This window comes from Oncorhynchus nerka, linkage group LG10 (genome assembly GCF_034236695.1).
Source record: "Oncorhynchus nerka isolate Pitt River linkage group LG10, Oner_Uvic_2.0, whole genome shotgun sequence".
Taxonomy (NCBI): Eukaryota; Metazoa; Chordata; class Actinopteri; order Salmoniformes; family Salmonidae; genus Oncorhynchus; species Oncorhynchus nerka.
In genome coordinates this window covers 49217121-49289209 of record NC_088405.1, presented here as the reverse complement: position 1 = coordinate 49289209, position 72089 = coordinate 49217121, and the positions used below count along the sequence as shown (strand labels likewise).

Genomic DNA, 72089 nt, shown 5'->3' with positions numbered 1-72089 from the left:
TTCATCAAAAACTGCATGATTAAAGTTTGTGACGAAGTTTGCCCAGAAAAAAGGCAACTCTTTTTAAATGTGAGTCTGAGCAGAAACACCATTGCCGAGAGAGTAGACCAGTTGTCCATCAATCTAAAAGAGCAGCTTGTGAAAAAGGGAAAAGATTTTATTGCATATTCCTTGGCTGTGGATGAGAGCACCGACATTTCTGACATTGCCCAGTTGTCAATTTTCATCCGCGGAGTGGACTCCAACCTAAGCGTGACAGAGGAGTTTTTGGCTTTACGTCCTATGCATGGCACAACTACGGGGCATGATTTGTATGAAGAGGTGTCAAGATGTGTAAATGAGATGGAGCTGCCTTGGGAAAAACTCGTGGGTTTGACAACCGACGGAGCACCTGCGATGTGTGGACACAGGAGCGGACTGGTGGCGAAGATACGGGAAAAGATGCAAGAGGAAAACGCGACAGGTGAGCTGACAGCTTATCATTGTATCATACACCAGGAAGCGTTGTGCGGTAAAGCCTTGAAAATGGAGCATGTAATGAGCATCATCACGCGCACAGTTAACTTTATCAGAGCCAAAGGTTTGAATCACCGCCAGTTCAAGGCATTTCTGACGGAGTTAGAAACGGAGCATGGTGATTTGCCTTATCACACAGAGGTGCGATGGCTAAGCCAGGGAAAGGTGCTTCAAAGATGTTTCGAGCTTCGTGAGGAGATTTGTCTGTTCTTGGACAGCAAAGGGAAAGACACAACACAACTCCGAGACGAAATGTTTCTGTGTGAAATGGCTTTTCTGTGTGACATTACGAGTCATCTGAATGCAATAAACTTGCAGCTGCAGGGTCGGGATCGTGTCATCTCTGATATGTACAGTACAGTGAAGGCATTTAAAACCAAACTGACTCTGTGGGAGACGCAGATGCGGAAAGAAAATTTGAGCCACTTTCCCAGCTGCCAGACCATGAAAGAGAAGCTCTCTACCAGTGCGTTCCCGAGCACACAGTTGGCTGATAAAATAGGTATGCTTGCCGCTGACTTTCGACGCTGATTTGCTGACTTTGAAGCACAAAAAAGCAGGTTGGAACTGCTCGGTAACCCATTTGCTGTTGACGTGGAAAGCTCACCACCAAACCTCCAAATGGAGTTGATTGACCTCCAATGCAATGATGCACTGAGGGCAAAATATGCGGCAGTGGGTGCTGCGGAGTTCGCCCGTTTCCTCCCCGGCACAATGCCCCAGCTGCGCATCCAGGCTGCTCAAACGTTGTCTATGTTTGGCAGCACATACCTGTGTGAACAACTGTTTTCTTTGATGAACCTGAACAAAACATCACACAGAAGTCGACTTACTGCTGAACACCTCCACTCAATTCTGAGGATTTCTTCAGCTCAGAGCCTTACCCCGAACATTGATGAACTTGTGGAAAAGATGGGACACCACCAAGTATCACCCTCAACCTCAAACAAGTGAACATTACTGTGCAATCACATATTTAGAGTTTTTACTCAGTTCAAGTTTAAAAGTTAAAATTTAATATTTGTTTTCACTGCATGTTACTTCTCCTTAAACAAAGTGTTGTTTTTGATTAATAGATTTTTGCACTTTATTTTTTTGTATTTCAATCCAATTATATTTTAAAAATATTTCAGTTGAGTGGATGATAGAAAATTGCTATTATTGTTTTTTCTTTGAAGTAAATTTAGCCCACTTTTGCTAAAATAGAAAATATAGTCTACTGATGGTGCCTTGAATACCGGTTTCTTTCATTTAATGTTCATGTTATGGGGATATTTATATAAAGGAAATTTGTCTTTTGTGTCTGTTGAAAATTAAAGATTACTGACAGAGCCATAAGAAAATATTGCTTTATTTATCTGATCATATTGTAATATATTTGTTAGGTTTTCAGTAGGTTCAATTAGGTTCACTAGACTATATGCGTCATTTAAAAAATTTTCAATGAACATTCGAACAGTCCGGCCCTCGTCTTGTAGCTGATTTTTTTATTTGGCCCTCCGTCCATTTGACTTTGACACCCCTGCTGTAACGTAACAAAATGTGGAAAAGGTCAAGGGGTCTGAATACTTTCCGAAGGCACTGTATATTACCAGCATGAACCTTTCTCATCACGGCCACCGTTTGTCCCTGACTTACACTGTCGCGAGTGGCATGTTAATGACAGATAGGTATCTTAATGTATTTTTTGTCTAAATTACTATACATTTGCCAGTGTGCAGACCCCCACAATCAACCTGATACCTCAAATAAACAGTTTAGGGCAACCCTAAATCAATTACGGGCACGGTTGACCACCCCCCCTCCTTCCCGGCACTCATTCTTCTGGTGTTTCTTAATTTTCTTCTTCAGACAGCTTTACAGTTCATCCTCACAATGGTACACAAGTAACTCAAGCCTGTGAAAGTGGATGGCCCTTCATAATGTCCCGATTTCAATATCTGGGGAATAATCAGATTTCCCAATCGAATTAATCGCTCACCTGAGCCACCACCACCATTCTGTCTTGTCCATTTTCCGACCCATGCACCAGCGGCATGAGAGAAGTTTGGATGTGATCTCTCCATGCTCACTCCACATGGACGGTCTCAGGACTCATGCTGCACTCCTGAGAGAAAATGAAGTTGATAGCTTCGACTGGATGCTGTACACGGGTTGCTGGCTTGGACTCAGGTCTCAGGTATAAGTGTTGAAGGACAGGGCCACAGTGAGCGCCATTGTTGCTATTATTTCAGCCGGTTAGTAGTTGTATGGCTTTCGATTCTGCCCGTTACCCCGCTAAGTGTAATACTTTTTCCTGTTGCAAATTTTGCCAATTTCTCATCATAAGGAATCAATGATATTTCAGCGCCGGTAAGAAGTTGTGTGAGATGTGGCCTCCTTACGTCTCCCTCCACATAGAAACCGTCCTCTCGCCGAACCACAATCGACCGCACAGAGGCCAGCTACATTTTTCCCATATTCAAGCCGAATTGGTAGAATGCTCGTGAACCTCTTTCAGCGCCTCTATGGCTTTGTTAAACTTTTCTTCCTCTAGTCCCCCTATAAAGGGAGAATCGGGGCCGCCGATCGCCATTTCAATAGTTATTATTCCAACACGTCTCCCGACGATGTCCAGAGTGTTTAGATTTCCTCACCCACGGCAACTGACTTTTTTTATTTTTAATATCACTTCCCGGAAAGTAATTACGGTATAGGTACCTAATAATTTGGTCATGGGACCTGATACCTTGTATTAGAACCATGGATCCATGAGATTTAACAATAACATGTTTTAACAGAATGTAATCTTTCTGCACTCCCCCTTGTCTCACTCAGTTACTTTCCATACGCCTAGTTCTTATCCACCCTCCATTGACCCCAACATATACATTCCTTATATATCTAAAGTAATCAATAAGTTCTAGTATGGTAACATGAATAAGTATATTTCAAGCTAGAACCCAACAATTTTTAGCAAATGCATATTTAGCACGTTCTAATTGGCCAGTGAGGGGACACGCCTCGACACACCCACCACTTGTTTGTAACATTTACATGACATTTTAGTCATTTAGCAGATGCTCTTATCCAGCCCTTTCGCAACATAATTCCGGTTGTGAAAATCGCAAAAATATTTCTGACACAACCCCCGAGCCTATAACTCTACCACGAGTGCTAAGATGTACCATTGCATTAGTTTTGTTAAAACAGAGCCCCCAGTCTTAGTGCTAAGCTAGTTAGCATTGGTTTGTGAAACTACCTCTAACTTCCTTTATACTGGATGCATATACAGTACGTAGTTAATCTTACTCTCAGGAAGTAGATAAAGGGCATCATTGCCAAAATCCTGAACTATACCTTTAATGAACAGATGATGCAAACATTTCTGCCTGATGAAAATATAACATCAAAATTGGGTGAATTTTTCCTTTAAGATGTTTGCGATCTCAAATGAGCGTTTCACTATAGGGCTGGGTGTGTGTCACTATGTTTTGATTATGTCATACTGTATATCACTACATGGGCTCTCTTTCTCTCTCTCTCCCTCTCTCTCTGTACTGTAGATGGAGTGGTGAATGACAGTAAGTAAGGCAGCTCCAAAATGCAGGTGTTTCAGCCTAGCTCAGTGCTTTCTGTGGTGGTGGGGCAAGCCAGCAGAAAATACGGAGCATTGCTCCGTGATTGGCTCAGTGTTCTGTCACTCATGGGGACACTACGTCACCGCCAAGTCTAATGGGAGAGCTAGAACATTCTAGTCCCTTGGGTGCTGCCATAGAGTTACATTAGGAGTGCCCATCCAAGAAGGATCAAGGTTATTGGCGATAGATAAAATGACATCAAATCACGTTATATGTACAGTAGCTTTGATTGGACTGATCAATTCAACATCATACATTCAAAATCTTAGCTAGCAGTCATCTTCATGAATCAAGTCGACAATCTACTGGCAAATCCTTTTTAACCCTTGTCATATGAAGAGAAATAATGAAGAGAAATTATAGATAAATGTATCGCTGCTCATCGGCCATTGAACATTACACAACAAGTTGGAAATCGCAAATTCAACAATGCGTGTTTTGGAAGGAATCACTGACAGTGGCTAAAGTTAACTGCAAGCATTGCAAAGCAATATTCAGTGGAGTGGCTGTGTGGTCCTAAATCTGGGATTAAGGGGCTCTTTCCAAGTTTAAAATTATAAACATTCAACATTGGCCATGCTGTCAATTAAGCATTTGTGCCGCACTAAAAACAACTGTTAACTCGGAACTGTGTAAAACTTGACTTCAGTGAGTTCAAGACAATGGGAAAATACATTTTGAATGGTCATTCAACTCAGAAGTGTAAATCCAGCCTCTTTCTAGCGCTACGACCTGAAGATCAATGACATCATCGTGATTTGACCTTGTTTTTTTCCTCCAGAGTTCCCAGTTGTTCCGAAGCACTGTATATCCAGAGAATGGCAGACTTTGATAACAAAATATTCCCACGAAAGACAGCCGCGCCACCTTCCTGTTCAAGTGAGCACAGCACAACAAGGTCCAAAAATGTATTGTATGCTATTACATCATAAAATGATGTAATATTTTTTTTATTTTTTTATTTCACCTTTATTTAACCAGGTAAGCAAGTTGAGAACAAGTTCTCATTTACAATTGCGACCTGGCCAAGATAAAGCAAAGCAGTTCGACACATACAACGACACAGAGTTACACATGGAGTAAAACAAACATACAGTCAATAATACAGTAAAAAAAAAAAAAAAAAAAAACAAGTCTATATACAATGTGAGCAAATTAGGTGAGAAGGGAGGTAAAGGCAAAAAAGGCCATGGTGGCAAAGTAAATACAATATAGCAAGTAAAACACTGGAATGGTAGTATTGCAATGGAAGAATGTGCAAAGTAGAAATAAAAATAATGGGGTGCAAAGGAGCAAAATAAATAAATTAATTAAATACAGTTGGGAAAGAGGTAGTTGTTTGGGCTAAATTATAGGTGGGCTATGTACAGGTGCAGTAATCTGTAAGATGCTCTGACAGTTGGTGCTTAAAGCTAGTGAGGGAGATAAGTGTTTCCAATTTAAGAGATTTTTGTAGTTCGTTCCAGTCATTGGCAGCAGAGAACTGGAAGGAGAGGCGGCCAAAGAAAGAATTGGTTTTGGGGGTGACTAGAGAGATATACCTGCTGGAGCGTGTGCTACAGGTGGGAGATGCTATGGTGACCAGCGAGCTGAGATAAGGGGGACTTTACCTAGCAGGGTCTTGTAGATGACATGGAGCCAGTGGGTTTGGCGACGAGTATGAAGCGAGGGCCAGCCAACGAGAGCGTACAGGTCGCAATGGTGGGTAGTATATGGGGCTTTGGTGACAAAACGGATAGCACTGTGATAGACTGCATCCAATTTGTTGAGTAGGGTATTGGAGGCTATTTTGTAAATGACATCGCCAAAGTCGAGGATTGGTAGGATGGTCAATTTTACAAGGGTATGTTTGGCAGCATGAGTGAAGGATGCTTTGTTGCGAAATAGGAAGCCAATTCTAGATTTAACTTTGGATTGGAGATGTTTGATATGGGTCTGGAAGGAGAGTTTACAGTCTAACCAGACACCTAAGTATTTGTAGTTGTCCACGTATTCTAAGTCAGAGCCGTCCAGAGTAGTGATGTTGGACAGGCGGGTAGGTGCAGGTAGCGATCGGTTGAAGAGCATGCATTTAGTTTTACTTGTATTTAAGAGCAATTGGAGGCCACGGAAGGAGAGTTGTATGGCATTGAAGCTTGCCTGGAGGGTTGTTAACACAGTGTCCAAAGAAGGGCCGGAAGTATACAGAATGGTGTCGTCTGCGTAGAGGTGGATCAGAGACTCACCAGCAGCAAGAGCGACCTCATTGATGTATACAGAGAAGAGAGTCGGTCAAGAATTGAACCCTGTGGCACCCCCATAGAGACTGCCAGAGGTCCGGACAGCAGACCCTCCGATTTGACACACTGAACTCTATCAGAGAAGTAGTTGGTGAACCAGGCGAGGCAATCATTTGAGAAACCAAGGCTGTCGAGTCTGCCGATGAGGATGTGGTGGTTGACAGAGTCGAAAGCCTTGGCCAGATCAATGAATACGGCTGCACAGTAATGTTTCTTATCGATGGCGGTTAAGATATCGTTTAGGACCTTGAGCGTGGCTGAGGTGCACCCATGACCAGCTCTGAAACCAGATTGCATAGCAGAAAGGTATGGTGAGATTCTAAATGGTCGGTAATCTGTTTGTTGACTTGGCTTTCGAAGACCTTAGAAAGGCATGGTAGGATAGATATAGGTCTGTAGCAGTTTGGGTCAAGAGTGTCCCCCTTTGAAGAGGGGGATGACCGCAGCTGCTTTCCAATCTTTGGGAATCTCAGATGACACGAAAGAGAGGTTGAACAGGCTAGTAATAGGGGTGGCAACAATTTCGGCAGATAATTTTAGAAAGAAAGGGTCCAGATTGTCTAGCCCGGCTGATTTGTAGGGGTCCAGATTTTCAGCTCTTTCAGAACTTCAGCTGAATGGATTTGGGAGAAGGAGAAATGGGGAAGGCTTGGGCGAGTTGCTGTTGGGGGTGCAGTGCTGTTGACCGGGGTAGGAGTTGCCAGGTGGAAAGCATGGCCAGCCGTAGAAAAATGCTTATTGAAATTCTCAATTATGGTGGATTTATCAGTGGTGACAGTGTTTCCTATCTTCAGTGCAGTGGGCAGCTGGGAGGAGGTGTTCTTATTCTCCATGGACTTTACAGTGTCCCAGAACTTTTTAGAGTTAGTGTTGCAGGAAGCAAATTTCTGCTTGAAAAAGCTAGCCTTGGCTTTTCTAACTGCCTGTGTATAACGGTTTCTAGCTTCCCTGAACAGCTGCATATCACGGGGGCTGTTCGATGCTAATGCAGAACGCCATAGGATGCAATATGCCAGGGAGATGTGTATACTGTAGCTAAGAAAGTAATACTAGTGTATGTTGTGTAGCAAGCTCTTAGTAGCCCATGTGCCTCACCCTAATAATTTGGTCTATTTACCCCTCTGACTTGGTGGTGTACAGTTAGCACATAACCTAGAGAAATGTAATCATCGAATATTGTAAGGGCTTTCATTGTATGCCTATATGCCCCTTTATTTATCCTACAGTTCTGACTTGGTATACAGGGAGAACTCTGTAAGAACGGCCGTGCTCTGAATTCTGTTGCTGTACTGTATATTTCAGAACTGTATATCTTCTTATCCGCTTGTCTTCCCCTTATGCCATTGTTTGTACATCTCAATTGTCATTAGAAACCACATTTGTTTAAGCAAGTCAGCCATATCAGCTATGTTTTTTTACAAGGCATTAGATGAGGCTGAATGAACTGTTTCGCTGCCAGACAAGGCTCCGCTGATAGCCAGGTGTAGCAGTGGTAAGATGTTGGGACTGCTGTTGGGACAGCATATATACCACTTGTATTTTTTATTTACTTGCTGAAATGGTCACTGAATAGAGAGTATATTTCCTGCTCTAGTATGCATGCCTAGTCACCAGTTGTTACTGATTCCAAAATTCTGTTGAGAAATGGTTGGTCTTAGTGCGAACTGTCGTCTGCACCCCTTAGTAACTGTAGATAAGACTCACGGCTGGACTGCGCATGCGTGCCAGTTCCCCGCTCTTGTGGCGAGAAGCTCACAAGTTGGTTGACTCTCGCTCACCAGTAAGAGCCGGAGCACCCTCTGGTGGCAATAAAGTTGCCCCTTTCATTGTATTGAAAAGGGGCAGAGTTGGAACACTGGAGTTTGGAGACAGTGCTTGACAGTGGCACGGAGGGTAGATTGGGCTCCCTCCGTCTTCTTTGAGAGAAAGTGCCTGAAAAATGGGTCGCTGCACAAAGGGAAAGGGTTCTAGGAGTACAGATGTTAGTAAGCACAAAGCATGGCAAACTAAATACGGAGAACCAAATTGGCAATAGCTAGACGATAGTTAGCTAGCATTTGCTGTGACGGCTGGCAGCATAGCTTAAGCTAGCATGAGCCGGTACCTGGTAAAAACCTCACCGGGCTCGTTAGAGAGCTGTCTGAGTATGTTTATTTCCCAAGGGGTACAGGAGCCCACTATAACTCTGGGAGAAAAGTGTTGCTAACCGGGTTATGTGGGTGCTAGTCAACACTTAGCCATGAGGCTATTGTGCTAGCTAGCTAGTGTTCACCCAATGGAATAATAACCAAGCGGTAGCTAGCATAGCGTTAGCCTGAGTAATGCTCCAAGAGTAGCTTTGAGAGTCTCTTTCGACCGTAGCATGGTGAGGTGTGAGTGGTCAGTTTAGCCAGCAAAACAAGAGAACGTTAAGGGTGCTAAACAAGAGAGCAGGCTGGCAATTCTACTATGGGTGGGAGAGCCAGTAGTAGTAGTGTTCACCTAATGGGTTAGTAGACTAGCTAGAAAGCACAGTGGAAGCCTGATGAAACTAGCGCTCTGTTAGTCTTGTGATGGACAAAGCGTGTCTCTCAACCGAAAGAACAGCTAAAAATTCTACCCTTGCAGGTAGGTAGTAGTAGCTAGTAGGTAGCAGTGAAGGAGGAAGCCTTGCGGCTGATGAATAGCAATAGTAAGCACAGTAGAAAACTTTATAGCCACAAGGCCAGAAAGCATTAGCTAGTTAGCAGCCACAGGTGTGCTGTAGCTAGCTGAAGGGGTTGTGCTAGGGTAGCGATAGGCTTCAGGTAAGCTTGCTCCCACGACCGAAAGAGCTGTGTGGCTGGGCCATTCAAGCGAGTTAGCACAAGTGAGTAAACTCAGGCTATACTAGACGAGGGGGAAAGCTAACAATGCTACCGTGTTGCAGGTAGGATTGCATGAATAGTTTGCCTTGCAGCAAGCTAGTGGAGTTAGCTTGAGCCTTGCGATGTGGGCTAACTGTGTTGCAGGTAGAAAAGCGTGGCTAGCTTGCGGCGTGGGCTACCCAAGTCCCAACAGCTGGCGTAGAAGCTAGCTGAGAAGTAGAAAAGTGCATCTCTACTCGAACAAGGTCAGTGCTCAAACCTCACAACAGGGTCCGAAATCCTATGTTCGGCAGCTCTTATCCTTGCAGTTAGCTTGTGAACAGTTAAGTAGGAAAACAGAAAAGCCAGTCGCTAAGAGGAGAGAAAGGGTGTGGTTTTATACAGGGTCCAACTGACGTGTGGGATTGGTTACTTTGGAGTTAGGGGTGTTTCGAACGAAATCCCACAGTGGAACACTGAGAGAATAATTGAAAGAAATCCACTTTTCTTTTGTAAACTAAAAATGATTCACATTTAAATGTAGCTTTCTCTCTCTCCCTTAATTACTCTTTTGCCCATTAAGGTATCTCTTTTAAATAGTCAATTCATACTGTATCGTATATCAAATAAGTAGTTTGACCAGCTACAATATCAGTATAAAGTACATATGCATTGAACTAGGGCTAGGCTATAATGTCTTACGACAGTTTTGTCATCAGGAATATTTAATGATTAACGAAAGACATTGCTGCATGTTACTAAAAAATAATACTTGATTAAACAAGCTGTGATGCAAGATCTTCATGTATTTCAATCCAGAGGACATTCGCCTCTTCTGTGTGAAGAAGCAGTACTTCGGACTCTGGTCTGAGTAGTTCCTAAAGGAGAGTATAGAGTGATATACACTGCTCAAAAAAATAAAGGGAACACCTAAACAACACAATGTAACTCCAAGTCAATCACACTTCTGTGAAATCAAACTGTCCACTTAGGAAGCAACACTGATTGACAATAAATTTCACATGCTGTTGTGCAAATGGAATAGAAAACAGGTGGAAATTATAGGCAATTAGCAAGACACCCCCAATAAAGGAGTGGTTCTGCAGGTGGTGACCACAGACCACTTCTCAGTTCCTATGCTTCCTGGCTGATGTTTTGGTCACTTTTGAATGCTGGCGGTGCTTTCACTCTAGTGGTAGCATGAGACGGAGTCTACAACCCACACAAGTGGCTCAGGTAGTGCAGCTCATCCAGGATGACACATCAATGCGAGCTGTGGCAAGAAGGTTTGCTGTGTCTGTCAGCGTAGTGTCCAGAGCATGGAGGCGCTACCAGGAGACAGGCCAGCACATCAGGAGACGTGGAGGAGGCCGTAGGAGGGCAACAACCCAGCAGCAGGACCGCTACCTCTGCCTTTGTGCAAGGAGGAGCAGGAGGAGCACTGCCAGAGCCCTGCAAATGACCTCCAGCAGGCCACAAATGTGCATATGTCTGCTCAAACGGTCAGAAAAAGACTCCATGAGGGTGGTATGAGGGCCGCACAGCCCTCCATGTGCTCGCCAGAGGTAGCCTGACTGCCATTAGGTACCGAGATGAGATCCTCAGACCCCTTGTGAGACCATATGCTGGTGCGGTTGGCCCTGTGTTCCTCCTAATGCAAGACAATGCTAGACCTCATGTGGCTGGAGTGTGTCAGCAGTTCCTGCAAGAGGGAGGCATTGATGCTATGGACTGGCCCGCCCGTTCCCCAGACCTGAATCCAATTGAGCACATCTGGGACATCATGTCTCGCTCCATCCACCAACGCCACGTTGCACCACAGACTGTCCAGGAGTTGGCGGATGCTTTAGTCCAGGTCTGGGAGGAGACCCCTCAGGAGACCATTCGCCACCTCATCAGGAGCATGCCCAGGCGTTGTAGGGAGGTCATACAGGCACGTGGAGGCGACACACACTACTGAGCCTCATTTTGACTTGTTTTAAAATGACATTACATCAAAGTTGGATCAGCCTGTAGTGTTGTTTTCCACTTTAATTTTGAGGGTGACTCCAAATCCAGACCTCCATGGGTTGATAAATTTGATTTCCATTGATAATTTCTGTGTGATTTTGTTGTCAGCACATTCAACTATGTAAAGAAAAAAGTATTTAGTAAGAATATTTCATTCATTCAGATCTAGGATGTGTTATTTTAGCGTTCCCTTTATTTTTTTGAGCAGTGTATTTTAGGCATGTTATGTGTGTTTATGTACATACGTATCTGTACTCTATATTGTGGGTTTTTTATGTATTGATTGTTGTGCTGCTGAGACTTGGTTTTACAGCTTCTCCAAATACGACATACAAACTACACAAAATACACATGCATTTCAACAAATTATTGTTGAAATGAAATTGGGGAAAATAGTTGATGTTGAAAGAAAGATATATGAATTATGATACACTGGAGGATACATTGCCCTTTAGACAACTTCAGTTTGAAGTCCTTCCATAACAGTGTCACGTTCTGACCTTAATTTCCTTTGTTTTGTATTTATTTAGTATGGTCAGGGCGTGAGTTGGGTGGGTTGTCTATGTTTGTTTTTCTAGGTTTTGGGAATTTCTATGTTTCGGCCTAGTATGGTTCTCAATCAGAGGCAGGTGTCATTAGTTGTCTCTGATTGAGAATCATACTTAGGTAGCCTGGGTTTCACTGTGTGTTTGTGGGTGATTGTTTCCGTGTCTGTGTTTGTTCGCCACACGGTACTGTTTCGGTTTTGTTCACGTTTATTTTTTTGTATTCATTGAGTGTTCAGTTCTTGTTTTTAAATAAACAACCATGGACACTTACCACGCCGCATCTTGGTCCGATCCTTGCTACACCTCCTCTTCAGACGAAGAGGAGGAAAACCTTTACAAACAGTGATAAAAGCAGAGATACAATCATGCATTCAGTTCTTTTTTAAATTGTTTCTGGTAACGATATGACTACCCCAACTACCCCAAAACACAGGCAAGATGCAAGTGTGTAATCTTCCCATCAGTTTTGAGTCAGCATTTTATTCCTTTCTGTGCATCTCTGTCTGCTTTACTCAAGATAGCCTCTCCTTTTTCCTCTCAATCCTTCTATGTGCCCTGTTAAATCTACTCTCTAATGCTTAACTGTCTGTTGATTGACTTTAAAGCAATATATCTGTTTGGAACCTCTGTACAACGTCAGTGTTGTGACAGGGGAAATGTTATAGGGGAAACCAAAGTAGGTCTCACATAGGTGGCTTTCTTTCATTTAGTTATTTTCCACTCCAATACTGGTGTCCAGAGCTGTCTTAAAAACGTCTTAGGGATAGCCCCCTTTTTTTCAATTTTTGCCTACATGACATTCCCAAATCTAACTTCCTGTAGCTCAGGTCCTGAAGCAAGAATATGCATATTTTTGGTACCATTTGAAAGGAAACACTTTGAGGTTTGTGGAAATGTGAATTGAATATAGGAGAATATAAGACAATAGATCTGGTAGAAGGAAATGCAAAGAAAAAAACAAACAATCTTTTTCTACCACCATCTTTGAAATGCAAGAGAAAGGTCATATTATAGCCATCACTCTGGTTGTAATTCCGATAGTGTCCACAAGATGGCAGCACTGTATGTGCAAAGTTTCAGATGGATAACTTGAAGAATGATTGACCTACAAGACTTTTAGTGTGAAGTCCCCAGGTACATTTGGGCAAATTGTGAAGGAGACATTCGCATTCATATTCCATTTTTCTGCAAAAATAGGGTCAAATCTGGATACTTGGACTTTGATTTAGCTTTCCAAGTATTAGTAGCCATATGTTTTATTACGTTTTCATAACTTCATAACTCTGAATATTCTTATAATTTTTGTCCAAAATGATTAGTACCTACATTTTACGACATTTACATGGTTTCCATATACTCCCGTAAAGCAAAGCTCATTAGTTAGCTTTGTTTGACCCCAATTGGTGCTTATTTGACAAAGATACAGTCGTTCAAGTGATGGCCACCTGCGTCATTGGCGTGCCATGAAGGCGTCGCTCTCTGACCAAATATGGTGCCCTATAGGATAGACTACACCCCTAATGAAATAGTGAGGTCTTGATACCTTCTAGGATCTCTGAGGAATAGATACGAACGCGATTTGACTCGTTCAAACAACGTTTAGGGTGAGATTTTCACAGATTCCTTTCTTTGCAAATTGAATGAGTGGAAATACAAAATCGATCGTGCGTGCTATATGGACCTTTTTAGGATATGAAAAATGATTTTATCTAACAAAATTACACTTCATGTTATCTCTGGGGCCCTTTGGATGACAGATCAGAGCAAGATTTCAGAATGTAAGTACACATTTCACCTTCAGAGGTGAATTTATCAAACCTATCGCATTAAAAAGTGTTTTGTGTTAGGAGCTCTCTTCAAACAATAGTATGTCATTTTTCGCAGTAATAGCTACTGTAAATTGTACAGTGCAATTATGTTAACAAGAATTTAAGCTTTCAGCCGGTATATGACACTTATATGTACCGACATTTGTTGTTTCTCTAAAATCTGCGATCTTGACATAACACGCTGCATGATTTAGAACTGTCCCATTTTGTTATTTTCCACTCCAATACTGGTGTCCAGAGCTATCTTAATGCTGGGCCATAAACTGTCATTTTTTGTGCAAATCAAAGTGGATACAATATGTCATGTATTTTTGAGAGTACATTGAACATTTTCTTGGGACTTGAAAATCAACACTGGCAAGACCAAATGGAAATGGGAATCTTGAGGATTCTGGACATTGATGCCCTTAAAAAGAGGCTTCCCACCTGGACACACTGTCACGTCTGCTCCCACTCCCCCTCTCTGGCGCTTGAGTTCGCCAGGCTGCTCATCATTACGTATACCTGTCACCATTGTTTCGCTCACCAACACTTCATTGAAATCACCAGGACTCCATCATGTAATTGATTGCCTTGCCTATATCTGTCATTTCCTCAGTTTCATTCTCGTGTCTGTATTGATGTTGTTTTGTTTCTCTTGTCCAAACGCTGTTCTTGTTAAGTTTCATGTCTATTTATTATTAAAACCACACCCTGTACTTGCTTCCCCTCTCCCAGCGTCTGTGGTTACAGAACTGTTACACACACACTGTATATTTACTCATCTTGCCTTAAGCAATCCACACTGTGTCATCATGAATGTTATCTACACAATCAATGTGCAGCGAGCTGTGTTATACCTTGAGCAAAATAGACCTCATATTTGTTGTTTATATGTCTACCTGTCCTGTGTGTGCCATATCAGAAAAACCTCAGATTCAGCTTTTTCATCCAATAGTAAAGTCAGGAAAATAACCATCAGAAGTTGGTGGTGCTCCTCTATGAATACTAAGCACACTTTGTCTACTGTGTCGGTTTTATTCCTCTCTTATCTTACCCTGTTGGATTTTCTTATTTGACCAGAGTGTAATTATACAGACATTGTCAGTGTTACTTTTTGCAAATCCAATCTGTTTTCCAAGTTGAGTCAGCACGTGGAAACAATATTGATTCAACCAGTTTTTGCCCAGTGGGTATGGATGCAATAAAGGGGATGGATCACACACCCCTCTGCCGTTAGCCAACAATGTTGGCCCAACCTCGTAAGAGCTTTTTTTTTCTTTTTTTTCAGTGAGTGAATCTAATGTGTGCGGTGGAAGCTGCTGAGGGGAGGACGGCTCATAAGAATATCTGGAATAGAGTATAATGGCTGGAATGGAATGAATTAACTCCATTCCAGCCATTATTATGAGCCATCCTCCCCTCAGCAGCCTCCACTGAATGTGTGAGGGACATAGAGTGGGGTTATGTGTCTCTGTGTTTTGTGTATTTTACTGTATAATGAAAATTTGAATATGAGTCGGAAAATCTGCTCCTGTAAGCTATAACTAAGAGATGGGGCAGGTCGACTCTTAAATCATCATCATTTATAAGGTCCGAATCATACTGAACAAACTCTGCTTCTCTCTCTCTCTCTCTCTCTCTCTCTCTCTCACGCTCACTCTCTCGCTCTCTGTTATCAAACAATCAATACAGACACTTTGCCTGGTTGCTGTTTAAAACAATCAAACTTGTTTAATACAGTTCTTTAAGTGGTAGATACATAGTCTAAAATCTATACACCCTAGGTAGAAACCAGTGGAGGCTGCTGAGGGCAGGACTGCTCATAACAATAGCTAGAATGGAGCAGGTGGAATGGCATCAAACACATGGAAACCATATGTTGTATTTGATACCATTCCACTTTTAATGCTCCAGCCATTACAACAAACCCGTCCTCCCCAACTAATGTGCCACCAACCACTGCACCAACTCAATTTGGATACATATTCATTCTAAGTATCTGCTTTCAAAATGAAATATTCCCTTTAGTTTCGATATGATTGTCTTGTTATTTGCTAACAATACAATTAACTGTTCAAAATGATAACTTCCTGAACCAAAATGATGTAGTGCCTAGTTAATGTGTATAGTTTGGTAACTGCTGAACCCTACATTTTTATATTTTTACCTCATAAATGTATCAATTTGACATAAATGTATGTTGGAAGGTAAAACAAAATCATATGGATGTGGCTGTAAATACTACATCACCATTCTCCATTAGTCAGTGTGCTTCAATAGGACACTCTATGTGCTGCCATTTGGAATTATATTGTAGTGTCCAATGCACTGCTGAAGTAACTGGGTTGTATTTTTAAGTGATAATACCTGAGAAGCCGGTATTCTGAGGAAATATTGGCATGGGTGTTGTTCGTGTGGGCCGGCAAACCGTGCAAATATATTCTGGCTTCGAGGGTAATATCACTTTTATACAACATAATCAATTAATTATTTACATATTTTCATTAAAAACTTTATTTTTATGAATTTATTCCATCCTTCCACAAGATATAGTCCCGACACAAATCTAGGGTTGCTACCCAAGCCGGCTGGTCATTCATTCTATCGGTTTGGTTGCCAGAGACGCAACCCAGTCATTCAGTCTTTTTGTTCTGTATCTATGGTTGCAACCCAGTCGTTCAGTCTTTTTGTTCTGTATTAGAGGTCGACCGATTATGATTTTTCAACGCCGATACCGATTATTGGAGGACCAAAAAAGACGATACCGATTAATCGGCCGATTTCTTAAAATATATTTGTAATAATGACAATTACAACAATACACTTATTTTAACTTAATATAATACATCAATAAAAAATCAATTTAGCCTCAAATAAATAATGAAACATGTTCAATTTGGTTTAAATAATGAAAAAACAAAGTGTTGGAGAAGTAAAAGTGCAATATGTGCCATGTAAAAAAGCTAACGTTTGAGTTCCTTGCTCAGAACATGAGAACATATGAAAGTTGGTGGTTCCTTTTAACAAGAGACTTCAATATTCCAAGGTAAGAGGTTTTAGGTTGTAGTTAATATAGTATTTATAGGACTATTTCTCTCTATACCATTTGTATTTCATATACCTTTGACTATTGGATGTTCTTATAGGCACTATAGTATTGCCAGTGTAACAGTATAGCTTCCATCCCTCTCCTCGCCCCTACCTGGGCTTGAACCAGGAACACATCGACAACAGCCACACTCGAAGCAGCGTTACCCATCGCTCCACAAAAGCCGCGGCCCTTGCAGAGCAAGGGGAATAACTACTCCAAGTCTTAGAGCTAGTGACGTTTGAAATACTATTAGCGCGCACCCCGCTAACTAGCTAGCCATTTCACATCGGTTACACCAGCCATTAGGCTAATAGGCTTGAAGTCATAAACAGCACTGTGCTTGCGAAGAGCTGCTGGCAAAACGCACTAAAGTGCTGTTTGAATGAATGCTTACGAGCCTGCTGCTGCCTACCATCCCTCAGTCAGACTGCTCTATCAAATCATAGACTTAATTATAACATAATAACACACAGAAATACAAGCCTTTGGTCATTAATATGGTCGAATCCGGAAACTATCATTTAGAAAACAAAACGTTTATTATTTCAGTGAAATACGGAACCGTTCGGTATTTTATCTAATGGGTGGCATCCCTAAGTCTAAATATTCTTGTTACATTGCACAACCTTCAATGTTATGTCATAATTACGTAAGATTCTGGCAAATTAGTTCGCAATGAGTCCGGCTGCCCAAACTGTTGCATATACCCTGACTCTGTGTGCAATGAACGCAAGAGAAGTGACACAATTTCACCTGGTTAATATTGCCTGCTAACCTGAATTTCTTTGAGCTAAATATGCAGGTTTAAAAATATATACTTCTGTGTATTGATTTTAAGAAAGGCATTGGTGTTTATGGTTAGGTACAGTCGTCCAACGATTGTGCTTTTTTCGCAAATGCGCTTTTGTTAAATCATCCCCCAGCGCTGCATCGATTATATGCAACGCAGGACACGCTAGATAAACTAGTAATATCACCAACCATGTGTAGTTATAACTAGTGATTATGATTGATTGATTGTTCTTTATAAGATAAGTTTTATGCTAGCTAGCAACTTACCTTGGCTTCTACTGCATTCGCATAACAGGCAGGCCCCTCATGGAGTGCAATGAGAGTCAGGTGGTTAGAGCGTTGGACTAGTTAACTGTAAGGCTGCAAGATTGGATCGCCCGAGCTGACCAAAAAACAAACAAAAAATCTGTCATTCTGCCCCTGAACAAGGCAGTTAACCCACCGTTCCTAGGCCGTCATTGAAAATAAGAATGTGTTCTTAACTGACTTGCCTAGTTAAATAAAGGTATAAAAAAAAGGTATAAAGGTTTTCTTTTTTTTTTAATGAATACTTGAAATCGGCCCTAATTAATCGGCCATTCAATTTAATCGGTCGACCTCTATTCTGTATCTATGGTTGCAACCCAGTCGTTTGTTCAAAATGTTCTATTGCCGTACTGGCTGGCAACGTTCTTATCCCTTGCTTGCTAGCTAGCCAACTACGGCTAACTTACAGTCAGGTCAAACAGTGCAGCCAGAAAACAACAAAGTAGCTGCATTTGCATTTGTTTAAGCTGTTTTCTAGTGACATTTATCAAGATACATCCGACAGGTTCATTACTATGGGACAGTTGGAGATCTAATTTTAATATTGAAGCAATGTTACAAATGTCAGAGAGACAGACAGCATGGTTCATACAAATCTGTGAGATAATGTCTAGATGATTTTTATAGTGGAGATCAAGTTTATAAAGTGTTTATAAATTGCCTGGCTGGACTGATGAGACAGTGGATTGCGCCGTCAGATGGAACAGAGTCAATAGGCATTTTAACATCATATATTTAGCCGGGGATAACTTGTGGAATAGACACCGGCTGGAATGTGGTTTTAACCAATCAGCATTCAGGATTAGAACCGCCCATTGTATAAAATAATATATTCCACTCATTATCTGAATTTCTTTGATACACTATAAGCTGAGTCATAATGCTGTATGGGGCAAAAAGGTTTTTACAGTAGCCAACTGCTTTATAATACCCCTATTTCTATGTACTGTATAAGTATTATAAAAATAAGACTGACATATTTCTCATCATGCTCACAACCTGCCATTGGATACATGTATAAATCAAATGGTGCATGTCAAATTATACTCAAATACTGTATGGAAAAAAAATATTTACCATCTACTCTTCTTTCTATTCAGCACTTTAAGTATTGTTTTGAAATGTGTATCCTGTGGTTTTTGTTATTGGATTAAATGGTAGTTAATGGTCCTGTTTGACAGGGTTGTGGACTTGATTCCCATGGGGGTCCAGTACAGGGGGAAAAAGTATGAAAATGTATGCAAGTCGCTCTGGATAAGAGCGTCTGCTAAATTACATAAATGTAAATTGTCTAAAACTCCAACCGCCATAGTCAAATCAAATGTTATTTGTCGTGTACACATATTTAGCTAGTGTAGCGAAATGCTTATGTTCCTGATGTGTACGCCGAGGAACTTTAAGCTTTTCACCCTCTCCACTGCGGCCCCATTGATGTGGATTGGGGCATGCTCCCTCTACTGTCTCCTGAAGTCCATGATCAGCTCCTTTGCTTTTTTGAGGTTGAGGTTATTTTCCCGGCACCAGTCCGCCAGGGCCCTCACCTCCTCCCTGTAGGCTGTCTTGTCGTTGTTGGTAATCAGGTCTACCACTGTTGTGTCGTCTGTAAACCTGATGATTGAGTTGGAGACTTGCGTGGCCATGCCGTCATGGATGAACAGGAGCGGGCTGAGCACGCACCCTTGTGGGGCCCCCGTGTTGAGGATCAGCATAATGGAGGTGTTGTTGCCTACCTTCACCACCTGGGGACGGCCCGTCAAGAAGTCCAGGCCCCAGTTGCACAGGGCTTAGTGATGCACTTGGAGGGTACTGTGGTGTTGAAGGCTGAGCTGTAGTCGATAAACAGCATTTTTACATAGTTATTCATCTTGTCCAAATGGGATAGGACAGTGCGATAGCGATTGTGTCATTTGTGGATCTGTTGTGGCAGTATGCAAATTGTAGTGGGTCTAGGGTGTCGCGTAAGGTGGAGGTGATATGATCCTTAACTCTCAAAGCACTTCATGATGACAGAAGTGAGTGCTGTGGGGCAATAGTCATTTAGTCAAGTTACCTACGCTTTCTTGGATACAAGAACAATGGTGGACAAGCGTCAAGCGGTACCAGTACACCAAGACAGTAACCAACAGGACCCTGAACAGCTTCTACCCCCAAGCCAGAAGAATGCTAAAAAAGATAGCTAACTAGCTAATCAAATGGCTATCGGGACTAAGTGCGTTGACCTTTTTTGCAATAACTCTCTTGTACTGATTCTATGCAGGACTCTATTTAAACCAATGGAGGCTGGTGGGAGGAGCTATAGGAGGACGGGTTCATGGTAATGGCTGGAATGGAATCAATGGAACTGTATCAAACATCAAACATATGGAAGCCTAATGTTTGACTCCATTTATTCCATTCCAGCCATTACAATGAGCCCATCCTCCTATAGCTCCTCCCACCAGCCTCTACTGACTTACACATAGTTACACTGACATCCCAACACACACACACACACACACACACACACACACACACGCACACGCACAACGGCCACAAACACGCATAGCACCCACGCACATGCATACTGACACCATCCACACTTAGAAACACACACTCACCACATACGCTGCTTCTACTGTCTTATCTATCCTGTTGCCTAGTCACTTTACCCCTACCTATATGTGCATAACTACCTAAATGACCGCGTACCCCTCCCTGCAAATCGACTCAGTACTGGTACTCCCCGTATGTAGCCATGTTCCTTTTATTTGTTATTGTTATTCGCTATTCACTGTGTTTTTTCCCCTCGTGTCACTGTTTCTGTTATAAAAAAATTATCTTTATCTTTAACTCTACATGGTTGGAAAAGGAGCCATCAGTGAGCATTTCACTGTTAGTCTATACCTGTTGTTTACGAAGCATGTGACAAGTACAATTTGATTTGATGTCTTGTATTCTTAATAAGACATCTGTTGAAAGGTGTTACTCAGCCTGTTCTGTCATAACAAGGTGGGAAAAGTGTTCAGATGGGTCCCAAATTATATCATCATTCATAATTATTGCAGTGGGGGGGAAATGTATGAGTCTTTTCTTAGACAAACTCAGAACATTACCCAAATGCTTGGAAGCACTAAATCAGATTATATTTAAGATCAGCTTTCACACGGTGCCAAAATGGATGTGGGATTTTGTCAAAGATTGGGAATAGGTCATCCTCTCTGCATTTACACATATTTTTTCTATGGCCCTCAAATTCAAATCTGTACCTCGAAGCCAGTTTTACTGGGGTTTTTTCTCATTATTTCCCACTATTCAGGAATAGATTTTGACCTGGGACACCAGGTGGGTGCAATTCATTTGAAGGTCGAACATAAAACCAGCAGTAGTCCGGACCTCGTAGGGTACGATTTGAATATCCCTGCTCCATTGGCTTGTTCTGTTACTTCCTAGATCATCACTGTGTTCAACATCTCTTTCAGTACTTTTCCTATGTGGCTCAGGATGTACTGATTGTGTCTTGGGCTATCTGTTATCCCAACCCCCAGCTGTCAGCCAATCCATTCCATTATAGATCCAGTAAGTGTCAATCTCCAAGCTTTAATTCTGTATATTTAGGGCTCATTTCAGTCATAGAAACATTTAGTTCAATAGCTTGTGTTACACTCCGTCATCTCCATCTCATTCTGTTCTGGTTATCAATGTGTCTGGCTGAACTACATTATGTCCAAGACATCCAAGCAGAGTTGTCCATCCCAGCTGGTTCCATCTCAAAGCTTTCTTTTAGAACCATCCTCAAGAATGGATCATTATGAGACAAATCCAATATGGATTTATCATGGCAACAGACAGTTCACTCTATATTCCATTCAGATCACGGGTGATTGCATGCTCCTGATGCTGCTCTTGTAGTGCTCTGATAGTGTCATCTTTCTCTAATCTGACTGGCCATCAGAAGCTTTGTACGATGCGCTCGCTCTTACTGGCCTCATCTCTCAGCTCTCCGAAGGTGTCGAAGAACTGCTCCATTTCCATCTGCAGCGTGGCGTTGCGGCGGTCGGCGTCGGCCCGGGCACGCTCCACGTTGCGGATCTTGATTTCGGCCACACTGTACCAGCGGCGCTGCTGCGCCAGGCTGGCCCGCAGTCCCACCACCTCCCCGTGGAGGGCCTCGTTGCGCAGCTCAAACCTGGGAGAGCCAGGAGAAAGGGGGACAAGGAGTTATATACACACACAGCTTTCACTCTGGTGGGACTACAGGACTGTGGTCCAGAATGTAGCATGCAGCATCACATCATGTTAGTGTAACCTGACACATGTTGAAGACTGTGTATAGAATATATATGGACATTTGAAAAGGACTGCTGATATATTGGTGTGATTTATTCACAGTTCCATTACCTCTGGATCTTGGCCTCGAACTCAGCCCTCTGCCTGGCCATCTCTTGTCTGAGGCCAGCCAGGAGACAGTACATGGCCTGGGAGGCCGAGGGGCCGTGGGGGTCAGAGGGCAAGAAGACCTCCGAGCTGCCCGTGCTCAGGGGGGCATCAGTAGGGACAGAGGAGGAGGCTAGGGAGTTTGGATGGAGGTCCTCTCCTGGGTCAGTCCTGAAGGAGTGGAACCTGGTGGACCTCCGTCCTAGGCTAGCTCTGACCACACCACTCCCACTATCGTCCAGGGGCAGAATCTCACAGAAGGACCATGAGCTGCTGGTGTCTGCCACGCTTGCCATGCCAGCCTCCACCTCCACTGGACCAGCAGTGCTGCCCACACCACCATCAGCAGCCACCTCATCAATGCTCTGGAGTGTGTCCAAGTTGTCATAGACAGACAGAGTGCTGTCCTGAGCCTTACTGCTTCCACTGGTGCCAGTAGTCCCCAGCTTTGCAGCCCAGCTGGGACCCTCTGGGCCTGTCCAGCCACTGGGCAGCATGCTGCTGTGGTCTGGGTCAGCCTGTATTGTCACAGTGGAAGCAGAGGCTGTGAGTGAGGAGGCAGGGTGAGAGTGAAGGTGGGGGCTGTGTGCTGTCTCAGGGGGCTGGGACTCTGACTGGGACGGAGTGTATCTGTGGTATAGAGACCCAACAGCAGGGATCACTGGAGAGAACCCCTCAGCTGGCTGCTGGTGGTCTGTTTTGAACAGGCGTGGGGCTAAACTGATTTCACACGGGCTTTGGGCTGACCCCCTCCTCTCAGCAATCAGAGGCAGGGAGAGCTGGCGGGAGCAAGGGGAAGGATGGTGGGCTAGCTGTTGTTGTAGGAGGCGCTCGGCTGTTATGCCAAGCCTGGAGTCATGCGACTGGGCCTGGGCAGTGGGCTGGGTATGCGCCCCCTCGAATGGGTCTCCTTTCCATCTATGACAGGGGTAAGAATCTGGTCGTGAGGAACCGGGGGCGTCTACGTTTCCCCCCTCCCTGGAGAAAAGGCACTGGTGCTCCCTGATCAGCTCAGACATGAGCTGCTGCACCACGGCTGCCCCTGGGGAACAGAAGGACGGACACAAGAGTCATAGCCGGAAACATACAGTACCAACAACGTACAAACAGCATCACATGGCACTCTGCGTGTACGCAACACTGTGTTGATATAAACACTGTCTCAAGGCCACCCGGGCAGGCAGGCAGGCAGGCAGGCAGGCAGGCAGGCAGGCAGGCAGGCAGGCAGGCAGGCAGGCAGGCAGGCAGGCAGGCAGGCAGGCAGGCAGGCAGACAGACAGACAGACAGACAGACAGACAGACAGACAGACGGACAGACAGACAGACAGACAGACAGACAGACGACAGACAGACAGACAGACGGACAGACAGACAGACAGACAGACAGACAGACAGACAGACACAGACAGACAGACAGACAGACAGACAGACAGACAGACAGACAGACAGACAGACAGACAGACAGACAGACAGACAGACAGACAGACAGACAGACAGACAGACAGACAGACAGACAGACAGACAGACAGACAGACAGACAGACAGACAGACAGACAGACAGACAGACAGACAGACAGACAGACAGACAGACAGACAGAGCCCCTATCTTTATCGGTCTCTGTCTGGCTCTATATCTGTAGGTTATCTCTGATTCATGTCCTTTTTCCTGAACAACACTCTCAGATGCCCACACGCACCTCCAATGATACTCTCTGGATCTTCAGCTTTGGGTCGTAGGATGTTAGGCCCGAAAACAGTAGCCAGGTTCTGGGTGCTCATCTTGTTGCTGCTGGAATAGGACTGGACTTCGTTCAAAAACCTGTATTGGCAGTGATTTATCCGTATGAGACTTGGGCAGGGTCGATTTTGTCACAGCTGCTACATAACATACAGAAATGTGTCATGTTTGAACAGATGTTAATGTATGTTGTACTGTATGTTGTAAGCTACAAGTCTAGTGATTCAAACAATTATATTTGTATTGCGTTTAAATTGCATTGAAAGTGAGGTATGTTGTATGCAGATTTGATGTTATCTTGATGATATCTTGCTAATGATCTTGATGTTATCTTGCTATCTTGATGCTGTCTTGACATTATCTTGCTAATGAATGACAGGTCAATTGTAGACTTACTGGCAGATGTAATTTAGCAGGTTAAAGTTAGCCACTGGAAGTTCATGAAGAAGATGCTGTAGTTCTGTCAAACCCTTGGGGACACCGGGCAAGATATTGTTGTAAGTACCATCTATGGGCTTGATCAATTACATTTCTCCTTAGAACTTTTAGATCAGAGGATGGTGGTTGTGTCTCTCGCTGTTCATCAGATGTATCTCAGGATGGCGTGCATGATGCAGCTGGATGGAAACTTACCTGTTTCCTCTCAGAGGAGATGTTTTTGCCACACACCAGGAAGTCCTGGTATCTGGAGAAGGGCACCAGTGGCTCTGGCAGCTCCCGCAGATACAGCTTCAGGAGCGACGCCACGGTGTGCACGTCTGTACTGCTAGGATGTCAAATACACACACACTTAAAATACAGCACATCTCTACCACCGTATGGGGGTACGCATAACGGTACATACAGACATAGCTGGCCAATAGGTCTAATTTCATTTTCAACTGTGGTGTTTCTGTTTGTGTTGACTGGAGAGCTCTTACCTGTCAAAGGAGGGCTTCTCCCCAGCATCGAAGGCGTCCTGCAACTCTTTGACCAGCGTGGCCTGGCCTGGCTGGCGGAACAGCCCCACCTCCAGAAGACCCCGCTCCCGGATGAAGTCCACACACTGCTCCACCACCAGAGGTGCCATGTGGACGCCGTAACGCCGCTCATACAGAACCGTCTCCTCCAACCGCTGGCCAAACACGCCTGGGGGTGGAGAGAATTTCAGATCACCCAGGCTAAATGAATAAACAGAGGATGATAGAGTGTGAGTTTGATGGTTCAGGGAGCTTCCCTTCTTCAGACAAGTGGACTCGAACCCTCCATGCTCCAAACCACCTATTTACGCAGCCTGCCTCACACTACCGCTCTGTCGTATGTCTGTGTGTCTCCGTGGGCCTGAGATACTCACGCCTCCTGAAGCTCAGCACCCGCTTGATCTTCCTGTAAGCAGGATGGGACAGGTAGCTGCTGGTCCTGCACACTGTCGCCTTGTTCTCCGGCATCTTCTCTGTTCTCTTCACACTTATTTTCTCCCAGTCCAAATCTCTCTCTCTTTTCACCTCTTTTCTTCCCCTCTCTCCTCTCCGGCCAGACTGTTTGATGGGAGATTATGAGAGGACTCAAATGTCTCGGCGCTGCTGAGACCAGTGTGTTCTTTCCCAAGCGGCCCACCCCTATCTACCTCTCTGTTTTTTTGGAAACTCTCTCCTGTCTGTTACTTTCTGTTCTGTTTCTTCTCCCCCTCCCTCCTCCTCTTCCCTCCTCCTTTTCTTTCTTCAGGTAAACAGATAAGGCTCCTTGCTCTGACGACCCGAGAAATGAGGAGGCAGAGGCATTCCTTGGCGATGCTCAGCCATGGTCCTTGAGCTCAACTAGGTGACCTTAATCAGAAGAATTAGCATTCCAATGGAAAGAATGTCATCCTTACAAGAAGAAGCATTGTGACATACCTGACATATCACAAACTCGCAATCACCCAGGCGTGCAATGGAGCAAACATGCCAATGAACAGAACAACCATTGGAACATGAGCCATATCAAAATGTATTACGGGGATGTTGAACTTTGGAAAGTAAAAACCCATCTTTATTTTTGGCGGCTAAGTTCCCCTCTTTAGATTCCTAAGATAATGACTTAACAGGAGATAGGAGAGTCCAGCAACACTAAACGTTCAACTGATTACTGGTCCTTTTCTACGGGTCCTTTTCACCACTAAACACTGTAAATGTTGAGGAAAGTTCCTCCACACGTTGTTGCTGAATGCAGATAAAGACTATCGAGGAGGCAGTTGTACAGCAGCTCGGCTCCTCTCACGCTCACCTCAGCCTTGGTTCCCAGGGCACAAGTCCTTCCACGATGCTTAACTGAACTCAATCTGGTGAGCATCGAACATCCAGAGGAACCACTTTCAACCTGGATTGTGTTAACAAAAGAGTCAACCAGCTCTCCTAGAAGAAGGTGTCCATGTTATTGTAGAAGTGACGACTGTGACAACCACAGGGAGTATATTATTCCCTCCCCACCCAGAAGAGATTAGCGTTCCAACGTTGTCCAGCAGTAATTGTGCTTGGTAAGCACCACTTAGCAAGCTATGTCCTTGCGGCACGTGTCTCTCCCTCCTTGTCCTATCCAATCCTCCTCATGCTTCAGGAATGTGCCATTGTTTTCACTCAGCCAGTGTCATCCCTCCCTGTCCAATGCGCTCTCAGTCCCCCCCTGAGCTGCTCTCTTTCTCACCAATTAGGTTATGTTTGTTTCCTCACGTCGTGGTCCTTAGGGTTCCTTCAAAGATCCCCACGGTCCCACCACAAGAACAAGTACACAGTGTTTTGTCTTGGACTCTCTCTTTTATTTAGCCTGGCTCAGCCCCCTCCCCAGCCCCTGCCTACTCCACCCCTCTAGTCTCTACCCCACCTCCCTCCTGTATCAAACTATCCCCCACCATACTCACTGGAGCATGGCCAAGGTGGCACCAGCACCCTCTGTATCTCCTATCTCTCCCTGGCCGGGAATCATTAACAAGGGAGAATAGTGTCACAGATTGACAAAATAATAAATGAGTTTGAACTCTTTTTGTCCCTCCCCCCACTCCCCTCTGTCCTAGCATACTACTCTGCCTAGAGGCAGCCAGACCCTAATAGAGTAATTTTCCACTGAGCTATTATGAACCACCCCTTGCGGTCCAAGACTATATGGGGCTAAACTGGCCACAGATAAGCCCCAGCCCCAGCTGAGCCTGGCTCTCTGACTCTCTTGCTGGACATTGGCTGGACGTTAAAGAGGCGGATGTACGGCCTCAGTGAGCCATGATGGCCTCTAATCTGTGAAAATCTCTCTCCTGAAGGACGTGTCGGAGAGAGGCAATAGGCTCAGTGAAGTAAGGACTAACTGCTCCGGAGTGGTGCGGGGAATTCATTGGGAATGTTAATCTCTGTTGTGAAATGTGTTGCTGTGCATTGACCAGGCTCCGGGGTGAGATTCCTGTGATAGGCACAACAGTCATCTAAGGACATTTAGGTCTTCATGAGCAGAACAGGGAGTATTTTGACTCAGTGAATGTCCTCTGTTATGGCCTGATGTTGTCGTTCTTTGATGGAAATATTAAAGGATGGTTATGTAAGTCATTCTTCCAAAGCCTGTCTCAGGTCTGTGCGTAAGGATCAATATTTCCTCACATTAGGGAAGTCAGCACAAGGCCTGCACATCTCATGGGCTATCTCAGCTCAATCTGTGTGTGCGTGCGTGCTTGCGCGTGGGTACACCCTCTTGTTCTTCTGTGCTCTGTTTTCAGACCTCTAGGTGGAACCACTCTATGCCCATCCTGTACGTTGAGGCTGATGTGGCTTGAAGGGCCATACCTCAAAATCACGTTGTTGTCACGCCTCCTTTTGAGGTCTGGAGAATTTTGTATTAGCAAAAACAGCCAAGTGTTTATTGGATGTTAAATTTCAAGAACCCTCTGCCCACAGAAGGGGTGCTGCGTCTTATGTTCGTTACTGTTTTCCAACCGGGTAGGACACATTTTGCAGAGTTTTTGCGTATGCTAGTTGGCTATGCTGGTAAACCCAATGCTGCCATTGAGTTTACCAGGCTTGCCAATTAGGGATTGCTGGTTCTGAATGACCTACTCTTTGGGTAACTACCCAGCTAGCACATTTGGTTCTTTGGAAGTTGTGGGAACGTATGTTTTTGGTTTCACATTGGTTGTTCATCCATAAATACAGAACAAAAAGACTGAACGACTGGGTCACTTCGCTGGCAACCAAACCGATAGAACAAATGACCATCTGGCTTCGGTAGCAACCCTATATTTGTGTCGGGACTATGTCTTATGGAAGGATGAAATAGTATGAATGAATTCATCAAAATAACATGTATATTTTTTAAATATGTCAATCATTATTTGAATAAGTTAGTAACCCATTGTATAAAGTGATAATGCCCTCGAAGCCAATGTTTGGAGGATATATTGGCAAGGTCAGCCGGCCCTCGACTTCGTCTCGGGTCTGACAACACCCGTGCCACAATATCCTCCAAACACCGTCTTCTCTGGCATTATCACTTAAGTAATTGTCAGTCCACCTTCAAAACACTAGCATACTATGGATTGTTTCATTATGCAGTTTAACCTACTATCTATAGCTATATACAGTATTTAGCTGCTATTTATATACTTTTTCAAAACAATTACACATCAAATTCCCTAATAATTATGAAAAAAGTAATAGGCTTGACGATACATTTTGCCACGATTGTTGATCTCAGCGGTTTTGTCTGGCTAATAGCTTGCCCTACACAAATAGGCTGCAATCAAGGACAAGGTAAATTAAATTAAATCCAATTTGAGATACTCCCTGGTCTTCTGAAGTCCTCGCTGCTTCTCTCTCTCTGTCTATTTTTGTATTTATTTATCTTTGAAAAAAGTAGGTTTCCTTCCAATATGTGATTTTTTTTCCCACCAGCGGTATGTTTCAATCAAATGGACTTTTTGCAGATAACAATCAGTGCGTGATGACAGAGCGCACACAAAATGTACTTTTTCACAAAAATGTTCATGTGACGAATAAAAATCTAAACTTCAATATGCGATGGATGAGGCCTATAGTACCTACAGTAAGCAACTTTGCGTGTTGCATTTTTGTCTGCAAATGTTTTCACCACGGCCTGTAGGTCCACTGTTTTCTATACTGAGTATTGACAACCCAGACAGTCTTTCCTGATACATTATATGTCCATTGCACTGCACAATATTTAAACTTAATCTTGAATTATACATGCCAAGATATACCAGAGATAAGGGACTGTTGATATTGCAACCACACAACTCAAACAGTGGTTCACCAGTATGAACTGAGGGCTCAAACAAACTGAACTGAGGGCTCAAACTAATTTTTTGTTTAATCCCTCAAGAACTGTTGTCCACAAAAAAAGATATAATCTGTTTGCATCTGCCAATTTTTCAGCTGTCCAGTATCCAGACGACCTGTCCCAGGCATTCCTATACAGTTAATATCTTTCAATTAAAGATCAATGCTGTATTTGAACCCCCACTCCCTTCTGCCCAGGTTCCCTGATGTTGCTATGGCATTCAAGGTGTTTTAACAATCCCTGTAACTGTCGCGGCTGCAAAGAGATCGTTGTTTGAAACTAAAACTCCGAAAGAACTAGGCCTACGTAAAGAAGCATTATGCTCTCGGCCTGATATGTGCTTTTGAACAAAGAGTAAGCTCCACACATTGCACTGGCGCCGTCGTAGCCTTGACCACGGCATCCCGAGGCACTTTGATTCGTCACATTTTTGAAGCTCAAGAAACAAATACTTAGCTTCCTAGTACATATGGACATTAAAAAGGTTTCTGAATGACTTTTTGGAGGGTTACTGTTCAAATGTTTTATTAAATAGAATAAAAAATAGACATCAATGAAAGGCGCATTCAAACCAATAATCTTCTGTTCTTTATCCATGGAATTAGTCCACTGCACAACCAGAATGGAGCTAGCATGCCATGTTTTTTTATGCATACAAATCTGTTCATTTCAGTTTATTCAAATAGACCCCATTTCAAAGGAAACAAGCACTTTGTTATGCAGGTGAGTGAGGACCCAACAGCAATTCAACAGAAACAGAGTCTTTTAATGTCCAAACAGGGAAAACATAAATCCTCAATCTTTACAGGAGATGTCCAAACAGGGAAAACATAAATCCTCTATCTTTGCAGGAGAGTCCTCCTTCTAGTAGTAGAGGAGAATTGCAGGGCTAGCGGCAACAGACTGCAGGTCCCTCTGGGTAGGCGCGGGCCGTAGAGGACAGAGACACCTGCTCACACGCAGCATCTGATGAAGAGGCAGATTACGACAGGACGGGACAAGGGCAAAGCAAACAAGAATCCGACAAGGACAGAAGCAGAAACAGAGAGAGAAATAGAGACTTAATCAGAGGGCAAAAGAGGAGACAGGTGTGAGAGAGTAAACGAGGTCGTTAGGAGAATGGGGAACAGCTGGGAGCAGGAACGGAACGATAGAGAGAGAGAGAGATAGTAACCTAATACGACCAGCAGGGGGAAACGAAGAGAAGAGAAAGCACAGGGACAAGACATAACATGACACACTTATTAAGATCAGGTGTGTCAATTAGTGGGCACGGATAACACACCTGAACACACTCAGAGTTTTGTTGATGCTGAGAACGGAACTTATATGTTTTTAAATAACATCCTTATAACAGTCTCTAAATGTTACTAAAGTTTTCTTTAGTTTTTTATGGAAGTTTTCGTAAAGTTCGCAGAACATTTTGAGACAGTGGAGGCTGTTGAGGGGAGGACAGCTCATAATAATGTCAGGAACGGAGCAAATGGAATGGCATCCAACACCTGGAAACCATGTTTTGATGTTGTTGACACCTTTCCACTTATTCCACTCCTGCCATTACCATGTGCCTGTCCTCTCCAATTAAGGTACCACCAACCTGTGATTTGAGATTATGGCTTTAAATAGAACAATGAGGAAACCTGTAGGAAACATAAAGTACAAAGATTCCCACAGAAGAACGTTGTTTCTTAACATTCTCTGAACTATTTGAGAACATTCCCAGTTAATAGAACATCAACATGTATATTAAATGTAGCCATGTTTTAAGTTTTAGGAAATGTTCTGTTAAAGGAATGAAATACCAAGAAAATAATGTTTTTTGTCAAATTCCTTAAATGTGCTGACAATGTCCTGCACAGTGGCGATTTTGGCATGTATACTACCGTTCAAAGGTTTGGGGTCACTTTAGCCTTTTAAAATGATAAACTTGGATTAGCTAACACAATGTGTCATTGGAACACAAGAGTGATGGTTGCTGATAATGTATGCCTTTGTATGCCTACGTACTGTACATATTCCATTAAAAATAATCCGTTTCCAGCTACAACAGTCATTTACAACATTAAGAACATCTATACTGTATTTCTGATCAAATTGATGTTATTTTAATGGACAGAAATATGGCTTTTCTTTCAAAAACAATGACATTTCTAAGTTACCCCAAACATTGGAATGGTAGTGTAAATATTGGTGGGGCAAACCCCCCAAAATTTGGGGGATGCATGCCAGCAAAGCCACTACACAACACAACACTAAACAATACATTAATTGCACTATAACGGTGACAAACGGTGCCCACAAACTGTTAGGGCCTACATAAAACTGTCCCAACACCTTACCACTGCTGCACCTGACTATCAGCAGAACCTTGTCTGGCAGCAAAACAGTTCATTCAGCCTCATTTACTGCCTTTAAAAAACACAGCTGATATGGCTGACTTGCCCTCTTAATTAAAACCTCTTAAGGATCGGAGCCTTTTTTTCAATTTTTTTGCCAAAAATGACATACCCAAATCTAACTCCCTGTAGCTCAGGACCTGAAGCAAGGATATGCATATTCTTGATACTATTTGAAAGGAAACACTTTGAAGTTTGTGAAAATGTTAAATTAATGTAAGAGAATATAACACATTAAGATCTGGTATAAAATAATACAGAGAAAAAAATCATGCATATTATTATTTATTTTTCTCCATCATCTTTGAAATGCAAGTGATCACAATGTATTATTCCAGGTTAGGCACAATTTCCAGGTTAGGCGCAGTGTGCGCGCAAAGTTTTAGACTGATCCAATGAACCATTGGAATTAATTGTATTTTTCTTTCTGGGGGGGGGGGGGACTGTGGGAGGGGTCGTGAATGGTTGAGGGACAGCTATTGGGGAACTGTGGGGGGATCTTGGAGGGTTCAGGTTCATGTTTTTTAGCCTGGTGGTAGATTTGTCAACGTGCCCTTGAGCAGGGCATTGACCCTGGATGCTTCTGTGTGTCGCTCTGAATGGGACTCTGTTGGATGATTGGTATGATGTAGTTGTTGAGCGTCTTCACTGCAAGTATATTGTATGTTTCAGATATTCAATAAATAAATAAAAATAGTTTTTCCTGAGTTCCCAGTCTTGAACTCACTGAAGTCAGATTTCCCAGTTCTGAGTTGAAAGTTGTTTTGAGCGTGGCAGAAATCATGCTGGATTGACAGTATGGCAAATGTTGAATGTTCATCATTTTAAGCTTGGAAAAGAGACCCTTAAACCCAGACTCGGGACCACACACCCACTCCACAGAATAGCAGGCTAGTGATTGCCTTAGTCATGCTTGCAGTTAGCCACTGATTCCTTCCAAACCACTCATTCTTGAATTTGCGATTTCCAACTTGTTGTGTAATGTTTATGTCCAATGGCCAATGAGCACCGATACGTTTGATCTATGATTTCTCTTTGTTATTTCTCTTCATATGACAAGGATTAAAAAGTATTTGCCAGTAGATTGTCAACCTGATTCATGATGATGACTGCTAGCTAAGATTTTGAAAGTATGATGTTGACAATTAGAGAACATTACCAACCCCTACGCTCCATATTTTGCACTGGCTGCCCCACCACCACAGAAAGCACTGAGCTAGCTTCTCTGTGTTTTGGACAATGGTATGTGGCTTTAGAAAGTCAATTATTTATTCATGTATTTTTTTACATTGTTTGCAAACTGATATGTGACACCTATTAATGCCAAAATAACATGCCAAAATAACATGCCAACATTTTTTGCTAAAAATGTGGGGCTCAAAACAGGTGGGGCTCTGCCAGGTCGCTACTCGTCCTGCACCATTCCCATAAAGTTGTGGAAAGGTTGTATGCAAAATAACCATAGGACAACCACGCTCTCACCATGCTTTAAGAAACAGATTGTGTTGGGATGCAGGTAGCCTAGCAGTTAAGTGTTGGGCTAGTAACTGAAAGATCACTGGTTTGAATCCCTGAAATGGCAAATTGGAAAAATCTGCAGTTCTACACTTGAGCAAGGCAGTTAACCCCTAACAGCAACTGCTCCCCGGGTGCTGATGATGTCGATTAAGGCAGTCCTCCTCACCTTTCTGGTTCAGAGTGGTTGGGTTAAATGCGGAAGACACATTTTGGTTGATTGCGTTCAGTTGTGCAACTGACTAAGTATCCCCCTTCCCCTCACATATGGTTCTCAGAATGTTATGTGCAAACTGGGTATTGTGTGAAGCCCAGCAGGCACCCAACCAAGGCAGACACACAGCTGTGCCCACCAAGGAGGCAGAGGGGTACACACAGGGTTGGGCTAAGCCCTGTACAGACTGGAGGAGTCATACTCTGGTCTGTTGAACTAAAACAAATTATACGGCATGACTGATTTGATTGTTTGTTCAAGACAGTGAGAGCGCCAAGTGTATGCATTTGAGAGTTGTAATGAGTGTTTAGTAGTGTATATGTATGTAATAGTGATGCTACCTGTAAAGGGTATCCAGACACCCTTGTTGAGGGTCTTGAGCCACTCCTCTCCTTGACCACAGCTGTTGGAGAGGAAGAAGTATGAGCCAGGGCTGACCAGCACGTCTCTGTTCCCACCTGTGATGGAGCGGGGGGGATGGATGGATGGCGAGAGGGTGAGAAAGAGTCACAGACAGATAACAAAGACGAGTGACTGCAGCCCTACTGACAAAAATCTGCCAAAAATGTCAATCTGGTCCATGCTGGTCAAGCTGGTCTGACCAGCATGGTCTATCTAGTTAGGCTGGCCAACCAGCTGGTAAAGCTGGTGATGCTGGTGACCAGCTCATGCTAGTATATTGGTGACATGCTTATACTGGTAGGCTGCTGATCATCTTATGCTAATCCAATCTGTTAGTTGAACCTAATGTACCTGTTACTGAAATGGTTGTTCCGATTTAAATAGTTTAGGTAGTTTAATGTATTCATCTTTCTAACCCTAGTAGGCATTCTGAGGACTGATTGTGGGTGAATAAATTCCAATTGTTGGATATCGACACTCAGGCTGGATTCCAGTAGGAATTAAACATAACTTTGCAAGCCAGCATAATGTGGCTTGCAGGCCTGATGTGGCCATTGTATCAGAGAAAAACTAGGCCCTCAAAGTAAGTCCTTATGGTATATGTAATTTCCTGTCTTAAATAATCAAGTGCTTTGATGCTGGTTTTGCTGGTGACCAGTGTCCAAAACACAGAGAAGGCTGGTCACCAGCAAAAACACGGCGAACCTACTGTATATAATCGTTCAGTATAGTTGTATAGCTATAAAACTATAATATGCTTCATAATAAAACATGTATAAAAACATCAGCCTATGCTGGTCTATACAATTTTTTTGTTCAGCAGGGAGGCCACTAATGTGCTCTACTTGATTCTTGTCTTAGACAAGGAGCCGCAAACAGCAGAGAGGCTTTGTTTATTGACAAAGACCACAATTGCCCTATGGATGGGCAAATGTCCACTCTCAGTCTTATTTGGGATTGATTGGACGTTTAGGCCTTCTCTGATTTCCTTGTACAAATCAAAATGAAATCATATATTATTTGTCATATATGCTGAATACAACAGCTGTAGACCTTACAGTGAAATGCTTACTTACATTCCCTTAAACCAACAATGCAGTTTAAAAAAATAATACCTACAATATTGTTAGTCGAGGTAAAAAATAAAAAATAAAGGGAACACTTAACCAACACAATGTAACTCCAACTCAATCACACTTCTGTAAAATCAAACTGTCCACTTAGGAAGCAACACTGATTGACAATACATTTCACATGCTGTTGTGCAAATAGAATAGACAACAGGTGGAAATTATAGGCAATTAGACACCCCCAATAAAGGAGTGGTTCTGCAGGTGGTGACCACAGACCACTTCTCAGTTCCTATGCTTCCTGGCTGATGTTTTGGTCACTTTTGAATGCTGGCGGTGCTTTCACTCTAGTGGTAGCATGAGACGGAGTCTACAACCCACACAAGTGGCTCAGGTAGTGCAGCTCATCCAGGATGGCACATCAATGCGAGCTGTGGCAAGAAGGTTTGCTATGTCTGTCAGCGTAGTGTCCAGAGCATGGAGGCGTTACCAGGAGACAGGCCAGTACATCAGGAGACGTGGAGGAGGCCGTAGGAGGGCAACAACCCAGCAGCAGGACCGCTACCTCCGCCTTTGTGGAAGGAGGAGCAGGAGGAGCACTGCCAGAGCCCTGCAAAATGACCTCCAGCAGGCCACAAATGTGCATGTGTCTGCTCAACAGCCCAACACCGTGCAGGACGTTTGGCATTTGCCAGAGAACACCAAGATTGGCAAATTCGCCACTGGCGCCCTGTGCTCTTCACACATGAAAGCAGGTTCACACTGAGCACATGTGACAGACGTGACAGAGTCTGGAGACGCCATGGAGAACATTCTGCTGCCTGCAACATCCTCCAGCATGACCGGTTTGACAGTGGGTCAGTCATGGTGTGGCGTGGCATTTCTTTGGGGGGCCGCACAGCCATGTGCTCGCCAGAGGTAGCCTGACTGCCATTAGGTACAGAGATGAGATCCTCAGACCCCTTGTGAGACCATATGCTGGTGCGGTTGGCCCTGGGTTCCTCCTAATGCAAGACAATGCTAGACCTCATGTGGCTGGAGTGTGTCAGCAGTTCCAGCAAGAGGAAGGCATTGATGCTATGGACTGGCCCGCCCGTTCCCCAGACCTGAATCCAATTGAGCACATCTGAACACCTTTGGACACCTTTGGGATGAATTGGAACGCCGACTGCAAGCCAAGCCTAATCACCCAACATCACTCATGCCCTTGTGGCTGAATCGAAGCAAGTCCCTGCTTCAATGTTCCAACATATAGTGGAAAGCCTTCCCAGAAGAGTGAAGGCTGTTATAGCAGCAAAGGGGGGACCAACTCCACATACTTTTGGTAATGTATTGTAGATACATTCTCCAGTAGGATGTACTTCTCAGCCTATTGTATTTTTTTCTCATTTTTATAATTATCTAGACAAGTCAGTTAAGAATTCTTATTGTACAATGTCAGCCTACCCAGGGCAAATCCTCCCCTAACTCGGACAATGCTTGGCCAATTGTGCACCACACTATGCGACTCCCGATCATGACCGGTTGTGATACAGCCCGGGATCAAACCAGGGTCTGTAGTGACGCCTCGAGCACTGAGATGCAGTGCCTTAGACCACTGCGCCACTCGGGAGCCTTAAAATATCACCGTGGATATAATGTTGAAGATCTGACGTTGTTTTATAGGTACAAAAGTTTGTCAATTTTGACATTTGGTTTCCATGATGACATAATCCTGTGGTTGAAATTTCACCCTTAAAACAACAGTTTACGTGAATTACTTTTTCCAAATCCAATGTTTTTTCCATGTAGATTCCACGTCACATTGAGCTGACAAATTACGTTGACAAATGGTTTGTGTCCAGTGGGTAGTTTACGTTTACATACTGTACATAAATGTAGAGAAAGTATTCATACCCCTTGGCCACATTTTGAGTTTAAAAATGGATTAAATTGTGATTTTTGTGTCACACAATACCCCGAATTATGTTTTTAGACAATTTTGTAAATTAATTAAAAATGGAAAGCTGAAATGTATTGATTCAATAAGTATTCACCCCTTTGTTTTGTCAAGCAGAAATAAATTCAGGATTAAAATTGTGCTTAACAAGTCAGCATGGACATGATTTTTGAATGAATGACTACCTAGATCTTTGTAACCCTCACATACATTTATCTGTCCCTCAGTCACACAGTGAATTTCAGTGAATTTCAGACACAGATTCAACCACAACCATTTTTCCAATGCCTTGCGAATGAAGAACACCTATTCCTTTGAGCACGGTGAAGTTATTAATTACACTTTTGATGGTGTATCAATACACCCAGTCACTACAAAGACACAAGCGTCCTTCCTAACTCAGTTGGCGGAGAGGAAGGAAACCACTCAGGGATTTCACCATGACTTTAAAACAGTTATAGAGTTTAATGGCTGTAATAGGAGCAAACTGAGGAATGACCAACAACATTGTAGTTACACCAAAATATTAACCTAAATGATAGAAAAAAAAGTAGGAAGACTGTACATAATAAAAACATTCTAAAACATGCTCAATAAGACACTAAAGTTAAACTGCTAAAAGTTGTCTCTGATTGAGAATCATACTTAGGTAGCCTGGGTTTCACTTTTGAGTTGTGGGTGTTTGTTTTCCGTGTGTGTGTTTGTTGCCACACGGTACTGTTTCGGTTTAGTTCGTTTCACGTTTACTGTTTTGTAGTGTTCAGTTTGTCTTTAAATAAATGTTATGGACACTTACCATGCTGCGCATTGGTCCTCTGTAATGGAATGCCATTACACTGAGATCCTCTCATAGTCGTACCGTCATACCACAGCACCAGTCAAACATGACAAATCCCTAAATGCCGATACAGATTAATACTGTTTTTCACTCCATGCATTTCACAATCCCTCCCCCTCTCTTTGAAATCTTTATCATCTTTGAAGAGTCTGGGTGCTGGGAAAAACAGTGTAGGATCCTTATGTACACAAAGGAAGGAGGCTTTCTTGGAAATAGCTATTGGGAATGCTGTAGTAATGTTCAGTGATCTACTGTATATACACCAGTCTCAAAAGAATGGTTTTCCTGTACGTGTGATTTATGCTTGCCGTCTGCGAGTTGTTGGGATTACTTCCAGACAATTAAACATGACATTTTTCTGTAATAGTGCAGAACATGTGATTCTAGCTCCTGCCGGTCACTGTGTCCTCTCTGCTAGAGTGTTAGCTGGACAACAGCCCGAACAGAATCAGATGGCCATTCCTTATCTTTAAGCACTGCTCAGGTTCAACAAGGGCTCATTGATTTTCATAATTTAATTAAAACTCCTGCCAGTTTTTTCATACATTTTTCCCGGACATATTAATCAAGTTATGGGGTTCTGGAAGCAATAAAAATGGTGCTCTCAATTCTGCACACATTCTCTGGGAAAGAGTGTGGACGGTGATTCATTTCAGGCAAGGTACTTTCTTAACAAGGACAGGAATGTGAAATAAGCCCATCTAAGTGGCTTACACCTCTACTGTAAAAGCCTGGTCCAGGCAGACACTGTGGTGTCTCTGACTACAAGGCATTCCTCACCTAAGCTGTGATAACGGATCTGAGCAGACCCTACATTTAATCTGGGTGTACAGTATGTGATCTTTATCAGAGACTCTTAATTCTTTATTTTGATTCGGGAAAGTTTTTCATTCCAAGACTATTTAGTACAATGCAACAGCGTTATGGGGTGAAACAAGCCTTTCCAGTCAAAAATGTGCTCCAAATTCCTCTACATTTTTACATTTAGTCATTTAGCAGACACTCTTATCCAGAGGGACTTAAAATGAGTAGAATGATACTCAATCTTTTAGTCCTTTGTCAGATGACTGCCTCATCCCTACCTCATCCCTGGTGCCTCATCCACTCCACTCTCTCAACTCATTATTTTGAGTACCCTCCTCCCCTCCCTGTCCCCACATCCATCATGTTCTGTAAATTAGGGGCCTGGTTTAAACAGCTTTAATGTACTCTTCCTCTCCTGCCCCCTTCCCCCCTTCCCCTCTCACCCCTGAACCTCATTGTACACGCACTGATGTCTCTCAAGGGCACCAAGAGACACTACATCACTACATCACTTTCTGGTCCCCATGGGAGCCCCATGTTATCTGCATATGAGTGTTTGATAGGGGGAAGTACATCAGGACTGGATGACCCAATTCTCCCAAGGGGATATAATTAACCCTTGCTGCGTTGTCTTCCTCTTACCCCCAGCATTCCATAGTGATATGATCAAATTAGAACTGATCAAGCATGGTCTGTACACAATGAAACATCGGCCATACGCATGAACTGAACTGTAATGACATTTGGCCATAAGGACACCAGTGCAAGTATTTAATTTTCAACAAGTAGAAACATTAGTAGAAAGATTCAGCATAACTCACAGCTTTATTGATGCATAGTATGAAAAAGCAATATGAATGGTAAAAGTACTGAAGTATGTCAAATGGTTGTAGTGTAAAGTAACTTGGTCACAGTAAATCATGCTTACTTTCTGCTTAATACGAGGAAACAATCACAAAGTAGACCTGCCAAAGCCAGTTTAAAATGACCCAGACATGTCTCATGATAGTGGCTGATGGATAGTAGGATGGGAGGAGTGTGTGAGGCAAGGGTTGACATCTCACTCACCTTTCTGTGTGGCGCTGTTGTACTTCCAAGACTTGAAGCAGGTGAGACCCATACTGCAGGTGTCTGTCCAGCTCTAGTATTCACCTAGCCTAGCCAACGGCCCAGTTCTCTAAGCACATGTAGTTCACCCATAATAATCCAATTGATTTTGCATATAAAACACCTTTACCTTCCACTGATAGCACTCCCTACCGACCCAACATCCCGAAGGCTGCCTAGGACTGCCATGTCATTGATCCCCGCCCATTACTCCTCCTCTCTCTCTCTCTCTTTCTCCTGATCTCTTGCTATATCCCTCCTCATCCACCTCCTCAATAACCATACAGCCCCATCCCCTTAGCCGTGCTGTGTTTGGTTGGGGGAGACGTACAGTGGAGGGTGGGCTGGGGCGGAGGCCCTCTGCGGCAGACCAACCCACAACGGCTGCACACGCAGAGGCAAAGTATGGCCTCAGCATCTCTCTACCAGCTGTAATTACTTCACTACCGTGCCACGTCGCAGGCAGAGGCAATTTCCCTAATGCACAGCCCACCCCACTACACCCCACCCGCCCCAGCTTTCGTATTTTGTTTAATGGCCATCAATGTGCACCGCCCTCACCCACACACAATGACTCAAGGGTTATAAAGACGCAAGCGGGTGCCCGGCACGTTAAACTTTTGAACCGTCGTCCAATACACTAAGAGGAGCCTCTCTCTCCTTGCTCTGCCGTCCTCCCCCCCCCCCCCCTCTAGCCTCCATCCCTCTAGCTCTCTCCCATAGCATCTTGGATTTATGATCCTGGCCTGGCAGATGCTCAGAGATATATTGATCCTGACCAGAGAGACCCACTTCATTTGGCGTGAGGAGGACTCCTCCTCAGTAGACTTTACTGATGCCATCAAATCTGTGTGGCTTGGCTGGAGTTATGTGGCCAGGTGCCAGTCTATGAATGTCACAGTGAAAGGGGTACCATGAGACCAGTACACATACAACTTCTACCTAGCTACTCCTTTAAAGTTGTTGTCCATCGTGTTACTCCTATCATGGGAGATAGAAGATGGGGAGATCACAGTGAGATAAAAAGACAATGCAATGATCTTTTTGATGTTTGCTTCTCTTGTTTGGATTAAAACTCGGAAAGTGAAACTAGTTAAAGTCTTAACTGTCCTCCTGGCATATAGACTCCTGGTATCGGCGATGGGGTATTGGCCAGCCCAGTCCCTATAGTCTACCCATGTGACAAAAGGGGATTCAGTTCCCTACTCTGACCACATCAGGGAGGAACTCCAATTACCACTGAGAGCTTTCACTTCCCTATGTGTCAAAACAAGGGACTCACACTCTTCATGCGAGGGGGGGGGGGGGGGGTTGGGGAAAATGAAAACAGTCACTCCTCCCATCCCATCCCACCAGACCCCACTCCACCACTCCTCATTTTCACCCCTGATTCTACTATTTAGTTCAATTGAATTGTTGGTTTAAGAAGATCTGCTAATGGTTTCCATTTTCATTAGTACACATGTCTTCAGCTCTTTTCCCCTCCACTTTCTTTGGGGTCAAGAGTTAAGTCAGTCAGTCTCACCAAGTGAGGAAGTGTAAGTGTTCAGATTGACCTTGCATTGAAATGCATTAAACTGATAGTGCAGCTATTACTCCGACATTCCAATTGTTTGTATCATACTCAGGGTATTCCAGATGAAACCAAATAAAATGGCATGACTGGGTTTTGCTGATCCAGTCTTTCACAAACAGTATCCATGGTCGTCTTTGTTGAAATATACCTGAAAAGCCAAATGCCAGTTTTTATTTGTGGCTGTGGCACACAAACAGGCATGTGCTTTATGTGGATTCATCAAGTCAGTCATTCAGTGGGAAGAGTGGATAAAATGTTCCAAGCAGTTGTTTGTGTTGCGGCACATATTGTCCTTTGAGTAATGAAATGTTTCTGCCCCCTACTGATACAAACATGAAATAGCAGACAGACTTAAATTAGGTCAGTACAAACCAGGCCACTCCAACCTTGTTCCTGGAGAGCTACCGTCCTGTAGGTTTTCGCTCCATCTCTACTCTAGTGCACCTGATTCTAGTAATTAGCTGGTTGATAAGCTGAATGAGGTTAGTTTACAACTGGGGTTCGAGTAGAAAAACTATAGGAAAAGGGTTGGGCAGTGCTCCAGGAAAAGGGTTGGAGAGCCCTGTACTTTGTTCTGTTCAGCTTTACCTCAATCCTGACAAGTCTCCCAGTCCCTGCCAATGAAAAACATCCCAAAAGCATGATGCTGCCACCACCATGCTTCACCGTAGGGATGGTGCCAGGTTTCCTCCAGACATGACGCTTGGCAGTCAGGCCAAAGAGTTCAATCTTGGTTTCATCAGACCAGAGAATCTTGTTTTTCGTGGTCTGAGAGTCTTTAGGTGCCTTTTGCAAACTCCAAGCGGCTGTCGAGTGCTTTTTACTGAGGAGTGGCTTCCATCTAGTAACTATACCATAAAGGCCTGATTGGTGGAGTGCTGCAGAGATGGTTGCCCTTCTGGAAGGTTCTCCCATCTCCACAGAGGAACTCTGTCAATCTGAAAGAGCTCTAATCGGGTTATTGGTCACCTCCCTGACTAAGACACTTCTCCCCAGATTGCTCAGTTTGGCCGGGCTGGCAGCTCTAGGAAGAGTATTGGTGGTTCCAAACTTCTTCCATTTAATAATGATGGAGGCCACTGTGTTCTTTGGGACCTTCAATGCTGTAGAAATATTTTGGTACACTTCCCCAGATCTCATGGCTTGGTTTATGCTCTGTCATGCACTGTCAACCGTAGGACCTTATCAAGACAGTTGTGTGCCTTTCCAAATCATGTCCAATCAATTGAATTTACCACAGTTGGACTCCAATCAAGTTGTAGAAACATATCGAGGATGATCAATGGAAACAGTTCAATTGTGAGTCTCATAGCAAAGAGTCTGAATACAAGTTTGGACACACCTACTCATTCCAGGGTTTTTCTTTATTTTGACTATTTTCTGCATTGTAAAATAATAGTGAAGACATCAAAACTATGAAATAACACATGGAGTCATGTAGTAACCAAAAAAGTGTTAAACAAATCAAAATATACTATTCAAAGTTGCCACCCTTTGCCTTGATGACAGCTTTGCACATTCTTGGCATTCTCTCATCCAACATCATGGGATTGTCACTCGGAATGCATTTTAATTAACAGGTGTGCTTTGTTAATTTTTAGAATAGTTTTTTCTTTCCTTAATGTGTTTGAGCCAATCAGTTGTGTTGTGACAAGGTAGGGGTGGTAAACAGAAGATAGCCCAATTTGGTAAAATTTTGGTAAAAGTCCATATTATGGCAAGAACAGCTGAAATAAGCCAAGATAAACGACAGTCCATCATTACTTTAAGACATGAAGGTCAGACAATCTGGAAAATTTCAAGAACTTTGAATGTTTCTTCAAGTGCAGTCGCAAAAACCATCAAGTGCTATGATGAAACTGTCTCTCGGGACCTCCACAGGAAAGGCAGGCCCAGAGTTACCTCTGCTGCAGAGGATAAGTTCATTAACTGCAGCTCAGATTGCAACCCAAATAAATGTTTCTCGGAGTAACAGACACATTTCAACATCAACTGTTCAGAGGAGACTACGTGAATCAGGCCTTCATAGTCGTGTTGCTGCAAAGAAACCACTACTACATGACACCAATAATAAAAAAGAAACCAAGAAACATGAGCAATGAATATTAGACTGGTGGAATTCTGTTCTTTGGTCTGATGAGTCCAATTTCAGATTTTGTATTCCAACCGCTGTGTCTTTGTGAGACGCAGAGTAGGTGAACGGAGAATCTCTGCATGTGTTGTTCCCACTGTGACGCATGGATGAAGAGGTGTAGGGGTGCTTTGCTGGTGACACTGTCTGTGATTTATTTATAATTCAATGCACACTTAACTAGCATGGCTACCACAGCATTCTGCAGCGATACGCCATCCCATCTGGTTTGCGCTTTGGGACTATAATTTTTTTTTCAACAGGACAATGACTCAACACACCTCCAGGCTGTGTAAGGGCTATTTGACCAAGAAAGAGAGTGATGGAGTGCTGCATCAGATGACCTGGCCTTCACAATCACCCGACCTCAACCCCATTTGAGATGGTTTGGGATGAGTTGGACCGCAGAGTGATGGAAAAGCAGCCAACAAGTGCTCAGCATATGTGGGAACTCCTTTTGGAAAAGCATTCCAGGTGATGCTGGTTGAGAGAATTCCAAGAGTGTGCAAAGATGTCTTCAAGTTAAAGTGGTTACTTTGAAGAATCTCAAAGATAAAATATATTTGATTTGTTTAACACATTTGGTTACGACATGATTCAATATATGTTATTTCCTAGTTTTGATGTCTTTAGTATTGTACAATGTAGAAAAAAGTACAACTAGAGAAAAACCCTTTAATGGGTAGGTGTGTCCAAACTTTTGACTGGTACTGTATGTAAATATGTTGAAAATATATATATATATATACATTTGCTAAAATTTCGAAACCTGTGTTTTCGCTTTGGCATTATGGGATATGTTGGTTGGTTGCTAAGGATAATCATTAAAAAAAAATCTATTTTAGAATAAGGCTGTAATGTAACACCATTTGAAAAAGTCAAGGGATCTGAATACTTTCCGACGGCAATGTATTAGTGCCTATAAATAAGGGGATAAATGAATGTAAAAACAACATATAATAATCTCTCAGATATAGGACGGACATTTCAGAACAAACTTCCTTTTGATAGTTCTTTGGACTATATGTTGTTCCATGTAGTGAATTTGTTATTCAATGTGTTTCTACTGACTAATAGCAGTAATACCAAATTCAACGTTTCATCCCCCCAAAAATATGATACCTTTTTAAGTGGTCTTAAAATTGTAAATCAGATAGCTAAGGATCTTTGGTATGACCATATTAAACCAACTCCCTTCCCCAGCTTACACTCTAGAGGGTTTTTATCAAAATCCACAAATAAATGGTTAATAGACCACAAAATCAACATTTTGCAATGGCCATCTCAGTCTCGACTTGAAGTCCATTGAAAACCTGTGGTTTCAATTAAAGAGGGCAGTCCATAAGAGGTAGACGAAGGATATCAAGTATCTGGAAAGATTCTGAATGAAGGAATGGTCAAGATCCCTCCCAATGTATTCTCCAATGTAATAAAACATTTTTGTATTTATTTTATACAGTATTTTTTTCTCATCTTCTGGCAAAGGTACCAATAATTATAGACCTGACTGTACATCTCTGCTTACACTTGAACCAGCTGCGTTGAAAAACAAACCTGTAAGCAAAGCTGCAACGATATTCATAAAATAGAGGGGCTAATAATAGCTGAAGGGATGGTCATAAACATGAAACCCTGCCAGCAAATTATGTACAAAAACTATTTATGGCATCAGCTGGGTTAGTCAGGTCAATATATTTGTGTCAACACTGAATGACCATCTGGAAAAAAAAATCTCATGACATAACTCCTCATTGGAGTTATGCCTTTTTGCTTAAATGTTTTTCATGTTACCATTGTATATACCCCAACAACATTTTCTGAATGTTCCTTATGGAAGGACACATCTTTTGATTCTTTCAAATTCCTCAGGCCTACTCATTTTGAGAGAGGGCAATGCATGTAACCTTTTATAAAATTTTGTCCGGTCAGGGTTAACTGGATACAATATTGTATTTATCCTTTAAGTTGAGGTGAGAGACTGGTTTTATATTTACTCTGGAAATAAGGATATGTCAGTGTCAAACATTTTGGCAACGTGGAAATTGAGTAAACCTGCGTTGAGTGAGCGTTATGAACTACATTTCCAATCATCCCGCTGACGTCAGAGTGCTTTGTTCCAAACCACACGGTCGCCATTTTTGTTGAGTATTTTGAGTACTTATCAGTAAGTGGTCGTGACATAATTTGCAACCGTACTTGAAATATCGTTCCCTTAGCTTGGCTGGAAAGTACAGGGTCTTATTACAGAACTTGACTACCAGTTGTTTGAGGTGAGGGTATCTTTATGTTTAACAGCGAAATATAAGCTTATTACATTAAACTTAAAAGCGCAATAAACCATCTTGACGTTAAAGCTAATGTTAGCTACCGAGCAATCAACGTTAGCCAATGCTCTTCGCTCCGAGAACTGTCGAAGTTGCAGCATGTTAGCTTATTTTGTGTTATTTTCAGCTTGCCTGAAGATAACTCTGATATTGGCATATCGAAACTTAACGATAAACAGTTGTCTAACGTTAGTTAGCTACTTGTTGTGTGCTAACGTTAACGCAGGAGTGATTTGTTGGTTTGTTGACATAGCTAGTTAACACTTAGCTAGCGTTACTATTCCAACGCTCTAACCATTAGGCTACCCCGCCGCCACTGTTAACGAGTTACGTTACTGATATGTCACAGCTAACGTTTTATGTGTAGATTTTAAGCGATTTAAACAGCATTACACATACCAGCTAGCGTTTAGCTAGCATCTTTCTTGTATATCAGCCAATCATGGGTTAGCCTACTTCAGTTGTATTAATACATTTTGTTCTGAAGTCGGAAATGAAGTATGTCCACAGTCCAGTCACATCTGATATGAGACGTGACAAGCAGACAGTCAGGCTAGCTTTTCACCAGAGCCATGCCAGGGGCAGCGCGTTCCTTTCATTGCAGCTGGTATGGATTTTACAACCAAGATGTACAGGAATGCATGAGGATAGGCTTTCTAAGAAGTCTTAATTTTTATTGCATAGACTCATTGCCTTTCCTTGTGTGGCAGATGCGGCGTTCCAAGCGCATGCGACACCCTGATGGCTGGGTTGAGGAGTATAGCTATGAGGAGAAGCAGGACATTCGCAAACGGCAGAGGCGAAGTTCCCATAGCAGTGACCGGGAAAAGAGACCGAGGCGGTACCACCACGACAAAACATACGAAAGGTAAATAAAGGCACTCTGCTCATGTGCCATCAACTATTCAAGTTAAGATGAATAATGAATGTCATTGATTCTATTTAGGGTCAGCATTGTTGAAAATGTTCAGCCAACATTCTTGAAGATGCTGTCATAAAACCTCTATCAGAACATGTAACATTTTTATTATGGCAAGGTGAATTCAAATGTAAACACCACTGACTATTAATTGTAAACAGTTATACAATCAATCACAGGGATAGTATTTCTGGACATTAACTGACATTTTGTTCTATTTACAATTTATATAGGCCTAAAAATGTATATATACTTTTGTCTATTTACGATTGCATTGAACAAGTATGTAAGTACAAGTTTGCAGGTTCCACAGCAATCCTAAAAACAGTATTGACCAATAAATCCTTGGTGTTCTTGCTGAGAGGTGGGATTTACTACTATAACATTGTTAGGTGAGGGAATGACCTCCATTCCAGGCATATATGTGGAATGTGTGTGAGAGGTTGGAAAGGCATGACTGTGCAGTCCGATCTATAACATAGGTGTCGGCGGAGAGGAGAAGGAGGTCTTTAGATACTTGGCTGATGCTGCCTACTGGCGCCTGACCGGCCAAGACATAACACCCCTGCTGCAAGGGCTGATGAATAATACCTCACGCCTGAGATTACCTTATCAACAACCCTGTTGTATTCTGTATTCGTCCCTTATTCTCATCCTTAGCAAGTGGCCGTTTGTCGAGCCAATGAAGGTGATCAGTCAGAATTTCACTTGCAGTGCATGTGTAGGATCATACAAACCATCAAAAGATTGCTGTGATTAAGCAATGTCTCCCACTTGATAATGAATATGAACTTTTAGTTTCCAGGTTGAGGTTGTTTTAACTGTAGTCTACCTTGACTACAGGTGTCACCTTGACTCTAAGAAGCTGGAGCGCAGAGCCCAGGAGCCCAGTGTGGAGCGAGAGAGCCATGGGGACAAGGAGAGGGATGGGGCCAAGGGTGAGACGTGTAAGGAGCGGAGGAACAGAGACTGGCACCACTACAGCAAATCCTCCGCACGCAGTGGCCGTAGCCACCAGAGCTGTCGCACACGACACCGCTCCCGCCGTCACAGCCAGGGGCGCTCAGACTCGGTATGATACTCTCCACCTGTCTAATTCTTTCTGTCTGTTGAATTGGGTGATCGCATAGTAGAACAGTAATCATCTATGGTTGATAATTTTGTTATTGGGGTTATTTGAACTTGCATTATTATTACTAATTGGTCTGGTATTCCAAAACAGTGCTATGCTTTATTATTAAAAAGAATGTTAAACAATCATTTCAATCTTAAGTGATTGGAATGAAATTTTGGATTAATTTATTTCGGCACAAATATTAGATGCTTCCATAAAACTCAGCCATTGAACCTTGGATGATGTTCTGCTGCACTTCTGTTGTATAACTACTCTTATCATTTATTGAAAGAACTTCTATTGTGAGTCATGTCTGAAAATATGTTGCCATGTTTTTCTTCTGTAACACACATTATGGTGGCACCTGTGCGTTTCTCGGGGATGCATTTGAAATTGCTGCTGCCGTGGCCTGGCCTGGGTTTCTGAATGGGCCGAATATCCTCCCCCTCATCAACTTCCTCCCGCTGAATGAATGATTGGCGCATTCTGGCCTGGTTCTGGCGGGTTTATGATGATCATGGTGGTGATGCTGTTGGCCATGAACCCCCCCCCTCTCTCTCCAGAGGAGTCACCGCAGGAAGAGATCCAGAAGTTTTGAGGATGATGAGGAGGGTCACCTGATCTATCACAATGGACTCGTACTAAAAGCAAGATGTATAGAACACCAACCTTTCTTTCTGTAACCCTTTTGTCTGATGTATGTTTGAATTATGTCAGTGTAGGTAGGGTATAGCTTCGGGGCATTGGAATATTTTAAGAAATATTGTGAAGCTTTGAGATTTGGAAGTTTTTTTTTCTCTATCCGTCTATTAGCAGTAAGGCTAGAGAACTATTATTGTAGTAGTTTCCTAGTAATAGGAGTGAAGTGACACATGCTATGTAGCCAGAGTGAGTAGCTGTGGTGTAGACAGCTGCTAGTCTAGTTATCTGTTCTTGTTGTAGATACTCTGTTCTGATGTACTAACAGCTTCTCCTTTGCCCCTTTAGATGAGATTGTATCCACTTTAGGAGAAGGGGCTTTCGGGAAAGTGGTGGAATGTATCGACAACCCGAAGTAAGTAACATCTTTATTTCTTGTTCAAGCCAACCAAATGGGTTTACACTCATGGCATTATCTTCTCTCTGTCAACCTCTGCTTTTGTAGTGATGACACGAGGGTGGCACTGAAGATCATTAAGAACATTGATCGTTACCGGGAGGCTGCTATGTCTGAGGTAGAGGTGCTGGAACAGATGAACTCCCTGGATGACGAGAGAACCTTGTGAGCAACCGGGACTAAGGGACACACATTTTAGCCTACAACATTCTTATATACCTCTGACCAACTGCTTAACTGATTGGAGGTGATATACGAACAGGTGGTAATAAATGTTCCCTCTAAGCTGCGCGTGGCTGCGCACTTCCTCCAGGACTGCCAGGCGACGGAACTTCACTGAGTTCGCCGTATTAGTTTGCACTATATAGATTGTTTTTTCTGTGATTGAAACAACATATCATCCCCTTTTTTCAATGCAACAAACCAAAACAAATCTAACTTTGCAAGATTGAGTTTGTAATTTAGTTGTAGGCAGAGGGGTAGCCGTCGAGTGATCTTTCAATCACTCTCGAGTGAATGGGCTTTTCAGATCAGAGCACATAGCCATGCGTGTGCACATTTGTTGATATTCTTTGCTAGTTATTAGCCCAGTTATAATTAAGTATAGGTCCGCAATGGGGAATTACTGCTTCCTACAAGAGTGCAATATGTAGGCTACAATTCAAGCTGTCTTTGAAAAGCCAGTCTGGTAAAAAAAAAAAAAGCTTACGTCTTAATTAAAGGGGCAGTTTTGTTTTTTGACGGGCCTCTAATATGCAAATAAGCCAACAGGCAGAGGGATAGTCTACATTGTCTAATTCATTGTATGGTAATTCATTATATTTAGTAGTGTTTTTATTTTTTTTGCATCATACAACACAATGCAATGTAGTCACCTATTTGGCCCATGATGTTATAGACCAAGTAAAAAATCATGAATTAATGTCAAACCCTTTATGTAAAAACATTTTTTTTTTTTTTTATCTCATGCAATGTAGGCCTACATTGAACAGCACATATAGGGTACTGTAAGCTACATCATATAAATCAAAAGCTATTTCCATGTGAAAATGTTATGGGATTTGCTCCATTGATTTTGTTGATAGGCCTACATTATGCTCAAATTGGCCACTGTCTAAAACTATGGGTATTGTGTTCATTGTAAACGTGTGCCGAAAGTTGCACAAAGTCTCACAATGTTCAAGTTTCCACTCACAAGACCAAAACTTTGCTCAGTGTCCCAAAAAAATAGGGAATATTTGTGTTAATGTGTTTTCTTATTGCCCTCATACAGTGGCTGTGTGCGTATGCTGGACTGGTTCGATTACCATGGCCACATCTGCATTGTGTTTGAGCTTCTGGGTCTCAGCACTTTTGACTTTCTGAAGGAGAACGGCTTCATGCCTTTCACTGTGGACCAGATCAGACACATGGCCTACCAGATATTCAGAGCTGTGTCCTGTGAGTAAAACTCTGGTGCAAAACTCTGTTCAGGATGAGTGTACCTTTTTTTCCCTGTAGGCCGAATCGTCTCTTGTTGTGATGACTGCTGCTGCCTTCTTGGCCAGGTCTCCCTTGTAAAAGAGACTCCCTGTCTCAATGGGACTTTTCTGGTTAAATGTAAATAGATACAATATACAGCTTGATGTTTTTAGATAAAGCAACATGGAAATGGGAAGTTCTATTTCTGTATATTGAGTTGAACATCGTGTCGTGGAATTTGAATAACCTAATACTAATTATTAGAGAGCGGTGTGCTCTATACCATCAGATGATGGATAGTTTTATTTATGTAAATTGGAATTTAGGAACAAAGGAAGGTATCTTAACACCTACATTCATTTTTGTTTTATAGTTCTCCATCGAAATAAACTGACCCATACTGACCTGAAGCCAGAGAATATTCTCTTTGTCAATTCTGACTATGACATGGAATACAATGCCAAAATGGTAAGTTGACTGACCATTGCAAGTTGAGAGCACACATAGACTATTTAGATATTGACAACCTTTATTTAAGCATTTTAAAACACTTATGTTTTTCCAGTCATGCGTATCATCCAATCCAACTGTCAATGGTTTAACCATTTATAAATACAAGTATGGCCAGATCAGCACACCCCTACCCAGTCCCTTCAGTCAGTAGGTCCAGATTGGCACACCCCTACCCAGTCCCCTCCAGTCAGTAGGTCCAGATTGGCACACCCCTACCCAGTCCCTTCAGTCAGTAGGTCCAGATTGGCACACCCCTACCCAGTCCCTTCAGTCAGTAGGTCCAGATTGGCACACCCCTACCCAGTCCCTTCAGTCAGTAGGTCCAGATTGGCACACCCCTACCCAGTCCCTTCAGTCAGTAGGTCCAGATTGGCACACCCCTACCCAGTCCCTTCAGTCAGTAGGTCCAGATTGGCACACCCCTACCCAGTCCCTTCAGTCAGTAGGTCCAGATTGGCACACCCCTACCCAGTCCCTTCAGTCAGTAGGTCCAGATTGGCACACCCCTACCCAGTCCCCTTCAGTCAGTAGGTCCAGATTGGCACACCCCTACCCAGTCCCTTCAGTCAGTAGGTCCAGATTGGCACACCCCTACCCAGTCCCTTCAGTCAGTAGGTCCAGATTGGCACACCCCTACCCAGTCCCTTCAGTCAGTAGGTCCAGATTGGCACACCCCTACCCAGTCCCCTCCAGTCAGTATGGACCGCTGCAGCAGACAGCGTGTAATAAGTGTCTTGTGTTTTCAAATGCAGAAACGGGATGAGAGAACTTTGAAGAACCTAGATGTGAAAGTGGTGGATTTTGGTAACGCCACCTTTGACCATGAGCACCACACCTCTGTGGTCTCCACCCGCCATTACAGAGCACCGGAGGTCATCCTTGGTAAGTGGCGAGAAACCAATGTGTTGGTGAACGTGAGGAATGCAAGTCTAAATTGTTGTAATGTTTGTTTTCACAGAGCTGGGGTGGAATCAGTCATGTGATGTGTGGAGTCTGGGCTGCATTCTCCTAGAGTACTATCTTGGGTTAACACTGTTCCAGGTAGGTACAGGAGCAGTAGAGGGAGTTTCTTTCAGCAAAAATATTTTTCTTGATACAATTGCCTTCCTGCCATTTTTGTAGCCTGGGTGCCAGTCTTTCTGCTTAGGGCTGTGGCAGTCATGAAATTGTCAGCTGGTGACTGTCATGCAAATAAATGCCAGTCAGATGGTAAATTACCATTAATTAACATAAACATGTTTAGCATCTCCGGGCTTCCACACACAACCTACAAGCTACTGATGTGGAGACTAATAAATACCACTTAATACAGCCTACACCAACACAATAAATCCATTATTTATTTTGGGCAGGTCTAAAGAAACATGGTTTGATGAAAATGTAGCCTATTTCAGAAGAGTAGAATGGCATATTCTGAGTCGTCCTTATATTAGGCCCTGATCTGGCTATGCAATATTGCTGTGGGCTGCACTAGTTTATATAGCAGACAAAATTTGCTTAATTCTTCTGGCATTATTTTATAGTAAGAAAAATATAATTGAACACAGCTTAATAAAATATAAATGTATATTTTTCCCAAATGATTTCCGTGGGTGTGTGCACATGCGGCTGTTCTGTGTTGAGCCCTTAACAAAGTGAATTCTCCCCCATGAACTCGGGGAGGGGACTGTGGATCAGTCTCCGTTCGTACGTTAGTCACATGCGATATCTGACAGCACTGGCCCGATTTTGACGAAACTCGTGTGAATGATGTATCTTGCCATAGAGATCCTTCATTTACAAAATTACCGATTGGCCCAAGGCAGGACCTACAGTAATTAGTCACACGCAATCTCAATTGGCCTATGTCTCTTATTCGAAATTTGACGAGCACTTGATAATATTGTCACCCATCAGACTATCCTCAATTTAATCCGGTCTTTTACATATAGTCTACTAATGTGTGGAAGTATTTTGGATTTAGAATGGCCCACCAAAAAATGTAACATGTCATCCTTCGCCTGCACTCGGAATAGCGAATGTAGGTTGTGCGGTTATAAAAAAAATCAAAAAGTATATGTCTGGTAGGCTACACTAGTTGTAAAGCAGATTCATGTGCTTAATTTTAAGAATTGAGCAAAAAATATTGCAGCACAAGGAAAGCGGGGATCCTCTTTTTTAAATAGTGACTAGTCAAAACTGTTTTTCAGTTTTCTGTCATCCGTATGCACTTAAATATTGAATGGAGGACGCTTTTCCTGCAGTTCATTTTCATACCAGCCGGGTAGGCTACTCCAGTTGTAAAGCAAAGCAATGTGCTGAATATTAGGAAGGTTGAGAAATAAATAAATTAGGCCTAGCCTATGGAAAGCTGATGGATCCACTTTTTAATGGAGGCCATCAGCTTTTCTCACAATTACATAGCCTATAGAAATGTTGCGCAACTTGGGCTTATTATAGGAACACTTATTTCATTCCATGCATCAGCCAGCTATGAGGAGCTGGCTCTGGCTGCGCCACGGGCAACCCTAATTCACTCAAACTGTGAATGCCAGGGCTCTCATGAGGGTTTGATTAGATTTTTGATTGCATTTGCATTGACGTCAGCGTAATTAGAGGGACAATAGAGCGCTGAATACCAGGCCATTAGTGACTGGCCGTTAGCAGGTTTGGTAAGCTACTAATTACCATCAGCGGCGGCATAGGGCAGTTTTGGAGAAGCCTCGTTACCTTGACTCAGCGGTCACACAGAATTTGACTGCAGTCATGACTTTTGACTGCTGCTGTAGTGGTAACACAGTCACCGTAACAACCTTATTTCTACTCTTACCATCTCCTGAAATTGTCATGCCATGTTTTGGCATGACAATGGAGTAGGCAAAAGCACAAACAGATCTGGGACCAGGCTCAATTTTGGGGGGGACTTTAACTTTGTGAAATTTCAGACGCATGACAGCAAAGAACACCTGGCCATGATGGAGAGGGTTCTGGGGCCCATACCTGTCCACCTACTACAGAAAACTAAGTATGTTTAGTGTTTGTTAATGATTTTTGGTTGATAACCCTGAGTCTCAATTTCAAGATTAAGATTTACATGATCATAGACAAATGGTTGTTGTCAATTAAGAGTGTGTAAATGTATGTTTTTAAATTGTCCCCCAGGAAGCGGCGGTATGTGCATCATGACCGGCTGGACTGGGATGAACACAGTTCCTCAGGGAGATATGTGAGGAAGCACTGCAAACCACTCAAGGTAAAACTCAAACACTTACAGTTACCTGCATGATAAGCACCATGCACATTAGGGACCACAATGGAAGTAAGTCACTGACTTGATTGTACTGTCACTGTCACGTTTAATAAAATGTATGTACTGTGTTCTTTATAAAAAAAAAAAGTTTTTTACTAGTTTATAAAAATCAATCAATTCAGTAGCAACTAGCAAGCACCTTTTTGTGAATCAGAAATTCCACAATACAATCGCTGGAACATTTACATTTAAGTCATTTACATTTACATTTAAGTCATTTAGCAGACGTTCTTATCCAGAGCGACTTACAAATTGGTGCGTTCACCTTAAGACATCCAGTGGAACAGCCACTTTACAATAGTGCATCTAAATCTTTTAAGGGGGGGGAAGGATTACTTTATCCTATCCTAGGTATTCCTGAAAGAGGTGGGGTTTCAGGTGTCTCCGGAAGGTGGTGATTGACTCCGCCAACCTCAATTGATCTGCACACATGAAATACTGTACAACAACTAGATGCTGTTTCTAATATGTACCGTTTCTCTTGTCCCCTTAGCAATACATGTCCTCCAGGAGCTCAGACCATGAGCAGCTATTTGACCTGATCCACAGTATGATGGAGTATGACGTGTCCAGGAGGCTCACCCTGGAAGAGGCCATCTGGCATCCATTCTTCCACCCCATGAGGAAGGAGAGGAAAAAGTGACCCTGAAGACCACAGCACTCACTACTCTACATTTCTCTACTCCAAGGGAGACTTCTATAGACTGCATCAGTCCGCTATCTATGAGATTATTACCCTTGTTTACATACCGATTGAGTTTACCTGCCTGCTTCCTTCAGATTTAATTTATTTAACTTGTGAATCCTCTTGATCCCTTTTGATTTGTGAATAAATTTGTTTACTATGTTCTCAAAATTGTGTTCCTTCACATTGAACTAACCCCCTTATTTTAAAACTTTAGATTAATTGATTTGACATAGAATATTGTCATCGGGAAAATATTATTGCTCTTTAAAGTTGATTGATTGCTAGACATATTTTCTGGTAGTTTTCAAGGCACTATGGTCAGTAAGACAGTGATAAGAATGCAGTCTATTGGTCTACTTGTAGTAGTCATATTTATCCAGTTGATGGCAATACAACATCCCATGACTAGATTCCAGTTCCACACATGCAAGAGATGGGATTTGAAATAGACAAGTGCACTTTCCTTGATAAGTTTTAAAATGAATTTGTTGATACAACATTTGAATAAATAACATTGAGTGTGACATTTCAATCCACCCCCATTATTTTCCATTAATGGTTCATTTTATATTCCAATGTTTTTTCAAAGTACAGTACCATTTAATGGATTATGTCAAATCAATGAATGCTATTACTTTGTTTTGAATAAGAGTTTAATTTGTTTGATTATTCAGGTTTTCATGCATTTATTCACCATTATTCTAGAGGTGAATTCTCAGGCAGGCTATTTTTATTGAAGGGACTTCGGGGAGTGCTAAGAATGGTATTTGGCACCCTGTCTGTCTTACTGGTCTAAATCATTCGACCTGAGAGCGCGTGAGCGCAACTACACAGCCTACGCTACTGTTGCGTCCAGCTTTCCTCCCCATTCACCTATACTCAGATGTAAACGTTCATTCTAGTGATGGCGCCGATGCTGTAACAAAGTGGCATTTTAAAAAATCGATTATTTCTAGCAGGAAATGTTCCACACAGGAAAAGTGCTTACAATTGATTTCTAGTATTTTTTGGCTGCCAACGTCAGGATGGGATCCCACGCAAAATCAGCGAATAAGAAGGCCAAGGAATCTATCAATTGCCTCAAATCAAACTTTTCATATTTAGTCGGGCTGTTAATTGTCTTTTGTATCATGCTGTCGGTGTGTTCTATGGCGTTTTGTTTTTTGGTCAACTTCAAGACATCTTACCTGGAGTACAGAGTGCATACATTGGAGATGGAGAGAATGTTCCTGATCCATCCCGATGCATCCGCGCAGGATGAGAATGGAACAGTACCTGGTCTCCAGGATATCATTGAAAAAATTGTGCAAGAGGTGAGGATGACTTAAAATTGTAATAAAGTTAAACGTATCAGACTGATACAAATGCAATATTTTGAAGGATGATTTCTCACATTTTCGAATACAGTAAGGTTGCCTTTTTTTAAATCAACATTGTGGTAGCTGATCACCATAATCAAGTAACTAGGGTTGTTAAAAAACAAACAAATTCATTGCAAGATTTGCACTGATTGATCACGATTAAACGCCAATTCAGAAATTTCTCAAATTGAGCTGTAATTTTAAGATTTTTTTACGCAAAAAGCATTACAAGAATATTTACTTCTTTATTTTGTCCAAAGTAACAGTAAGTAAAATCAGGTAAATTGATGATGCACACTTTCGTTAACCACAAAGTCAACTTGTTGTGACATCACCGTTTTTTAATTGTATAGATAGATTTGTTTTTAGCTGTATAGATTATGTATTTGTATGTTTTCAGTTTATTTTGAATGCTTTCAGACAATTCGATTAATCATGATTAAAAATGGACTAATTAGCTCTGAAAGCCCTTTATGTAACTAATTTGATGCCTTAATTCAGACTGATCTCCAAATTCGAGATCCATTCAAAAATGGTTGTCCCATTTCTACCACTACTCTACCACTACTTACAGTGGGGCAAAAAAATATTTAGTCAGCCACCAATTGTGCAAGTTCTCCCACTTAAAAAGATGAGAGGCCTGTAATTTTCATCATAGGTACACTTCAACTATGACAGACAAAATGAGAGAAAAAATCCAGAAAATCACATTGTAGGATTTCTAATGAATTTATTTGCAAATTAGGGTGGAAAATAAGTATTTGGTCACCTACAAACAAGCAAGATTTCTGGCTCTCACAGACCTGTAACTTCTTTAAGAGGCTCTTCTGTCCTCCACTCGTTACCTGTATTAATGGCACCTGTTTGAACTTGTTATCAGTATAAAAGACACCTGTCCACAACCTCAAACAGTCACACTCCAAACTCCACTATGGCCAAGACCAAAGAGCTGTCAAAGGACACCAGAAACAAAATTGTAGACCTGCACCAGGCTGGGAAGACTGAATCTGCAATAGGTAAGCAGCTTGGTTTGAAGAAATCAACTGTGGGAGCCATTATTAGGAAATGGAAGACATACAAGACCACTGATAATCTCCCTCGATCTAGGGCTCCACGCAAGATCTCACCCTGTGGGGTCAAAATGATTACAAGAACGGTGAGCAAAAATCCCAGAACCACACGGGGGGACCTAGTGAATGACCTGCAGAGAGCTGGGACCAAAGTAACAAAGCCTACCATCAGTAACACACTACGCCGCCAGGGACTCAAATCATGCAGTGCCAGACGTGTCCCCCTGCTTAAGCCAGTACATGTCCAGGCCTGTCTGAAGTTTGCTAGAGAGCATTTGGATGATCCAGAAGAAGATTGGGAGAATGTCATATGGTCAGATGAAACCAAAATATAACTTTTTGGTAAAAACTCAACTCGTCGTGTTTGGAGGACAAAGAATGCTAAGTTGCATCCAAAGAACACCATACCTACTGTGAAGCATGGGGGTGGAAACATCATGCTTTGGGGCTGTTTTTCTGCAAAGGGACCAGGACGACTGATCCGTGTAAAGGAAACAATGAATGGGGCCATGTATCGTGAGATTTTGAGTAAAAACCTCCTTCCATCAGCAAGGGCATTAAAGATGAAACGTGGCTGGGTCTTTCAGCATGACAAGGATCCCAAACACACCGCCCGGGCAACGAAGGAGTGGCTTCGTAAGAAGCATTTCAAGATCCTGGAGTTGCCTAGCCAGTCTCCAGATCTCAACCCCATAGAACATCTTTGGAGGGAGTTGAAAGTCTGTGTTGCCCAGCAACAGCCCCAAAACATCACTGCTCTAGAGGAGATCTGCATGGAGGAATGGGTCAAAATACCATCAACAGTGTGTGAAAACCTTGTGAAAACGTTTGACCTCTGTCATTGCCAACAAAGGGTATATTACAAAGTATTGAGATAAACTTTTGTTATTGACCAAATACTTATTTTCCACCATAATTTGCAAATAAATTCATAAAAAATCCTACAATGAGATTTTCTGGATTTCTTTTCTCATTTTGTCTGTCATAGTTGAAGTGTACCTTTGATAAAAATGACAGGCCTCTCTCATCTTTTTAAGTGGGAGAACTTGCACAATTGGTGGCTGACTAAATACTTTTTTGCCCCACTGTACATCTTACATTTAACCTACATTCAAAGAAACATTATGCACTATGTATTCTTGTTGTCCCCTTTCAGAGACTGACCATAGCACTGCCCAAACTTCGCACTGCCAGGGAGGTCATTCAAGAGTGCTCCTGTCCTCCAGGTATGTTTCCTACTCTATGAAATCAAATCAAATGTTATTTGTCACATACACATGGTTAGCAGATGTTAATGCGAGGGTAGCGAAATGCTTGTGCTTCTAGTTCCGACAATGCAGTAATAACCAACGAGTAATCTAACCTAACAATTCCACAACTACTACCTTATACACACAAGTGTAAAGGGATAAAGAATATGTACATAAAGATATATGAATAAATGATGGTACAGAACGGCATAGGCAAGATGCAGTAGATGGTATCGAGTACAGTATATACATATGAGATGAGTAATGTAGGGTATGTAAACATTATATTAAGTGGCATTGTTTAAAGTGACAAGTGAGGCCTTCCGGGTGGCGCAGTGGTCTAGTGCACTGCATCGCAGTGCTAGCTGTGCCACCAGAGACTCTGGATTCGGGCCCAGGCTCTGTCACAGCCGGCCGCGACCGGGAGGTCGGTGGGGCGACGCACAATTGGCCTAGCCTCGTCCGGGTTAGGGAGGGTTAGGCCGGTAGGGATATCCTTGTCTCATTGCGCACCAGCGACTCCTGTGGCGGGCCGGGCGCAGTGCGCGCTAACCAAGGTGGCCAGGTGCACAGTGTTTCCTCCGACATCTTGTTGCGGCTGCCTTCCGGGTTGGAGCCGCACTGTGTTAAGAAGCAGTGCGGCATGGTTGGGTTGTGTTTCGGAGGACGCATGGCTTTCGACCTTTGTCTCTCCCGAGCCCGTACGGGAGTTGTAGCGATGAGACAAGATGGTAATTACTAACAAATGGATACCAAGAAATTTGGGAGAAAAGGGGGTAAAATTTAAAATAAATAAATAAAGTGACTAGTGATAACTTTTTTTTACATCTATTTCCATTATTAAAGTGGCTGGAGTTGTGTCAGTATGTTGGCAGCAGCTACTCAATGTTAGTGGTGGCTGTTTAACAGTCTGATGGCCTTGAGATAGAAGCTGTTTTTCCTGACACCACACGCCCTCACCTCCTCCCTGTAGGCCGTCTCGTCGTTGTTGGTAATCAAGCCTACCACTGTAGTGTCGTCTGCAAACCTGATGATTGAGTTGGAGGCATGCATGGCCACGCAGTCGTGGGTGAACAGGGAATACAGGATAGGGCTCAGAACGCACCCTTGTGGGGCCCCAGTGTTGAGGATCAGCGGGGTGGAGATGTTGTTACCTACCCTCACCACCTGGGGGCGGCCCGTCAGGAAGTCCAGTACCCAGTTGCACAGGGCGGGAGCGAGACCCAGGGTCTCGAGTTTGATAACGAGTTTGGAGGGTACTATGGTGTTAAATGCTGAGCTGTAGTCGATGAACAGCATTCTCACATAGGTATTCCTCTTGTCCAGATGGGTTAGGGCAGTGTGGTTGCGATTGCATCGTCTGTGGACCTATTGTGGCGGTAAGCAAATTGGAGTGGGTCTAGCGTGTCAGGTAGGGTGGAGGGGATATGGTCCTTGACTAGTCTCTCAAAGCACTTCATGATGATGGAAGTGAGTGCTACAGGGCGGTAGTCATTTAGCTCAGTTACCTTAGCTTTCTTGCGAACAGGAACAATGGTGGCCCTCTTGAAGCATGTGGGGACAGCAGACTGGGATAAGGATTGATTGAATATGTCCGTAAACACACCAGCCAGCTGGTCTGCGCATGCTCTGAGGACGTGGCTGGGGATGCCGTCTGGGCCTGCAGCCTTGCGAGGGTTAACACGTTTAAATGTTTTACTCATGTCGGCTGCAGTGAACGAGAGTCCGCAGGTTTTGGTAGCGGGCCGTGTCAGTGGCACTGTTTTGTCCTCAAAGCGAGCAAAGAAGTTATTTAGTCTGTCTGGGAGCAAGACATCCTGGTCCGCGACGGGGCTGGTTTTCTTTTTGTAATCTGTGATTGACTGTAGACCCTGCCACATACCTCTTGCGTCTGAGCCGTTGAATTGCGACTCTACTTTGTCTCTATACTGACGCTTAGCTTGTTTGATTGCCTTGCGGAGGGAATAGCTACACTGTTTGTATTCGGTCATGTTTCCGGTCACCATGCCCTAGTTAAAAGCAGTCGTTCGCGCTTTCAGTTTCCCGCGAATGCTGCCATCAATCCACGGTTTCTAGTTTGGGAATGTTTTAATAGTTGCCTATCCCTGAAAGGTTTTCTTCCTCTCCGGCAACTGAGTTAGGAAGGACGCCTGTATCTTTGTAATGACTGGGTGTATTGATACACCATCCAAAGTGTAACTAATAACTTCACCATGCTCAAAGGGATATTCAAGGTCTACTTTTTTTTATTCTACCCATCTACCAATAGGTGCACTTCTTTGCGAGGCATTAGAAAACCTCCCTGGTCTTTGTGGTTGAATTTGTATTTGACATTCACTGCTCAACTGAGGGACCTTACAGATAATTGTATGTGTGGGGTATAGAGATGGCCTAGTCATTAAAAAATCATGTTAAGCACTATGAGTCCATGTGAGTCCATGGAATGTATTTTGTGATTTGTTAAATACATTTCTACTACTGAACATATTTAGGCTTGCCATAACAAAGGGGTTGAATACTTATTGACTCAAGACATTTCAGCTTTTAATTTCTAATACATTTGTTAAAAATATAATTCCACTATGACATTATGGGGTATTATGTGTAGACCAGTGACAATACATCTCAATATAATCCATTTTAAATTCAGACTGTAACACAACAAAGTGAGGAAAAAGTAACGTGGTGTGAATATTTTTGAGAGCACTATACACACATTGGCACTGTTCTATTACCAATGACAGTTAGGATAGGCACACAAACATATACTATGGTGAAGTTTGAACAAGTCAGACTATCCTACCTAATTCTGTTCTCCCCATTGACGACTGTTGGTGAGCAGGCAAGAGGTGAGTCTGGAGGTGAGGTCTTTGCCATAGCCCCATTGATGGGCATTGCAGCATAGATCAGCTCCTGGCCCCTCATCAAAGATACTGGTTGGACACACAGACACAGATTACATTATCAATGGTGGTTATGATTAGCCTTCACTTCAGATACAGTATAATTAAATGTGAAGTGAAATAGAATGGTGAAAACATCAATCAGGCTAGATTATGCCCTGGCCTGGACATTATATGCATCTAAGAAGTAGAAAGTAAGCAATGTTAGTGTACATAAATTATGTTTCACAATCTGGTTATCAAATGTATCAAAGTAAGGAAGTGGGTTACCTTCTGTATTTGTACAAATTATGAGCCTGTGAAAGCTGTTGCCACTGACGGTTGAATGTTGCTGGCCGGATACCTGCCAGCATGTAGCTGACTGTTCCATTTATAGGAATACTCACAGTGAGGGAATGTCTGCATCATGCTGATGAGGGCCACCTTGCTGGTCTTGTCTATGCTGCATGTTCGGCAGAAAACTGGACATCTCTCAAACAACTGCAGCAGGCAATCTTATGAGGTGGTGTTGATTGGGAGGGCATGTGACAAGGTAATATAATAGACAGCCAAGTGGTAAATTGCATGTTGTTCTAAGGAAAGGAAGTTGCTAATGCATTTCACAACCAGATTGACTCTACTAGTTGTCTCTGCTTGGCTGGAATTAGCCTGCTAGTTTGTCAAGCTGGATATTTTTTAATACAACTTTTCACATAACACACATTACCTGTCATTGTTGATGAAGCCGTCTGTGTCATCAGGGCAGTAACTTGGGTCAGTATCAGAGGCCTCATGATTGCGTGTCCTTTTCATAGGAGTCGAGGGAGACTGGCAACAACGGAGGATGTGTCACAAGGGTACTTGTGTCGCATGACATGCTTTAGTTATGAGGTCTTGCCTGACAAGCTGTGAAGAAAAATCAAGTGAACGGTGAATGAAATCATATTTGGGGATCGCTAAACCATTGTAATCACATTGCTGGACATGCTATGATACCCGTATTTGCTCCTTCTGGTAGGTCCCGTCGTCCGTTCATGAGCAGGGGATCAGTCTGACACCCAACTGTGTACGTTCTCTAACAGAAAAACAGGGTCAACGATTGTCATCATCCCTCAATTATAAACACAGATTGAGAAATAACGTAATCTCGTTTGAAAGCTAATTCTGTGCTTCACAGATGTAGACTGACTGGCACCAGATTGGATTAGATTCAGGCCGGTGAAGTCATTACACTATGCAACCAACTGTGACATGTATTGCTATGGCCCTGGGTTGGTTTTAGTTTGTTGCTGCTAGTTAGTACACTGTTATAGTCAGACATGAGTTAGCTAGTACCACCATGGAAATACGATGACATTGCTAAAGTAGGCAAATAATTAGTAGGAAACAACTGCCATGTTGTCAAATTTACTTGTTAAAAAATTTAATTTAAATGGCAATGTTGCCAACATCCCCGAAATGTTCAATATGCACAAAAAGTTTATTTCGTTCAAGATTTGCTTATATCCCTGTTAGTGAGCATTTCTCCTTTGCCAAGATAATCCATCCACCTGACAGTTGTGGCATTCAAGAAGCTGATTAAACAGCATGATCATTACACAGCTGCATGTTGTGTTTGGGACAATAAAAGGCCATTCTAAAATGTGCAGTTTTACTACACAACACAATGTCACAGAGGTCTCAAGTTTTGAGGGAGCATGCAATTGGCATGCTGACTGCAGGAATGTCCACCAGAGGTGTTGCCAGAGAATTGAATGTTCATTTCTCTATCATATGCCGCCCCCAACATAGTTTTTGTACATTTGTCAGAACGTCCAACCGGCCTCACAACTGCAGACCACGTGTAACCACACCAACCCAGGAACTCCGCATTCGATGGCCACTGTCACGCTGGAGAAGTGTGGAGCTTGGCAAAATGGGGCATGATTTGTTGACGTAATTGTAATCCAAACCCAACCTTCATTTACTTGTTGTGATGCTTTAGACGAGACTTACTTTATGACCAAAATGATCCTATTTACACATTGTAGTACATTTTGACACTATAATAAATGTTTCTGACTCATATCGATGCTACATGGGCCGTTTTCAAAGGGACTAGATGTTTTTTAGGGTCAGTTGCTCTTAACAGCCTAAAGAAGATCTATAGAAAATCTCAAGGATAAACTGATAGCATTGAAGGTATGAGAGTTTATTCTCCTCTCCTGTACTTTGACGCTTCATCCCAAATGTTAAAATGTGATTACTCACATGCCTCTGCATGACTTCAAATCAGCATGGAAATGTACAGGGGCACTTGGGTCCTAAATGGAATTCAATCTGATACTGTATGTTGGTCCTCCCTCAAGCCCTGCCTGGATTTATATTTTGAAAAGTTGAAATGTTGCCCAGGCAGGAGTTGACATTTTATATATTGTGTCTGTGTGGTGAAGGTGGATGGCACGGTAGTGTTGTCTCTAGTCCTGAGACCTGGGATCAACTGTAGCCTCACCCTCCGGGGTGGGAAGTAAGCTTGTTTGTAGTGATGTGTATGGATGGCTTCAGAGTGCGGTGTTGGCAAGAGCATAGTGATGTGTCCTGGAAGAGTTGGTTGTCACCCACCAGAGCCATGTATTTATTTTCAAAATATATGTCTCTGGTTCTCACTACAGCAATGTTACTGCTCCGCTTGTTGGCTTCCTTTCAACATTTCTGTCTCCGTGGTAGCATACTGTATGCCATTATTCACTCCAACAGTCCTGCCCCGTCACTCACTGCTCATCATGTTTTGAGAATAGTGGAACAGTGACATTTCTGAGCTGACTGACACGGTGGTCAAGGTCACAAGCCGAGTACTTTTCATCAGTTTTATACAGCAAGAACCTCTCACATGTGGAAGTTATACAAAGTCAAATGTGGTTTGATTTTGACGGCATGACTTTTTTGAGCCAGCTTGGCAATGGAACATTAAGATTTATAACCGTCTATCGAATGAAATCGGAGAAGACGGTATGCTTAGCCTTGTATTAATAAGTACACTTTTTTAAATTCTCATCTTATTTTCCGAAACGTAGTGTTTTGCTTGAAACAGGAATGACAGGTATACTACAGAATCTTTGGAAGGACGTGTCTCTTTATTGCTACTCATTGGTTTGAAGCATTATATGTGTCTCTATATGATTTCACAGAAACATAGCTCACCTTTAGTTGATTGGTCCCCTGTTGTGATTGCCAAAATATTTCCAGTTTTCCACTGTACAGCATCTACCACACAGGGCAAGATGAATTCATTGGCATTGCCAACATTCAGAGATGGAATGGTTTCATGTGAGTGTGACCTGACTGAAGGTAGACGGCCTTTAGTACAACCCCTCATCTCAAATTTCAGGAACTGAACAGATGAATGCTTGTGCAACCTCAGGAACATGTATCTACGTTAGTTTGAAGAGCATTGGCCTCCCAATTAAGAAGTAAACCCAAATGCTTAAGGCACCGGAAGACTGTATTCTTAGGAATAACAAAAGGGTCTATTTTGTCCTGGCTAGGTTGGCCTCAGGTTTTGTGTACCGGGCTCTAAACATGAAAACACTTAAGGCGGAAACAGCATGGAGTTGGCGAGTGAACATGAACTACCAAAGGCAACAAAGCCTTGTCTACGCTAGCTGCACACTCAAATTTCAATTGGTTCGATTTTCATTGACAGGTGGTGCTTGTGTATTTGTTAAATCTGAACAGACGCAAGGTAAGAAACCAGTGCCTCTTTCTCAGTGCCCTGCACTTTAAAGGATGGAGGGCTACAAATGCTGTCTTTTATACCACAAATCCTAGCCTTTCCTTCCTTTACAACAACATGCTAATTCCTTGAGATGCAAAGAACAATGTTATGCTTTATGATAAACCCTTTTCTTCCAGCACCACAAAGCGTCCTTAACTCCAGTTGATGGTGCAGGTGGTCCTTCACTCTTCACCATGGTATTTTTTCACTCATGGAACTGTGGGATTAGCTAGTCTCTGTCCAAATGTGGCTATTGTGCTCTCTCAAAGAGACATGAGAGTATTTCAAAACACAAGTGCTTGGGGGGCTGACGCAGTAAACAGGCAAGCGCCTCTTGACCACTAGTGCCAAAGCTGTCTTACTCTTACTGCCATACCTTTGTGAGGGAAAAGGATCGATGATGACCTGACTTTACATTTGCAATTTACTTAATACACAACAGATTATGTATCAATTATGTAGTTAGGAATCTAGTTTACCACTACAGGATTGGTGTGTCCCTCGCGTGACGGTTGAGCTAACGTAGGCTAATGCGATTAGCATGAGGTTGTAAGTAACAAGAATATTTCCCAGGACATAGACATATCTGATATTGGCAGAAAGCTTAAATTATTGTTAATCTAATTGCACTGTCCAATTTACAGTAGCTATTACAGTGAAATAATACGATGCTATTGTTTGAGGAGAGTGCACAATTATGAACTTGAACAGTTATTAATAAACCGTTTAGGCACATTTGGGCAGAAATGTGAAACATTAGAAACAGAAATACAATGTTTCATTGGATCAGTCTAAAACTTTGCACATACACTGCTGCCATCTAGTGACCAAAATCTAAATTGAGCCTGGGCTGGGATTATGGCCTTTCTATTGCATTTCAAAGATGATGGTACAAATACAATTATTAAAAAACGCATGTTTTTTCCTTTGTATTATCTTTGACCAGATCCAATGTGTTATATTCTCCTACATTCATTTCACATTTCCACAAACTTCAAAACATTTCCTTTCAAATGGTATCAATAATATCCTTGTTTCAAGTCCTGAGCTACAGGCAGTTAGATTTGGGTATGTCATTTTAGGCGAAAATTTTTAAAAAAGGGTCCAATCCTTATTAAAGTGCAGACTGTCAGCTTTAATTTGAGGGTATTTTCATCTATATCGGGGGAACCATTTAGAAATTACTGTATTTTTTGTACATTTTCCCCTCCATTTTAGGGAACCAAAAATATTGGGGCAAAATATTTTACAGTGCGTTAGGAAAGTATACAGACCCCTTGATTTTTTCCCACATTTGTAACCGACCAGCTTCATTCGGTCTTATGTCGCAAAATTTGAAAGGGTATTTTTTACATTGAATAAAAGTAGAGACCCAGAGCTACAAAATGGTATATCATACTGCTTTGAAAGTTTATAAACTTGTAACCTCAGTTTTGAGGACATGGCCCTTGAATGTTTTGCTATTCATACTGGAGAGCGCTACTTTGTCAACACGCATTCAGCATCGTTCACACCCTGTTAAGCTTTAGTCCCACCCAGCCCTTAACTTCATAGTCGTTGCAACAAATGTAAAGTGCTGGAGTACAGAGCCAAAAACATCAACAAATGTGTCACTGTCCCAATACTTTCGAAGTTCACCGTATGTCTGACTCTTTGTATATTTTTGTGTGCACACATGCATGATACAACCTCAAAGAAAACTCCCTGAATTGGAATGACTACATATATATAGATAACTAAAGAGGTGAGTAAAAAAACTGTTAAACAGCTTATTTGACAAGGTAATCCTTACACAAAGATAGTGGGCATGATTTCTTATGGGCCTCAAAAATGCAATTGTACATGTTGAATATCTGTGTAGAAAAATATGCCTGCACATTGTACAAACCTCTCTTGTTCAAAAAGGAAATTGAGTCTTGAGTCAGGGGGTTTATTGAAATAACCAGTCTGTACATATTTGCCTCAAAATATGGGTAAAAGAAACAATGAAAGCTTGGTCCCTTATTGAAAGCATCTGTCCATGGTCTGTGGGAGGGCATTTGGCTAGCTTTCTGCACTGCTGTAAAATCTCTCTCCTTTCTCTTCAACATTTCACAACGTGAGGCCTTTTACTCCCTGAGACGGAAGGGGTATGGAAAGGATTATGGAATGTTACGTTTAATTGTCCAGAATCCTAGGTGATTGTTTGAATGGTTAGTTGTTTGGTAGATTGAGGGAAATGCCCCCCTCTCCCTGGGTGTCCCTAGGTATAAAACCCTCAAATCCCGATATGCCCTCTCATTTGTTTTGGGTGGATGGTTTTTACCCCTCCACTAAGCTGCTCTGTCCCGTTGGAGTTTCACTATACCTTCTGGTGGTGTTGAAATAGACTAAAGTCATATTTTGTGGTACCAAAGTCCTTGTCCTTTAAATCCATGTTTCATTTTGATGTGTGGTACACGCTTCTTTTGATTGTGTCTCGACACTGTTTTCATTGCTTTCATTGCTCTGTGCTTGCTAAATATCGAATTATATCTACATGTATTTTGTCCCCCCAAAAGTATTGGCTTTGGAGTGGACTTTGCAGGCCTGTTGCTGTCATAATTTGTTAAACTTGTCACTATTGTTATAAGGAGTGGACCAAGATGCAGCGTGGTATGTTTCCATCCTTTTATTTGGAAGAGAAACTCAAAGAAAAAACAATAAAGCGAAAAAACGAACCGTGAAGCTCAAAGTAGTGCTCGCAAGGCAACTATACTTAGACAAGATCCCACAAAGCACAAAGGGGGAAATGGCTGCCTAAATATGATCCCCAATGAAGAGACAACAACAAACAGCTGCCTCTGATTGGGAACCATACCTGGCCAACATAGAAACATAATCCCCTAGATGACCCACCTCTAGTCACACCCCGACCTAACCAACATAGAGAATAAAAAGCTCTCTATGGGTCAGGGCGTGACATAAACAAATGTTAAAGTGCTTGTTAAGCATACGGTGGCTTCAGAGAGGTCTGGGGAAAATATGCCTTCACAGTTCACAGGCTGGTGCTAAACAACATGAGCAGAAGTGTCGGGTATTTTCGTCATACTGTAGCTCTCCTGTACTGTACCAGTTTTGTGTTTTTATATGAGTTTGAAATTCTGTTTAGTTCCAGTTAGTTTTTAGATCCACATTACTAGTTTTTATATAGTTACAATTGTATCAAAACATTTCTATTGTGCTCTATAGTATATTATTTCGTTTTAGATTTAGTGTTAAGGACAGAATGTACTCTATGCGTGGGGGCTACCGGTACTTTAAAGTTACCGGAATCTTAAAGAAATGGCAGTAATTAACAGGTAATCTATGGCACTTTATGGTAACTTTGGTAATGTATACTTGAATAACTTTTTAAAAAATGTATTAAAATATAGTATTTAAAAAATATATATATATCTGTGTCCGTATTGTCCACGAGTTTCCAGTGGATAGACCATATGGTTCAAGAGAAAATAGCCTAATTAATTAAAAAAAACATCTAATCAACAATTACATTATTTTCAATGAACTCTGCAACTTTTCCAACTATTGACTTTTTTTCACACCACCAGTTTGGCGCAAAAACATTTACAACAAAGAAATAGGCTATTGACATAGTAAAATAAATAAAGTGTGAAAAAAAACCCCTCCAATGGTATTCCCTAAATTGATGGTTTATATTTAGGATAATGTTTACAGCTTCATCATTACATTTTTTGTATTTTTATAATCTTATTTTGTTATTTTATATATTTTACATATGTAATAAGACCACACAGAGGGCCAGCGATAATTACAGGCACCTGTGATAATCGGAAGTACCCAAAAGGGCCACTAGATATCTTGTGTTAAAATACATAAAAAAGCCGCTCCTTGTTGGGAGCCATTTATATGTTGTATAGTTTTTGGGAATGTCACATCTTGTCACTGTGGGGCAGTAATGCATATGGTGATGGGTCAGGTCATAGGCTAGGTTTAAAGGTAGACAGCGAGATGACGTAGAATAGATGCACAAAGTAAGGTAGTAGTGGGTCAATTTCCACAACAGCACAGAGCGCTGAGGCGTGAGGCTAAATTTCTCAGCTGATTTGGTCCCGTAGCTACCACTTTGAAGCAGCGTTAAGTGCATCTGTGCACATGAGCAGATACTCTGTGTGAGAGCAAAGTCTTGCATCGTGCTCATCACAATGGCAGCTTTAACGGATCACTTTTGTCAATAAGTCACCGCCTTTCAAAGTGTGTTGCATTCTGGGGATAAAAATAGTCCGTCTTACATGATTTACAAAAATGATGTGATCCAAGGTCATGAAGGACTGCAGTCGACTGCAAGTTTCTGCAGTTTCTCTTCGCCTACTTCATCCTGCAGCCATCGCCTGCATTGAGGGAGACTCTATTGTCAACCAATCATTAGGGTATTTTAGTTTGACCCACGCTTACATGACCAGAGACATGATTGAAACAGGTACTAATTCATCACGATTTACAGTATGTAAATCATGGATATATATATACACTAATTGATTGTACAATGTACATAGATCATTTTATAATTTCAGTTTGTGAGTGTGTGTGATATGGGGGTTAGATACATGTTTATTTCGACATTATACAGAAGACCTTTCAGAAGCAATGGCAACACTGCCATGTTGATCTGAGTCTTGCTGTTGGAAAACCACATCTGTGGTCCGACTTTTGGCTGTCGCAGATGCACCTCCCCGGACTTCACTCCTCGGCTTTCATCTACAGTCGTTGCTTTAGCCTTTACCACTCAAACACGCCCAATATCTGCAGTGCGGCTCACGGCAACGTCACCTCGCTGAGTCTACCTTTAAATTATAAAATCAATCTCAATGTGACCTGCCAGATTCAGAAGCTTGAGAACCCCCATTAAGAAGAAGGAAAAAAAACACTTGAAAACCTCGAGAAAGTGTGTGTCTGCGTGTGTTCATACATGAACACATGAGTGCATGTGAGTCTGTGTGTGTTTGTCTCTATGTGTTTGTGTTTGTCTGTGCATGCCAGATGTATATCTATTATGTCTAGTCCCTTTAGAAAATCATCTGGTCTTGTTCTTGTCCATCAGCACAGATACTGTAGACCTCCCTCTCAACAACAAGTTGTTCAAACAGATTTGAAAGGTCATTTGGGGTGACAGTCCTCTACTCTCTGATGGGTGGATTTGAATGGGTGGGGATGTCACTCAATTGTGTCCATAGGCTCATCAGCAGCAAAAGGAACACCTCACTTTTAGACCTCTCCTTTTTCTTTATGTTACATAACCTTTGACTTCTAAGCTATTTATTTACCCATGGTACACCGTCCCATCTCATAAAACCCTTCGCCTAGGCCAGAGTTTCAAAGAAGGGTCCCTTGGATCTAGAAGATCTCTGAAAGGGGGGTTGATTGCAAATGCTGGCCGGCATGCTGCCAGGTTGCATGAGCATGCTGCTGTGTGTAAGAGTAGCCTGATCGGTTTTAGCGCCGCCAGTTCTAATCTTAATTGCAAATCTCTCAAATGCCTCCAGTCAGCCAGAGCGTCCTGGGTTTTTTGTTTTCCTTCATCTGTGTGGCTACATGCCATGTTTCTTCACAGTTTAACATCAAGTTCTGCGTGTCCCCTGATATTACCTCTGAGATGCATTTCTCTAGCCGGGCTGGGGACCTGTAGACAGTGGGCTGCTGTTTCCTGTCTGGCTGGGGAGTTGACTGGGTTTATTACTGTGTTTGTTGTGGAAGTGTAAAGGTTTGTGTTGTCTCTTAGCCTGGAACGCTCCAATACACAGACAGGTTTATTTAGTGCCTCTCACTGTTTACTTTGTTCACCTGTTTCATAGTGTTCCGTTGCCTAATCTCACGATGTTGATATGATTTTGTTTATAGCAAAATTAAATAAGTTGTAAACTTTTATTATAAAAGCTAAAAGTTATTCAGAGTGTCTACAATATGCACAGTAACAGTATTTGGATTAAATTAGAACAATCTAAATTATATTTTGCATGGCTAGTATTCTTTAGATCGTTGACATTGTTTATAAAAAATGTACTTGGACTGTAGACTATATTATGCAACTCTGTAAAATATTTGACATTCTAGTCATTTAACTGTAAGTCACTCTTATCCAGAGGGACTTGCAGTTAGTGTATTCATCTTAAAGTTACTAGGTGGGACAAGTTCCAACCACATATAAAAGTGAACCCCTTAGAGTCGATTGATGCACCGGTGCGTCAATCTAAATTACACAACAACAAAAAAATCACAATCACAATCCGTCAGTTTAAGCTAGACCCCGCATCCACCTTTGATGTACCTCCACATCTGCTGTGAAGCTGGCAGAGCTAGAGTGGTGTATGTCAGCCAATGAGATGTCCCGAAAATCCATCTTCTCATGAAAACGTCTTTGGCGTCAGAACGGTTTGACCTAAAACTATTAGGACCACTCTATGGAAAGGGGAGACTCATGAACACGATGGTGTTCTATACAACCCCCGCAAGTGTCAGGAGACCTGTCTGACGTCAGTACCGTCGATGTGCCAACTTCTGTTTGGTAGTGCCCGAACCGTTTGGGCTACAAACTAAGGGGACCCCACTGTGGAAAGGGGAGATTCTCACCAACATGATAATGTTCTCTGTTTTGTTCTATTACCCCGACAAGTGTCACGAGACTCGTCTGAATATAACCGGAACCGGTTTTAAATGGAAGTATGAAGGTCTTTTTGTGCCTACCCAAAAAAGGGGTTAAATATGTGTAAAATGTTTTTATTTGGTAACGGAATTTCAAGTTTTAACCACTTAAAGCTGCAATATGTAACACTGCACAACCTTGTTTCTTACTGATGTATTTTTTGACTGTCCTTTTTGACATTAAGTGTTATTTAATGGGCTTTAGTAGTAAATGCCAACATCTATATTTCATCAAATAATTATGCCTAAAAGGTTTCTAAAGTTCAAAATCAAATAGCTAAGTGATCTGTAGTATGACCATCTTAAAACAATTCCATATGTCAGTTTAACTCACCTCCCCCAACGTCTTAGACTCTAAAGAATTCAATAAAGCAGCTAGCAGTAAAAGTCGGTGCTAGGAAGAAAGGACAAGTGCAATGTAGTGCAAGGAAAGCAAGGGTGTTCGTTTTTTATT

The 72089-nt window shown here is 42.4% G+C and overlaps 2 protein-coding genes and 1 long non-coding RNA gene across 7 annotated transcripts in view; 1 reads left to right on the top strand and 2 right to left on the bottom strand.

Moving 5' to 3' along the window:
• Positions 1 to 3405, bottom strand: part of LOC135573755 (uncharacterized) — an 8515-nt gene extending 5110 nt beyond the window's left edge. The window contains exon 1 of the long non-coding RNA XR_010464886.1: positions 2498 to 3405. This is a non-coding gene — a long non-coding RNA (uncharacterized LOC135573755). The remainder of the gene's footprint in view (positions 1 to 2497) is intronic.
• A 14911-nt stretch (positions 3406 to 18316) lies between these two features.
• si:ch211-247j9.1 (rho GTPase-activating protein 24) lies at positions 18317 to 39791 on the bottom strand. Of its 4 annotated transcripts, none has more exons than XM_029670130.2 (8): positions 39488 to 39791; positions 33708 to 33824; positions 24870 to 25077; positions 24583 to 24712; positions 24346 to 24419; positions 23909 to 24030; positions 22176 to 23253; positions 18317 to 21963 (listed from the first exon to the last, which is right to left on the bottom strand). In XM_029670130.2, the coding sequence occupies exons 1-8, from the start codon at positions 39537 to 39539 to the stop codon at positions 21726 to 21728; spliced, it is 2019 nt and encodes a 672-aa protein (XP_029525990.1). In that variant the 5' UTR covers positions 39540 to 39791; the 3' UTR covers positions 18317 to 21725. The 4 variants fall into 4 exon arrangements, with proteins under 4 accessions (XP_029525990.1, XP_029525989.1, XP_029525991.1 ...); XM_029670129.2 differs by having other exon boundaries at positions 24583 to 24715; positions 39488 to 39790; XM_029670131.2 differs by lacking the exons at positions 33708 to 33824; positions 39488 to 39791 and adding an exon at positions 25283 to 26724 and having other exon boundaries at positions 24583 to 24715.
• Positions 39792 to 45380: 5589 nt separating this feature from the next.
• LOC115135440 (dual specificity protein kinase CLK4-like) lies at positions 45381 to 55161 on the top strand. 2 transcript variants are annotated; one of them, XM_029670127.2, is made up of 13 exons: positions 45381 to 45503; positions 46268 to 46425; positions 47320 to 47548; positions 48154 to 48244; positions 48578 to 48644; positions 48735 to 48851; positions 49960 to 50126; positions 50521 to 50615; positions 51413 to 51542; positions 51619 to 51701; positions 53585 to 53664; positions 53802 to 53892; positions 54443 to 55161. In XM_029670127.2, exons 2-13 carry the CDS (start codon positions 46268 to 46270, stop codon positions 54590 to 54592), a joined length of 1458 nt encoding a protein of 485 aa, XP_029525987.1. In that variant the 5' UTR covers positions 45381 to 45503; the 3' UTR covers positions 54593 to 55161. The 2 variants fall into 2 exon arrangements, with proteins under 2 accessions (XP_029525987.1, XP_029525988.1); XM_029670128.2 differs by lacking the exons at positions 45381 to 45503; positions 46268 to 46425; positions 48154 to 48244 and having other exon boundaries at positions 47530 to 47548.
• The last annotated feature ends 16928 nt before the right edge of the window (positions 55162 to 72089 follow it).

What these genes read in the sequence shown, in the direction of transcription:
- si:ch211-247j9.1 (XM_029670129.2), bottom strand. Translation starts at nt 39,539, where the DNA reads ATGGGTCTCACCTGCTTCAAGTCTTGGAAGTACAACAGCGCCACACAG. An exon ending in CAACAGCGCCACACAGAAAG is followed by an intron (nt 33,825 to 39,487) that starts GTGAGTGAGATG and finishes GCTCCATCACAG; the next exon opens with GTGGGAACAGAGACGTGCTG. An exon ending in TCCAGAGAGTATCATTGGAG is followed by an intron (nt 23,254 to 23,908) that starts GTGCGTGTGGGC and finishes TCTGTTCCCCAG; the next exon opens with GGGCAGCCGTGGTGCAGCAG.
- LOC115135440 (XM_029670127.2), top strand. Translation starts at nt 46,268, where the DNA reads ATGCGGCGTTCCAAGCGCATGCGACACCCTGATGGCTGGGTTGAGGAG. An exon ending in GCCAGGGGCGCTCAGACTCG is followed by an intron (nt 47,549 to 48,153) that starts GTATGATACTCT and finishes CTCTCTCTCCAG; the next exon opens with AGGAGTCACCGCAGGAAGAG. An exon ending in CTGGATGACGAGAGAACCTT is followed by an intron (nt 48,852 to 49,959) that starts GTGAGCAACCGG and finishes GCCCTCATACAG; the next exon opens with TGGCTGTGTGCGTATGCTGG.